This window comes from Rhinopithecus roxellana, chromosome 13 (assembly GCF_007565055.1).
Source record: "Rhinopithecus roxellana isolate Shanxi Qingling chromosome 13, ASM756505v1, whole genome shotgun sequence".
NCBI lineage: Eukaryota > Metazoa > Chordata > Mammalia > Primates > Cercopithecidae > Rhinopithecus > Rhinopithecus roxellana.
The window spans coordinates 114,011,817-114,081,060 of NC_044561.1; the positions used below are offsets into that span (position 1 = coordinate 114,011,817).

The 69,244-nt window shown below is 53.9% G+C and overlaps 1 protein-coding gene across 8 annotated transcripts; it reads left to right on the forward strand.

Moving 5' to 3' along the window:
- The first annotated feature begins 7,903 nt into the window (after nt 1-7,903).
- Nucleotides 7,904-59,289, forward strand: BRD1 (bromodomain containing 1). 8 transcript variants are annotated; one of them, XR_749127.2, is made up of 14 exons: nt 8,240-9,735; nt 11,106-12,486; nt 29,817-29,973; nt 34,810-34,941; nt 35,218-35,346; nt 35,797-36,109; nt 39,558-39,818; nt 46,191-46,501; nt 46,584-46,688; nt 54,918-55,053; nt 55,563-55,684; nt 56,566-56,675; nt 56,860-57,014; nt 58,191-58,427. XR_749127.2 is itself a non-coding variant. In XM_030914869.1 (13 exons), the coding sequence occupies exons 2-13, from the start codon at nt 11,120-11,122 to the stop codon at nt 58,372-58,374; spliced, it is 3,570 nt and encodes a 1,189-aa protein (XP_030770729.1). In that variant the 5' UTR covers nt 7,904-8,052; nt 11,106-11,119; the 3' UTR covers nt 58,375-59,289. The 8 variants fall into 8 exon arrangements, 6 of the variants coding, with proteins under 6 accessions (XP_030770729.1, XP_010371876.1, XP_030770730.1 ...); XR_749126.2 differs by having other exon boundaries at nt 8,242-9,735; nt 55,557-55,684; nt 58,191-58,497; XM_030914869.1 differs by lacking the exon at nt 8,240-9,735 and adding an exon at nt 7,904-8,052 and having other exon boundaries at nt 46,191-46,688; nt 55,557-55,684; nt 58,191-59,289.
- The last annotated feature ends 9,955 nt before the right edge of the window (nt 59,290-69,244 follow it).

Sequence of the window (69,244 nt, forward strand, 5' to 3'; positions counted from 1 at the left end):
CCTGACCTCAGGTGATCCGCCCGCCTTGGCCTCCCAAAGTGCTGGGATTACAGGTGTGAGCCACTGTGCCTGGCCTCATCCTAATTTAATTATATCTGCAAAGACCCCATTTCCAAATTAGGTCATGTTCACAGGTACTGTGGCTTAGGACTTCACCATACCTTTTGGAGGGGGTACACAATTCAACCCCTAACAGAGGAAGGAGACAGCAGAGAAGTTTGGGGATGAATGTCAAAAGCTGAGTGCCAGACACGTTGAGTTCGAGATGCCTACTGGACATCCTGGAGGAGAGGCTGAGACGGCGGCTAGATGTTGGAGCTGTCAAAGCATACTTCTTAAAAAGTTAAAAACAGGGCCGGCGCAGTGGCTCACGCCTGTAATCCTAGCATTTTGGGAGGTCGAGGCGGGCGGATCATGCAGTCAGGAGATCGAGACCATCCTGGCTAACATGCTGAAACCCCGTCTCTACTGAAAATACACACACACGGCCGGACGCTGTGGCTCACGCCTGTAATCCCAGCACTTTGGGAGGCGTGAACCCGGGAGGCAGAGCTTGCAATGAGCCGAGATCGCGCCACGGCACTCCAGCCTGGGTGACTGAGCAAGACTCCGTCTCAAAAAAAAGATAAATAAATAAAAATACACACACACACACACACACACACACACACACACACACAAATTCGCCGGGCGTGGTCGCGGGCGCCTGTAGTCCCATAGTCCCAGCTACTTGGGAGGCTGAGGCAGGAGAATGGTGTGAACCTGGAAGGCAGGGTTTGCAGTGAGCCGAGAACGCGCCACCGCACTCCAGCCTGGGTGACAGAGCACGACTCCGTCTCAAAAAAAAAAAAAAGTTAAAAACATGACTCATACAACTCTAAAGTGAAGACATGTCAAAGATTTATTTAAGTCATTAATGAGGCACGATGGTGAGGCTGGTTCAAAATGTTGGAGAGAGGGAAATATTTATAGTGACCTAAAAAAAGTTTGAGTAATACTGCTTATTTAGATTTTTAAAAAAACTGGTTAATGTTCTACAAGTCATAAACCACAACCTTTTCTTTTTTTCTTTTCTTTTTTTTGAGACGGAGTCTTGCTCTGTCACCCAGGCTGGAGTGCAATGGCGTGATCTTGGCTCACTGCAACCTCCACCTCCCAGGTTCAAGCAATTCTCCTGCCTCAGTCTCTTGAGTAGCTGGGATTACAGGCGCCCACCACCACGCCCCACTAATTTTTGTATTTTTAGTAGAGACGAGGGTTTACCAGGTTGGCCAGGCTAGTCTCGAACTCCTGACTGCAGGTGATCCGTCCACCTTGGCCTCCCAAAGTGCTGGGATTACAGGCGTGAGCCATTGTGCCCGGCCAAACTGCAACCTTTTCTAACTGTAATCTTTTCTACTGGAGAGAAATAATTTCTATCACTCACTGCCGGGCAAAATTTATTTGCGTTGCTTTCAGACAGGAATAATTTTACTTGGCCATCTGTCTTTAACAAATTAAAGTCTACCCTTGCTGAGTTGTAAAATATCATAATCAACAGTAAATAGCAAGTTAAACAGGTGCACACTCCAGAGGATCTGAAAATCTGCCTGACAGGCTTGCTCAGGAACACAACCTGCCACTGAATAGACACACTCATTTTGGGGTGTCTAATCCTCAATTTGGGACATTTTTATTAGCTCCCTCTTGGGATGATAATCTCTGAAGGTTATTCTCAACCACAACAAGCTAGTCTTGCGTTCTGACCTAATTCATCTACACAGGCGCTGCAAGAAGTGGTAATTAACACGCACAAGTGTCCTTGTTACATGACACATCTAAACCAGATGGCGTTATGCAACGACCAAGCCAGAAAATCAACTTCTGTTGGGAGGTGTCATCAGAAGGAATGTAAGACTGAGCCTACATTACATCCGAGATTTTTTTTTTTTTTTTTTTTTTTTTTTTTAATCTTATTTGCTCTTCTCTTCCTAGGCCAGGAAGCAGAACCAAATCGACCTTCCTCAGGTGTGCCTGCAGGACCTGTGCGTCTGCAAGTTTCTATCTTCCAGAGGGTTCTGGTGTTTGCCACGGCTCTTGGCCTGCCAGGAAGTGTCCTTCTCACTACTTGTGAGGCTGAGGCCTTGTGTGCCAGAATACAGGTGCGTGGCCAGTATGGGTCTGAGGGTTCTGTGGGCATTGGTTCAGCAGACATGCCACAACCCTTGTTCCTTAATGGTGGGCATGTTGTGGAAGCACAGGAACATTATTCTCAAATATGACACCCATGTAAGGCCTGAGCTCCACTATCAATTTGTCTGATTATATCCTAGTGACAAGGAGGACAGATTTCTACTGCAACAATGCAAATTACTACATTTTTATTAAAAGTAAATGTCAGTAAAACTATTTTTCCTAAATTCTGAAGTGAGAAAAACAACATTTAAAGAACATTTCATTTGTTTGTGAAAGGATTAAAGGTGATTGTTGTAGACAGTGGGTAAAAATAAAAATTAAATAAATTAAAGGTGAGATAGATCAAAGAAAAAGGGTTTTGTCTTATTCCTACCAGAAACAGAATATCAGAAACAACATGACCATCCTCCTCCTTGCCTTTTCTTGGGCTGTGCTTTCAGCCTACAGATGTAACCATTCTGGGGAGCAGTGATGACCCCAGAACCGTGTTTTTGGCTGGTGCATAAGTGGGGGCAGTGGTTGTGTCTGGGGCCAATTTTCTGTTCTGTACAGCCCAGAGATGGTTATGTAGGGGGGTACTGAGCTACTAAGTGAAGGCATCGATAGTTATGTAGAAAGATGGAAGAGTAGAATCAGCTCCATGCCAGATTGTAACTGGAGGTACAAGTATCAGTATGAACTCAAGGTTTGCTAAGAGGTATCAGGAAAGGTGTGTGTGTGTGTGTATGTGTACATACTTACATATTTCCTAGCTCTGTCTGCGGAGTGTAAATGGAATCATATTCTGTAATCTTTTGAGATTTCTTCCTTCCATTTAGAATTATGTGTTTGAGATTTGGCCATGTTGGTGGTGGAATTCATTCATTTCTGTTGCTGTGTGCTATTCCATTGTGTGGAGATACCTCACTTTGTCCATTTTACTGTTCTTTGATATTTAAGATTTCCCCCAGTATTTGCTATTAAAAACAGTGTTAAAACAAAATGAAAAGAAAAATAAACAAAAAAAACCAAAAACAGTGTTGCTCTGAACATTCATGCACATGCCACATGCCTCCTGATGAACAAGTTTCTCAGGCACACACCCAGGCATGGAATGCACCTAGGAATACAAACAGACTTAACCCTACAGCTGGGAATGGGAGCTTGCACCTTCTCAAAGTGGCCACAACAACTTCTCCCACACAGGATGCTTCTCTTAAAATGTGATGATGACACATCTCCCTGACTCTTGAATCTGCACAGGCTTGTCACTACGGCAGACGTGATGCTATGTGACTTCAGAAGCTAGGATGTGAAAAGTGATACAGGTCCCACCTGCTTCTCTTGAAACCCTTGCTCCTGGAGCATGGCTACCGTTCCATGAGGATGTTCCCAAAGCCCTCAGCCCAGAGCCTGGATCAAGGTCCCAGCCACGTGAGTGCACCATCTTGGAAGTGGCTCCTCCAGCCCCTAGTGAAGGTGCCCCAATGAGGATGCAGGAAGTAGTCTAGCTGTGCCTGCTGAATCCTGCCCAAATAGCAGATGTGTGAACAAAAGGAATGACTGTTGTCTTGGGCTACAAAGTTTTGGGCGTGGTTTGTTTTGCAGCAACAGGAAACTGATAAACATGTCTATTTTCACTGGGTAATGCCATACGGCCATGATATTTACCAAATAATTGTCCCATTTGACATTCTGACCAGCAGGGTATTGCTCTACCATCTTGCCATCGCTGAGTAATGCCACATATGAGCGCTGGTGCCTATTTGGTGTGGTTTAGTTTGCATTTCCAAATTTACTAGTAAGATGATAGGTCTTTCCATGTTCTCTGCAAGAAGCCTGATTATGGCACGGGTTTCTTTGCTGATTTGGGTTTTTGAGACGGAGTCTCGCTCTGTTGCCCAGGCTGGAGTGCAGTGGCCGGATCTCAGCTCACTGAAAGCTCCGCCTCCCGGGTTCCCGCCATTCTCCTGCCTCAGCCTCCCGAGTAGCTGGGACTATAGGCGCCCACCACCTCACCCGGCTAGTTTTTTGTATTTTTTAGTAGAGACGGGGTTTCACCGTGTTAGCCAGGATGGTCTCGATCTCCTGACCTCGTGATCTGCCCGTCTCGGCCTCCCAAAGTGCTGGGATTACAGGCTTGAGCCACCACGCCCGGCCTTGTTTCTCTAATGGTTCTGAAGCGGTGCTCTCTATATTCTAAATACTAATCATTTGCAAGTGTACATATCTTTTAGTTTTTCATTCTTCAGTCTCTTTACGGTGCCTTTTGAGGAACAAACATATGATAATTTCCATCCTTTTATTTACGAAACGGAGTCTTGCTCTGTTACCCAGGCTGGAGTGCAGTGGGGCAATCTTGCCTCACTGCAGTCTCAGCCTCCTGGTTCAAGTGATTCTCCTGCCTCAGCCTCCCAAGTAGCTGGGACTACAGGCATGTGCCTCCATGCCTGGCTAATTTTTCTATTTTTAGTAGATATGGGGTTTCACTATGTTCATCAGGTCGTGAACTCCTGACCTCAGGTGATGCGCCTGCCTCGGTCTCCCAAAGTGTTGGGATTACAGGTGTGAGCCACTGTGCCCGGCCCCATTGTTTTAGTTTTCATCTGTTATTTTCAGGTGAATTTCTTGCAGCATTATTTAACAACCATATTCATATTCCATTCAGAGAGGCTGTCTTTTAATAGATGAATTTAATCCAATCACATTCCTCTGATTACTCAAATGTTTGAACTTAGTCCTGCCAACTCATATGATGTTGCATATTTATCATGGTTTTATCTTTTACTCATTCCTGTTTTTTTTTTTTTGTTTTAGTGCTGTCATTTTTCATTTCACTTTTTCCTCAGCTGTTTTGAAAGTGGTAAATTCTTTTCCCACCATTCTTGTGGACACTTTCTGATGGTTTAATTTTTTTTTTTGAGACGGAGTTTTGCTCTTGTTGGCCAGGCTGGAGTGCAATGGCACCATCTCAGCTCACCGTAACCTCCACCTCCCGGTTTCCACCAATTCTCCTGCCTCAGCCTCCCAGGTACCTGGGATTACAGGCATGCGCCGCCACACCCAGCTAATTTTTTTTTTTTGTATTTTTAGTAGAGATGGGGTTTCTCCGTGTTGATCAGGCTGGTCTTGAACTCCTGACCTCAGGTGATTCGCCTGCTTTGGCCTCCCAAAGTGCTGGGATTACAGGTGTGACCCACCATGCCCAGCTAAAATTTTTAACCTTTTTTTCTATTGATTCTAAAATCCTCGAACCAAACAATACAAGAGCTTAAGTGCACTTTCACTTCCGTCTGCGCCTGGCCTTGCCATGTATCATGTTGAGTTCATCTGGGATTTCTCTCAGGTTGATTTTAACAGACCAGACTGATTTACTTGCTAGCATCCATGTCTTACTCTTGAGTCCACTTTTCACTTTGTTAAGGTATTTCTTCTAGTACTTTTAGAGACTGCGTGTGTGGTAAACATGGATGTTTACAAGCCGTGAAGACACCTTTATTTTGCTGTCTCACTGGAACGCTAGTTTCACTGTGTATGAGTTACGGTTCAATTCTCTTAGTATTTTGGCAACCCCTCCTCTGTAGGGTCAGTCTGAACTCTAAAAAAGATCCTTTCTCTCCGAAGGCCTTCCTGAGTCTCCCTCTGACACGCCTACATTCGAGGCTTTGTTCTTCTCTCCTCTGAGCATCACCTCCATTGTCTGAGAAGTCACTGTCCCCGTCTCTCTCCTGTTCTGTGAAGGGTTTCGTGTCTTTTCATCTTCTCTTTCATGAGACTGTGTCTTACTTTCACTCTGTGTTGTGAAGAACCTCCAGCTTGTTTCCATCTGGCTTCCCTGAGGTGGAGGAGAGAAGGGTTCCGGCTCAGCTTGCTTGTTTGGCCACAGGTAAACAGACATCAGTAGAATGGAGGTGACACGAAGCTCCTGGGTCTGGTGCAGAAGAGGTCAGGGCCCCAGTGGCCTGCACCCCCTCGACTCAAGCGTGTGTCTGCAGGGAGTCCTAGATCAGGACTGACCACTAGGGACCTTGGCTGGGGTCCTACCTCCCCTCAAGTCCTCACATCACAACCCACGCAGGGTGCCATGGGCATGAGGGCTGGCCAGGAAAAGGCCTGTGGGGCTTTGTCCCTATCAGGGACACCTGGGTGAACAAAGCCACCCCATTCCCAATAAGGTGTTTGATGCAGTGCCCTGAGCAGTGGGGCTGCTGCGCTGCCCCATGGGGAAGGTCTGTCCCAGGGTGGACAGCTGCTCGGCTGAGGGGCCTGCCTAGATGCCACAGGCTGGGCTGCTGGAACCCAGGGATTCCACAGCATCGGATTCCACAGCACCATCGTCCTGATCACAGATTCTAAAGGAAACCAAGGAGCTCCTGCCTCACCTTAAAACATTTTGGGACTTAATCTTGGAGTGAAAATTGTTATGACCCCACTGAATTTTAGAGTTTACACAAAAGGCCAACATGAAGGCAGAGACTCACGCCTCTCAACTCGCACCCCCAGGGGCCTTTTCTTGCAACCTTAAAGGGCATCTGCTTCACGCCGGACTCGGCAGGGCCCTCACACTGGCAGGGCTACTTGCACACCTGGCCTGACACTCACTAGGGGAGGCTTCCCAGCCCGGCTGCACCACCCTCCCCCACTTAGTCGGGTGCCCCGGCCAGTGCCCCTTCCACTTCCACCCAGTGGGCTCGCAGGGCCCCCTCTGCCCACTTAGGGCCCTCCACTCTGGGGCCAATCGCCCCCTGCCTCAGGGCCCCCCATTCCTGGGCCAATGCCCTTCTGCCTCAGGGACTCCCACTCCCAGCCGGTCCCCCCCCCACGCCCCCCCGGCCTCAGGGACCCCCACTCCTGGCCCATCCGTCAGGGCCCCCGACTCCCGGCTGCTTCCCCCTCCTGCCTCGGGGGACCCCCACTCCAGGGCCAATGCCCTTCTGCCTCAGGGACCCCCACTCCCGGCTGGTCCCCCACCTCTGGGTTCCCCACTCCCAGGCCGTCCCCGCTGCCTCAGCGACCCCACCCCTGGGCCAATGCCCTTCTGCCTCAGGGAACCCCACTCCCGGCCGGTCCCCCCACCTCTGGGTCCCCCACTCCCGGCCGGTCCCCCACCTCTGGGTCCCCCACTCCCGGGCCGTCCCCCCTGCCCCAGCGACCCCACCCCTGGGCCAATGCCCTTCTGCCTCATGGATCCCCACTCCCAGCCGGTACCCCCCGCCTCAGGGTCCCCGACTCCCGGCTGCTCCCCAGTTGCCTCGGGGTCCCCCACTCCTAGGCCTGTCCCCTGCCTCAGGGCCCCTCGTTCTCCATTCTCCTGACCTCCTCAGGGACCCTCTGGCCCGGTCCTCCCTAACTCAAGGGCCCCCGCTCTCCATCCTCCCGACCCCCCACTCCCAGCCCGGCCCCTGCCGCCTCAGGGTCCCCACTTGGCCCCCGCTCCTCGCGACGCCCCCTCCCCCGCGCGCCGCTGAGGCGGCGGAGTCCGCGCGTCATGGCGGCGGCGGGCGGGGCGCGTCTCGCACGCAGCGCGCCGGGCGGAGCGCTCGCCGCATTGTTTGCTTCGCTGGGGAGCGAGCGAGCGACCCGGCCCTGGCGTCCGAGCCAGCCCCGCGTCCCGCGCCCGCCGCCCGCCGCCCGCGCCCGCCGGCCGGGCCCCCTGAGCCGGGCCTCCAGCCGGGCCCCGAGCCCGCGCCGCGCGAGCCGCCGCCCGAGAGTCCGCGGCCGCCGCTGCCGGGCCCGGAGCCGCCGCGGCCGAGAGGAGCCCGCGCCCAGGAGCGGCGGCGGGGCCCGGCCTGCGCGGCCGTTGGCGGAGGAGCCGCGGGCGCCATTAGCGCCGCCTCGGCCGCGCCGGCCCCCGCGCCCGCCCGCTTGCCGGGCTCCCGCGGCCGCGGCGCCCCGAAGGTGAGTGGGCGGAGGCCTGGCCGTGGAGTCCTCCCCGCCGCCTCGCGGGCCGCCCGGGCCGCCGCCGCCTCGGCCCGGCCTCTCGGGGTGGTGGTGCCGACGCCATGTTTGGCGGCGGCGGCTCCGCATTGTCCGCGGACCGGGAGCCCGGGATGCCGGGGAGGCCGGGCGGGGAGACCGGGGAGGTCGGGCCGGGCGGCCGGGGAGACAGGCAGGGAGACGGCCGGGGAGGCCGGGCGGGGAGTCGAGGGAGGCCGAGTCGGGCTGTGGGTCTCGGCGGCCTGGGCCGCGGCGCCCGCCCGGAGTCCGCGCTCGAGTCGGGTCCGGGCCTCGGGTCGCCGCCGAGCCGGCCGGGCCGCCCCTTATGTAACAGGCCCGCCGAGCTCTGCCCAGACGGGAACTCCCTGGAGCAGGGACGCGCCCCGACATCGCCCAGGAGCCGCGCGGCCTGCGGCGGGCGGGCTTGAGACCCGGCACCGCAGCCTCCCGGGCGTTTGCGGGGAGACGCCTCGCGACGAACGCGAGGCTGCCCCGGGCCTTTTAAACGAGTGACCCGATTGAAGCGCAGTTCACGGGCAACGCGGCCCTGGCGAGCGGGCGCGGGAGTTCTGAGACTCCTTAGCAGCAGGAGCCCCCCCGCGGGGTGCGGCCCCGTCCCCCGGAGAGCGCGGCCGTCCCGGGCTGGGTTGGAGGCGGTTGTGCAGTCCGTGGCGGCGGCGGATGTTTGTGTTTGGCCCAGCGCCGTCCCGAGCGCTTCACACAACTTCGCACAACTCCGCGGCCGCGGCCCCGTGGCCTTGACGGGGAGGCCCGGCGCGGGGTCGGCCTCTCCCGGGGCGGGCGGTGGGAAGACGGCAGCGGCCGCCTTGTGGGCACAGCCTTCCCTGCTTTGGGCCCGCAGAGCTCTCCGGGAGGCCCTTCAGGGAATTATTCCTGCGGAAGCGACGGCTGTGCCCCCGCGGATCCCTCCCGGTGGAAATGCTTGTCCCGGCGCGGACAGAACCGGCCCAGGGGGAAGCGGAGAAGCGGAGAAGGGCGTGGGTCGCCCCGCGCTGCCGAGGGTCCCCTTTCCCTGGGCCCCAGTTGCGTGCTGAGAGCTGCGGTGGCCGTGAGGCCTTCGGTTCAGTTCTCCGCTTGGAGAAAGTGTTGAGATGAAGAGCTTCGCGGCTCCCGGGGAGAGAGTGGGTTTCCGGGGGCTGCTTGTCGCTAGGGCGACTCAGGACTTTGCTGTCGAGGGGAAAATTACAGGTTCGTTTCTGATCTGGTGAGTAACCAACTGTTGCTTCTGCCCCACCTCAGCCATGACGCGTGTCGCCGTCCCGGGTGCACTAGGGTGGCTCTCTGCAGGCTGTGGTGTCACCTCTGCAGGGCTCACAGGGCCGGCTGGGGGGTGGCTGTACTGACAGCTCTCCAGGAATCCAGGGTTGAGTGGGCACCTGGAGGCCCGGGAGACGCAAGGGGTCTGAGGTTTGGCTGACCACATTTTCTCTCCTGTCCTCTCTGTAGGTAATTGCTATCTAGTTTCAACATACAATGAGGATTTCTGTCTGATACAGAGAAGGATACACAGTGGCTGGAGGGTCTGTCTTAAGAAGTGCCCTTGAAGTCGGCTGGGATTTCCTTTCGGGACTCACGAGGGAAGCCTGCTCCCTGAGGGCTTTTTCTGAGGCCCAGTAGATCAGGGTGAGGCTCTGAAGCCAGGCTGCTGCGGGGGCCCCTCGGGGCCCGGGGCCAGGCGTCCCTGACCTTGCAGGGCTAGATGCAGAGTGGGCCTTGGGCTTCAGCTGAGAATATTTGTTTTGCGAGTCAGTCACTGAAAATTCATTTTGCTTCCTGTCAGTGAAGTGTAGCGCTTTGGAGGGAGGCACTGCCCAGCGGGTGGTGGTCTTCACTGGAGGTGCCCACGCACGAGGCACCCCGGGGACAGCTGGGAATAGACACAGTCCGTGGTGTTTGAACGGCAGAGGCCTCTGCCACAAGGAGCTGGAGGTATGGGTGGCAGCTCACTGGTTTTGCCCACCTCTGGAAAGGCACATTCTCCTCAATCTCTGTGGCCAAGTCTTCAGGCACCTGAGCCAGCGCTGGCGACCCTCCTGGTGAGGGTCTCTGCAAGCTGCGAGGGGGTCCTGGGGGTCGCCCCTCGCTGTGTAGCCTGAGCGGAGCGTCTACCTTCACGTGTGCCAGGGAGAACAGAGAGAGGCCCTTTAGTGTATTGCACGTATCTGGATTCGCTCGGAAAGGAGGAGGAAGGACCATTGTCTCACTGGGGCTTGAGGAGTGCCCCTGAGGGGAAGGGGCAGGTTGACTCGGCCTGTGGGTGTTTCCATGGTGGTCATTGCCAAGGCTCTGCAGAAACAGGGTTGGGGCCTCCCGGGGGCGAAGACTGTCCCCTCAGACCAGTACAGGGCTCCCCTGTGCTGTGGTGTGCGTGTGGAGGGCCTGTCTATAGAGCGTGGACAGGCTGTGGTCTGTCTCCTACCCCTAGCCCCGCAGGAATGCTGCAAGGACTGTGGTGACTTTGGGCTCATGGGGGTGCTCTCCTGGGAGCAGTGGGGAGGGGAAGAGTGGTTTAGGGCGAGTATCGGATAGGACCAGGTAGCCACTGAGCATGCCTCTCTGGTGGGCATAGCCTCTGTGTCTGGTGGGGTGCAGCCCTGTATGTGGACTTTCTGGGGGATCGCCTGCATGCCAGGAAAGTCCTGCAGCTGTGGGCTCTGGGCCAGACCCCTCCTTCTTGGGGAGCATTTCTGTGGTCTCCGCAGCCTGTTGGTGTGGTCTGAGAGGGGACTGGTGCGTGGTGATAGGGACGCAGGTGCTCAGGAGGGCTCCTCAGGCTGCCTCTCTGCCTGTTACTGCTGTTCTCTCCCTGGTCCCGGGGAGTTGCTCAGGCCTGGATGCGTGGTTTTTGACACCTCGGAAAGAAGTTAGTTGTGAGTTTTGCTTTGATTGGGCTTGAAGCTGGTGAGCTAGATCTGCCCAAGTGTACTTCTGCAGCTTTCTCGAGTCTTTGGTCACACTGCATAGAATTAACTTTACCTTTGCCTTTATTTTAGGTAATCATTACCAAATGAGGAGGAAAGGACGATGTCATCGAGGCTCTGCAGCGAGGCATCCTTCCTCCCCGTGCAGTGTTAAACACTCCCCCACGCGAGAAACGCTGACCTACGCTCAAGCTCAAAGGATGGTAGAGATAGAAATTGAAGGGCGCTTGCACAGGATCAGTATTTTTGATCCCCTGGAGATCATATTAGAAGATGACCTCACGGCTCAAGAGATGAGTGAATGCAACAGCAATAAGGAAAACAGTGAGCGGCCCCCTGTCTGCTTAAGAACTAAGCGTCACAAAAACAACAGAGTCAAAAAGAAAAATGAAGCCCTCCCCAGCGCCCACGGCGCGCCGGCCTCGGCCAGCGCCCTCCCAGAGCCCAAGGTGCGCATCGTGGAGTACAGCCCTCCATCCGCTCCCAGGAGGCCTCCGGTGTACTACAAGTTCATCGAGAAGTCGGCCGAGGAACTGGACAACGAGGTGGAGTACGACATGGACGAGGAGGACTACGCCTGGCTGGAGATCGTCAACGAGAAGCGCAAGGGTGACTGCGTCCCTGCCGTGTCGCAGAGCATGTTTGAGTTCCTGATGGACCGCTTTGAGAAGGAGTCGCACTGCGAGAACCAGAAGCAGGGCGAGCAGCAGTCTCTGATCGATGAGGACGCCGTGTGCTGCATCTGCATGGACGGGGAGTGCCAGAACAGCAATGTGATCCTCTTCTGCGACATGTGCAACCTGGCCGTGCACCAGGAGTGCTACGGGGTGCCCTACATCCCCGAGGGCCAGTGGCTCTGCCGCCACTGCCTGCAGTCCCGGGCCCGGCCTGCCGACTGTGTGCTGTGTCCCAACAAGGGTGGTGCCTTCAAAAAGACAGATGACGACCGCTGGGGTCACGTGGTGTGTGCCCTGTGGATCCCAGAGGTCGGCTTTGCCAACACGGTGTTCATCGAGCCCATTGACGGGGTGAGGAACATTCCCCCAGCCCGGTGGAAACTGACATGCTACCTCTGTAAGCAGAAGGGCGTGGGTGCCTGCATCCAGTGCCACAAAGCAAACTGCTACACAGCATTCCATGTGACGTGTGCCCAGAAGGCTGGCCTGTACATGAAAATGGAGCCCGTGAAGGAACTGACTGGTGGTGGCACCACCTTCTCCGTCAGAAAGACCGCTTACTGTGATGTCCACACACCTCCAGGCTGCACCCGGAGGCCTCTGAATATTTACGGGGATGTCGAAATGAAAAATGGCGTCTGTCGAAAAGACAGCTCGGTCAAAACTGTCAGGTCCACGTCCAAGGTCAGGAAGAAGGCAAAAAAGGCTAAGAAGGCTCTGGCTGAGCCCTGTGCGGTCCTGCCAACCGTGTGCGCTCCTTATATACCCCCGCAGAGGTAAGCGTGTCCAAGCATTGGGTCCACAAGGAGCCTGCAGTGCAGGACCCTGGGAGGACGCGGGCACAGCCTGCAGGGCCCGTGCTGGGTGATCATTGCGCTTCCTGTTGGCGCAGCTTCCTGATATTCCCCTGAAGTGTGGTTCTGCTTGTTTACCACGTCTTTTCGGGGAATAGATGTTGTAAAAGATTTTAGTCTGTAGGCTTGGAATGATCGGTAGTTTTCTAGTTTTTTTTTTGAGATGGAGTTTCACTTTGTCGCCCAGGCTGGAGTGTAGTGGTGCAATCTCGGCTCTCTGCAACCCCCGCCTCCCGGGTTCAAGCAGTTCTCCTGCCTCAGCCTCCTGAGTAGCTGGGACTGCAGGCACGCACCACCATGCCTGACAAATTTTTTTTTTTTTTTGAGACGGAGTCTTGCTCTGCTGCCCAGGCTGAAGTGCAGTGGTGCGATCTCGGCTCACTGCAAGCTCCGTGTCCTGGGTTCATGCCATTCTCCTGCCTCAGCCTCCCGAGTAGCTGGGACTACAGGCGCCCGCCACCTCGCCCGGCTAGTTTTTTGTATTTTTGGTAGAGATGGGGTTTCACCATGTTAGCCAGGATGGTCTCGATCTCCTGACCTTGTGATTCGCCCGCCTCGGCCTCCCAAACTGCTGGGATTACAGGCGTGAGCCACTGCGCTCGGCAAATTTTTGTATTTTTAAAATAGAGACAGGGTTTCACCATGTTGGCTAGGCTGGTCTCAAACTCCTGACCTCAAGTGATCTGCCCACCTTGGCTTCCCAAAGTGCTGGAATTATAGCACTTGCTCAGCTTTTTTTTTTTTTTTTTCTATTTTCAATGGGGTTTTTCTCTGTTGCCCAGGCTGGAGTGTAGTGGCACGATCTCAGCTCACTGCAACCTCTGCTGCCAGCTTCCAGCAATTCTTGTGCCTCAGCCTCCCGAATAGCTGGGACTATAGGCGTATGCTCCCATGCCCAGCTAATTTTTGTATTTTTAGTAGAGGTGGTGTTTCACCATGTTGCCCAGTGTGGTCTGGAACTCCTGAGCTCAGGCAGTCTGCCCACCTCTGCATCCCAAAGTGCTAGGACTATAGACGTGAGCCACCATGCCCAGCTAAGGGTGAAGATTTTTAAGAATTTCAGTGACTAAACTTTAAGAAGGAATGAAGCCCACGCAGAAACTCTGTATGACTCTCAATCCGAGGGGCTCTGGCCTGGGCTTCCCAGTGACTTTGGCATCGGGACATCCACTGCTGTGGCATTGGCCCCGTTTCCCGTGCTGTGCCCCCCACTTGCTGCAGATGTCCTGAGGACAGGGTGGCCAAACGGGGAGAAGCTGTGAGCACAGACGGGGCCTGCCGGTCAACAGGGCAGGGAGAGCCAGCCTGGTGCTGAGCTTGCGGCTTGGCTGGGGGAGATGCCTGAGCCCCTATACCACACAGACCTTCCAGGACTGCTGGGGGTCAGCAAGCAGGACCCTCTGAGGTGTCGGACCTGTTCCACATGTGAGGGGAGGGCAGCACAGGTGGGACGCATGCAGGCTGAGCTGCATTGGATGGTGAGGCTGGGAGGTTGCAGTGAGCCAAGATTGTGCTGCTGCACTCCAGCCTGGGTGACAGAGTGAGACTCTGTCTCAAAAAAAAAAAAAAAAAAAAAGAAAGTTTTAAGTGATTTTTGTTAATATTACTCTACTTTGCCAAAGAGAAGTCCAGTTTCTTTTCACAGAGCTGTAAATACTCAGAGAATTAGTCAATTCAGACAGAATGAACAAAAAATGCTCATAATCCTTCCCATCCAGAGAAAATTTCCCTGTCAAAACCAAGGTGTTTGTCTTTGTAAATTAATCTGACTTTGAAGAGATGGTTTTGCTTGGATTTCTACCTATGAGTCAAAAAGTCTAGGGTTTGTATTAAGAGCTTCTGTATAAGAGGTCTAAAAATTTCAGCTTTACTGAAATTGAAGCAAAATAAACAAAATGTGATCTAACAAAATGAAAAGCCAGAAGTCTGAAGTGCTTCCTTCCCTGGCCAGTACCAGATGATGACCTGCTCTGGGAGAGGCAGGGCCTGGCCAGGCCCCACGCCCTATTCTTTGGCTCCTGGTGTTGGGTAAGCAGGACTGTTTGCAGGAGGCAGCGTTTGCACGCAGAGACGCGGGGGCCTGAAGTGGCCAGGGCTGATTGAGAAGAAAACTCGTGCTTTGGACCTAAATATTTGAAAGCAGGTGTTGGAGCTAGACCACGTACTATGTGGTTCTGTTCTTTTCCTAACTTAGGAATAAACTATTATTTTAGCTTCGAGTAGAGAGACAGCAACAAACCTGGACAAGTGTTCTTGGCCGCAGTCTCTGTAGTTTGGGTTTCCCAGTCTCCAGGAGATGCTGGTGCTTCAGGCCACCTTGCCACCAGTGGAGGAGCTCCCAGTGCGCCTGGCCTGTTGGCACCATGGTGCTGGACCCATCTCTGGGGGTGGTTGTGAGGGGCAGCCTCTCAACACAGTGCTGACTGCTGCCTGAAACCAGGTTTACGGCCTTGCTGTGGCCTGAGAGGCAGCTGATCTGGCAGCCCTGTTCTTAGGCCCTGGGCAGTACCCTGGGTGCATGTAGGAAGCCTCAGCTGTGCATTTGAATTTTGTGTAGATGAGGGTGAAGCTTCTTGTTTTTTATTTTGTATTTAGAGACAGGGTCTTGTTCTGTTGCCCATGTTGGAGTGCAGTGGCGTGATCATGGCTCACTGTAGTCTCAAACTCTTAGACTCAAGCGATCTTCCCGCCTCAGCCTCCTCCCATCCTCAGCTGGGACTACAGGCACGAGCCACTGTGCCTCGCCCATGGTGAAGCTTCTCGGTGTGCAGCTGTTGGCAGGGATGCTGAGTCTAGTTGGTTAGGGTGTGCACTAACCCATGGCTCTGGGGTAGGACCCGTCTAGAGCTTCAGGCCAGCCAGGCACACTGGAGGAGGATGTGACTCCATCTAAGCAGTGTTGTGGAGATTTTAGAGAAAGGGGATCTTGCTTATTCCCTGTGGACAGAACAGAATCTGCCTTTAGGGACTGACTGCTTTTATTTTTTTTTACTTTTTTTTTTTTTTGGAGACAGAGTCTCGCTTTGTTGCCCAGGCTGGAGTGCAGTGCCATCCATGATCTTGGCTCACTGCAAACTCTGCCTCCTGGGTTCAAGGGTTCAACCTCTGCCTCCGCCTCCCTAGTAGCTAGGATTACAGGCACGTGCCACCACACCCGGCCCATTTTTGTATTTTTAGTAGAGACATGGTTTCACCATATTGGCCAGGATGGTCTCGAACTGCTGACCTCAGGTGATCCACCCGCCTTGGCCTCCCAAAGTGCTGGGATTACAGGCGTGAGCCACTGCACCAGGCTAAAAAAGATAGTTTTTTAAAAAGACAGCAGTAAATAAACACTTTGAAAAACAGGCAGGGCTGGGTACGTGATTCACGCCTGTAATCCCAGCACTTTGGGGGGTTCTGAGGTGGGCAGATCACAAGGTCAGGAGTTCGAGACCAGCCTGGCTAACTTGGTGAAACCCCATCTGTACTAAAAATATAAAAATTAGCCAGGCGTGGTGGCGCACGCCTGTAATCCCAGCTGTTCAGGAGGCTGAAGCAGGAGAATCTCTTGAACAGAGTCCTGCTCTTTTGCTCAGACTGGGGTACAGTGGCATGATCATGGCTTACTACAGCCTCAACCTCCTGGGCTCAAGCGACTCCTTCATCTCAGCCTCCTGAGTAGCTGGGACCACAGGCGTGTGCCACCATGTCCTGCTAATGTTTTTGTTTTTTGGTGAGATGGGGTTTAGGTTGGTCTCGAACTCCTGGGCTCAAGTGATCTGCCTACCTTGGCCTCCCAAAATGCTGGGATTACAGGCGTGAGCCACCATGCCAGACCTTACATTGATTTATTGTTATTTTTTCTTTTCTGTTCATCTCTCTTTTTTTTTGAGATGGAGTCTCACTCTGTTGCCCAGGCTGGAGTGCAATGGCATGATCTCGGCTCACTGCAGCCTCTACCTCCCAGGTTCAAGCGATCCTTGTGCCTCAGCCTCCCGAGTAGCTGGGACTACAGGTGTGAGCCACGGTGCCTGGCTGATTTTTGTATTTTTAGTAGAGTTGGGGTTTCACCATGTTGCCTAGGATGGTCTGGAACTAGTGACTTCAGGTGATCCGCCTGCCTCAGCCTCCCAAAGTGCTGGGATTACAGGCGTGAACCACTGTGCCTAGCCTATTTTTTCTTTTCACTGCTTCTCTCTAGCATACATCAGTTTTTATTAACAGTGATTGAGCTGCATGTGTATAGGATGACATTTTGTCTTTAGCATTCAAGGAAAAGAGAAAGTCTTTTCCATTTGCACCAGTTTGAAATTAGGGCTCCCTTAACACGAATGGCTGCAGGACTCACATGAGAGTTCATACATGGAGTGAAGAGACAAACAGGGTTTCATGGTCACTCTTTTTGGTTAATTGCATGAAATGAGGGATAAATACACGCATAAGCTGTTTAACAAAACTCCTAGGTTCATCAGAATGCAAAATAGAAAGTGTCTTAAAAGAGACTGTGATCAGCAGGCAGACAGCCTGTGTTTCCTTTGACTGCTTCAGATCTTCTAGAAGGAGCTCCTCTACTAAGAGAGCCTGAACTTCCGACCTCATGGACAGGAACCTCAGATAGGCAAGGCTTTCTGATAGGTGCTCCTCCTACCTTCATTCAAATGAGGTGTTCCTCCCTCCCTCACTTGGATGAGGTGCTCCTCATGCCTTCACTCGGATGAAGTGCTCCTCCTGCCTTCACCCTGATAGGGTGTTCCTCCTGCCTTCACTGGGGACTTTTTATTTTTAGTTTAAAAGGATCAGCTGGTCTTGGTCAGCCTTAGGAAGGGAAGCATCAGTCAGGTGAAAATGCGCGGCGAACTTTAAATACCTAGCTGCGTCTCATCATGCATTTAAGTTCGACTGACTTCAGCTGTTAGAAAAGTTCACTGGGTGCGGTGGCTCGGGCTAGTAATCCTAACACTGGAAGGCTGAGGTGGGTGGACTGCTTGAGCCCAGGAGTTCGAGGCTGCAGTGAGCTTTGATCGCACCTTTGTATTCCAGCTTGGGCGACAGAGGGAGACCCTGTCTCTAAAGGATTTTGCATGGTCATCCAGAGCAGTCTCTTGAGTTTTGGTTCTCCTTGACACAGCTGCATCTGGAGATCCTCTATGTGAGGCATGTTTAGAGAAAGAGAAACACTGACCCCTGGAATTGATATGCTTCCAAGAAATCTTAGTCTTGTTGGTAAAGGCAGTCCTCAGATGGTACCGGTCCCTTTGTTAGTGGTGAGCCTACAAGAGATGGTGCCTGGTGTGCAGAGCGATGTGGTTGGATGGAGGTGAACAGAGCTGTTCGGGGGCCCTGGGCCGCCTGCTGGTCCTAGCCCACACCACCCAGTCGTTCAGCAGATAGGTCCCCCAGCTGATCATTTGAGCTTGGACTTGGCACACATTATGGAGTTCGTCTGGATCTCCTGTCTCGGATTTGATATGAAGATTAGTTGGTCCATCCCGTGTCCTAATAGATGTTGTTGGCAGGTGGTCTGAACTTGAACTATCTCATGTGAAGAAGGTTCCTTCTGGTGCCTCTTTTAACTTCTCTTTGGCTTCATGAACAGTCGTGCATCCCCAGCGCCATCCTTTTGAGCTCCCCAAGGCCTCTGCCAGACACGTCGCTCCAGGGATGACTCCTCAACCCACCGTGCTGTCACCACTGGCTCTGCACCCCTTCTGAGCCATTCCTGGAGCTTGAGGCACTGCAAGATCAGGGGAAAAGGGTCAGCATGGCAAGGACAGATGGCTGCCTGTAAGCTGGGGTCATAGAGCGGCTTTTGGACTTCCTGGAAGTCAGTGGGAACCCCCAAAACGAGTCCCTGTGGGGTGTCTGAAATGGTGGCAGAAGGGGCAAGAATGGGGTCCGGCAGTTCTCTCCCCTCAGGTCCTGGCGGATGGAGAGCAAAGTCCTGTGTAGACACGGTCACCCACAGGTGGTGTATGCCGGCTGCTAAGGGCCTTGGGTGGGGGGCCTCGGCCCCCACAGTCCAGAGAGTGCCTGTCCGCCATTCCCTGCAGGGTAGGCACCCGGGGCCCTGGAATTCGGAAGGCTGCTGGCACTTTTTTCCTACCCGGACTCGCTTACCACACTGTTGGAGGCCACCTGGCCTTAGTCTATTTGTGATTTTTTTTTTTTTTTTTTTTTTTTTTTTTTTTTTTTTTTTTTTTGAGACGGAGTCTCGCTCTGTCGCCCAGGCTGGAGTGCAGTGGCCGGATCTCAGCTCACTGCAAGCTCCGCCTCCCGGGTCCACGCCATTCTCCTGCCTCAGCCTCCCGAGTAGCTGGGACTACAGGCGCCGCCATCTCGCCCGGCTAATTTTTTGTATTTTTTAAGTGGAGACGGGGTTTCACTGTGTTAGCCAGGATGGTCTCGACCTCCTGACCTTGTGATCCGCCCGCCTCGGCCTCCCAAAGTGCTGGGATTACAGGCTTGAGCCACCGCGCCCGGCCTATTTGTGATTTTATAGAGACAGGGTCTCACTGTGTTGTCCAGGCTGATCTTGAATTCCTGGGCTTAAGCAGTCCTCCTGCCTAGGCCTCCCAAAGTGTTGAGATTACAGGCGTGAGCCACCTCGCCCAGCCCCGGCCTTAGTCTCTAGTCTGTTCAATGCTGGAGGGTAGTCATGTTGACTCTGGAATAAAGATGTCACTATTCTGGAACCTTTTCTGGGGTCACTGTCGGGAGGCGTTGTCTCCCTTGGGCTCTTGCTGCAGCCCCAGGCTGTTGAGCTGCACAGCTGTCCTCAGAGGGTGGGGAAGCTGTTCTGTCTTGGGGGCATTGAGTCTGCTAGGTAGGCCCCGTGAGGATCCCAGCTGTCACCTGGTGGGCACCTGCAGAGGTTTGGTTTTGTTCTTTTAATTGAGGCGGGGTCTTGCTCTGTCACCCAGGCTGGAGTGAAGGGGCACAATCATAGCTCACTGCAGCCTTGAACTCCTGGGCTCAAGTGATCCTCAGCCTCCCAAAGTGCTAGGGTTACAGGTTAGAGCCACTGGGCGCGGCCGCCTTTGTCTTGTGTTTTTAAGTCTTTTTTTCCTCCATATTTCTGGCTGTTAATTTTGTTTTATAAAAGTTCTGGCTCAGTGCCCCCTGGGGGAGCCCTGTGTGGGCACCTCCCAGGCAATGTGGGTGCATGAGTTGGTTGCTGCGGGTGGCACTGGGAGGCCCTGTGTGGGTGCCTCTCGGGCAGTGTGGATGCATGAGTTGGCTGCTGTGGGTGGCACTGGGAGACATGGCAGGGGCACTGAGGCCACAGGTGGCAGCTCCCTGTGCTTGACCTACATCAGGTCTAGAGTGGTGGGCACTCGGGGAGGAAGCACCAGGACGACACATTGGAAGGAGGAGCTGCGGGGCAGGGCCAGCCAGTGCTTGGGAGCCCAGGAGGGCGCCTGGGTTGGCACAGTCTGCGGGAGCACTTGCTCTTCTGCGTGAGGAACAGACCTGAATGCCGTTTGAAACACTGGACTCATTCCTGCCCTCCTGTGACTTCATTGGTTTTCTGGGTTTTAGTGCAGATTGTAGCTGGCAGCTCATGTTGGAGCCCTTCCCGGTGCAGGCTGACGAGCAGGAGGGATTCTCCTCTACTGAAATGGACGTTACTGTATTTGGGAACAGATTTTTTTTTTTCCTTTTCTTTTTCTTTTTTTTTTTTTTTTTTTGAGACGGAGTCTTATTCTGTCACCTAAGCTGGAGTGCAGTGGTACAATCTCAGCTCACTGCAACCTCTGCCTCCCAGGCTCAAGCGATTCTCCTGCCTCAGCCTCCCAAGTAGCTGGGATTACAGGCGCTTGTCACCATGCCTGGCTAATTTTTGTATTTTTAGTGGAGATGGGGATTCATCACGTTGGCCAGGCTGGTCTTGAACTCTTGACTGACCTCAGGTAATCCGCCTGCCTTAGCCTCCCAAAGTGTTGGGGATTACAGGTGTAAGCCACTGTGCCCGGCCTAGATTTGTTTTGATTGAAAAAACTGAAGCAAATAAACATTGTACTGGGGAGAACGGAGTGGTCACAGGATGGGCTGTATTTCTCACCGGCCTCCCCACACCTTCCTCTGCACTCGCACACTCTGACTCTCCTAAAGATGCTGGCATTTCCTGAACTAAAGCTAGCATTTCACAGAGCAGGGCCATGAACCACAGTCACCTGGCCGTTTAGACAGCTTTGCCCTGCCCCCCGCAACTTGGGTACCCAACCATGTCATTCCCACCCCTAGCTTTGTGGGGCACCGTTCTGCTGTGCCTGGTTGTCTTCCCTGAAGCACCCCAGGCATGCAGAGGATACTCTCAGCAGAGGGGAGACACCACAGTGTAGCTGACTTCTGTCTCTCTTCACTTTCGCCGTATTTACTTACTTTTGGCAGAAGTGGGGTTGAACATTTATGTGAAGTTTTCTTTGCTACTGGGGGCAGCGGGGCAGATTCCTGCTGCACATTCTCGCCTCTGCTCCAGCCTAGGTGCTACCTGGGCCGGGTGGGGGGGCGGGTGGTGGAGCGTAGCTGTTTTGGCATACTCTGAGTTCCCACCTGCTGTCGCCGGTGGATGAACTGGCTCATTTCTAGAGCTGCTGGAGGCGGTGGTGGCTTTCTTGAGAGCACCTCCCGGGCTCGGGCTGGTGGGGAGCTTGATTTTACCTTTTTATGTGGAAATAACTTCAAATTTACAAAATATTCACAAAAATAAAGACAGCAGGGACTACCCAGGTGCTCTACATAGAGTTGCCTGTTGCTGGGGCTGCGTCCTCTTGTGCCCGCCCTGCCCTGTTGGAGAGGATCCCAGATGTGGTCCTTGCCCATGCACGCCAGGCGTGTGAAGACAGCAGGTGTCCCCTGGCGATGGGCAGCAGGCTTGGTGGTGCCCCAGCCTTGGTGCAGGAGTCCCCTGCGGTGAGATTCAGGGCTCTGGCTGGCTGGCCTCGTGTGTTTCCTGAGCGATGGATGTGGGCACGGCATCCTCCATGTTGCACCGCCCGGCATGGAGTGTGCGTGTGTGTCATGCCAGGGCTCTGGGCCTGCTCTGGGGACTATTGCCCTGCCTGTGCCCTGTATGTTGTGCGCTTGTGCCCGTGGGTGGGTGTATCTTTTCATTTTTAGTGATGGCCTTAAAAAATTCTTTTTTAATTTGGAAATCTTTAGAGAGAGCCCCCCCGTTCTTTCACTCGGCTTCAGAAGTTACACGCACCTGGCCAGCTTCCCCTCGCCCGTTCCTTCCGTTCCTTTGTTTTGAAGCAAGTCCTGGTAATGAAATTCCATTCATGCACCTGTCAGTGTGTAAAGGTTCTTAAAAGCAACTGTAATTTTACAGTGTCTGATGAACCGAAGTTTGTTAATTTCAGTACTCCTCTATTTATCAACCTTTTCCTATGCGGTGTGTGCATACTGGGTCTGGTTTTATTTATTTTTACATATGCACATAAATATATTTTAAGAGATGGGGTCTCACTGTGTTGCCCAGGCTGGTCTGAAACTCCTGGGCTCAAGCGATCTTCTCGCCTTGGTGTCCCAAAGTGCTGGGACTGAGGTGTGAACCACCTCGTCTGGCCACCATATTCCTCTATATGATAATTTCTGCCTTTACCTGTTAGCAATCTAGAAGCATGTGGGATTCCCTCCCTCCCTCCCTCCCTCCCTCCGTCCCTCCCTCCCTCCCTCCCTCCGTCCCTCCCTCCCTCCCTCCGTCCCTCCCTCCCTCCCTCCCTCCGTCCCTCCCTCCGTCCGTCCGTCCTCCCTCCCTCCCTCCCTCCCTCCCTCCCTCCCTCCCTCCCTCCCTTCCTTCCTTCCTTCCTTCCTTCCTTCCTTCCTTCCTTCTTTTTTAAACTCTTAATATCCATTGCTTGTGCTGTAGGCAAAGGATGTGGCCCTGGTACACATTCATTCTTTGATGCTTGTTGAGACTTTACGGCCCAAAAGATTATACATGTTTTGTAAACAGTCCATCTGTGCTTGTGAATATGTGTCTTTATTTGATGCAATATTCTGTATGAGCTTGTTGGGTGAAATGTATAAATCATGCTTACATTTTTAATGTCTTTAATTTATTTTGTGTGAATTGGTTTCATTAGGCTTGTAGGTTTAACAGTTCTCGTTGTAGCTCCTGGAGGTTTTGTATTTGATATTTTCTTTTTTTTTTTTTTTTTTTTTTTTGAGACGGAGTCTCGCTCTGTCACCCAGGCTGGAGTGCTGTGGCCGGATCTCAGCTCACTGCAAGCTCCGCCTCCTGGGTTCACGCCATTCTCCTGTCTCAGCCTCCCGGGTAGCTGGGACTACAGGCGCCGCCACGTCGCCTGGCTAGTTTTTTGTAGTTTTTAGTAGAGACGGGGTTTCACCGTGTTAGCCAGGATGGTCTCGATCTCCTGACCTCGTGATCCGCCCGACTCGGCCTCCCAAAGTGCTGGGATTACAGGCTTGAGCCACCGCGCCCGGCTGTATTTGATATTTTCAAGATGTCCTGTTAGGCGGTGTGTACGCATTTGGAATTTGGTTATTTCCTTCGACCATGGTGCAGTGGCCCTCAAGCCGCCTTTACTCCAGTCACGGTGTTTCTCTGGCCTCAGCTCAGCTGATCGGTCAGCAGTACCCACTTCCTGCTTCTTAGTGTATACCTGGACATTCTCCTTATGTCCAGCTTCAGCCTTGCTGTGGTATTTTAAAACTGGAATTAAAATTTTTTATTTTTTTTGGAGACGGAGTCTCATTCTATTGCCCAGGCTGGAGTGCAGTGGTGCAATCTCGGCTCACTACAACCTCCGCCTCCCAGGTTCAAGCGATTCTCCTGCCTCAAGCCTCCCAAGGAGCTGGGATTACAGACACCTGCTACCATGCCTGGCTAATTTTTGTATTTTTAGTAGAGACGGGGTTTCACCATCTTGGCCAGGCTGGTCTTGAACTCCTGACCTCATGATCCACCTGCCTCACCTCCCAAAGTCCTGGGATTACAGGCGTGAGCCACCGCACGTGGCCTAAAACTGGAATTTAAAATTTTTAACCTGATTGACAACCTCTTCATTAGCAAGTTTAGACTGTTGACTTATGTTGGATTACTGATCTATTTTGGATTTATTTCCGTGATCCTTTTTTTCCCTTTTTCTTTTTTTTTCTTCTGAGATGGAGTCTCGCTGTATTGCCCACGCTGGAGTGATCTCAGCCCACTGTAGCGTCCACCTCCCAGGTTCAAGCAGTTCTCCTGCCTCAGTCTCCTGAATAGGATTACAGGCGTGCGCCACTACGCCCGGCTAATTTTTTTGTGTTTTTAGTAGAGACGGGGTTTCACCATGTTGGCCAGGCTGGTCTTGAACTTCTGACTTCGTGATCCGCCCTCCTCAGCTTCCGAAAGTGCTGGGATTACAGGTGGAAGCCACTGCGCCCGGCTGCCTTTTTCTTCTGATGTATTGGCTCAGATGGTTTTGCTTTTTTTGAGTGGGGGGCATTTTTCCTCCTCTACTGATTTGGAAGGTACACATTCCATTTAACTCTCTGATTTCCAGTTTTTTCAGTATTTTACTGTGGTCATGTACACATAACATAAAATTTACCATCTTAACCATTGTAAATGTGTAGTTCAGGGGCATGAAGCACTTTGATATTGCTGTGCAGCCTTCGCCACCATCTATTTTCAGAGCCTTTTTGTCTTCCCAGTCTGAAACTCTGTCCCTGTTAAACAGGAACTTCCCATTCCTCCCTCCCTGGCCGCAGGCACCCTCCGTTCTACTCCCTGTCTCCATGAATTTGACTCCTGTTCAGTCCCTCACGTAAGTGCAATCAGGCAGTATTTGTCTTTTTGTGTCTGGCTTATTGCACTGAGCACATTTTCAAGGTTTTTCCATGTCATTGCATGCATTGAAACTTCCTTGCCTTTTAAGGCTGAATAACCCTCTGTATGTGGAGATAAACTTTTGCTTACCCATTCCTTCCTCCATGGGCACTTGGGTTGCTCCCATGTTTTAGCCATTGTAAGTAATGCTGTGAGGAACACGGGTGATAAGTATCTGAGCCCGTTTTCAGTTCTTCTGGGTGTACACCCAGAAGTGGCATTGCCAGGTCACACGGCATCTCTGTCTTTAAGTTTCTGAGGAGCCACAACACTGTTTTCCACAGTGGCTGCATCTTTTTACGTTCCTGCTTGTGGTGCACAAGAGTTCGGGGTTTCCACATCCTCACCAACGTTTTTTTAATTTTTGTTAGTATTTTTTGATAGCCATTCTAATGGGTTTGAAGGTAACATCATAGTTTGGATTTGCATTTCTGTGTTTATTGAGCATTTGTACTTTGGAAGAATTGTCTATTTGAGTATTTTAACCAGTTTTGAATTGGGTTGTTTATTTTTTGTTGAGTTTTAGGGATTTCTGGATATTAGTCCCTTATCAGATGTGTGATTTGAAAATGTTTCCTCCTGTTCACTCTGCTGTGTGTCTTTTAATGCTCACATTTTAACATTTTTCATGAAGTCCTGTTTATTTTTCTTTTGTTTCCTGTGCCTTTGGTGTCTTATTCAAGAGATCATTGCCAAATCCAGTGTCATGAAGCTTTTCCCTTCTGTTTTAAGAGATTTGTAGTTTTAGGTCTTATGTCTAGGTCTTTGATTTTGAGTTAATTTTTATATGTGGAATGAGGCAAGGTCCAACTTCACGTTCTTTTGCATAGCCATATCTACTGGTCCCAGTGCCATCTGCTGAAAAGACTGTCTTTTCCCTTCTGAATGGTCTTGGGACCCTTGTCAATAGTCTATGCTGGATACTGGAGGGTTTGCTTCAGGGTTCTCTGCTATCCCCATGGTCTATATGTCTGTCCTTTCGTCAGCACCACACTGTTTTGATGACCGTAGCTTTGTGGTAAATTCTGAAGTCAGGAAGCGTGACTTTTCCAGCTTTTTCAAGGTGATTTGGCTGTTGGGGGTTCCTTGAATTTCCATATGAATTTTAGAGTGGATTTTCCTATTTCTGCAAAAGAAATCATTGGTATTTTGGTAAGAATTGCATTGGATCCATAGATCACTTTGGGTGGTATTGACATCTTGACAATATTGGTCTTCCAGTCATACATTCCCTAGTGCATTTAGTGGGTCCCATGGTAAAGTGTTTAGATGTCAGCATGTAGACTTGGCTTAACAAAAATCCAAGGAACACTTGATGTTGGAACTCTGGTGATCTCCCCTCGTTTCCAGGGTTCTTTTCCCTAGTGTGGGTTCTGACTTGTCTACAATCCTCCCTGAGGTGGGCATCGCGGCTGCTGCACCCAGACCCTCATCTTGCCCACTCTGCCGGCATCTCAGTCCAGCCAGCCCTCAGGGACTTCTTTCTGTGGTTGTCATATGTATGTCTTTGCTTAGTTTTCTCATCTGAGGTCTGTTTCCCCTTAACTCTTCTGTCTGAGTTGAGGTGGGGGCTCATCATCTCAGCTGGGAAGCTGCTGTTCCATGCTCTTCCTCACTCTAATTTTGGGTTTTTCAGCCTCTTGCTCACATGAGCTCCCTCAGCCTCCCAAGTAGCTGGGGTCACAGACACACACCCCTGCATCTGGCTCTGAGTTTTTAAAACATTTTCATCAAAGCCATTTTTGCTCACAACTCATGGGCTGTTCACATTTCCAGAAGCCCTGACTCTGGAGAAGGTGGTGGCTTGTTTATGAGGTTAGAATCTTTTCTCACATCTTAAGGGTCAGAAGAAATAAAAACAGTCTTCCCTCCCTCCCTCCCTTCCTCCCTCCCTCCCTCCCTCCCTCCCTCCCTCCCTCCCTCCTCCTTCCTTCCTTCCTTCCTTCCTTCCTTCCTTCCTTCTTTCCTTCTTTCCTTCCTTCTTTCTTTCCTTATTTCTTTCCTTCTTTCTCTTTTCTTTCCTTTCTTTCCTTTTGTTCTTTCCTTCCTTCTTCTTTCTCTCTCTCTTTCTCTCTCTCTCTCATTCTTCCCTCGTGTCTATAATCCCAGCACTTTGGGAGGCTGAGGCAGGTGGATCACTTGAGGCTGGGAGTTCCAGACTAGCTTGGCAAACATAGCGAAACCCCATCTCTACTAAAAATATAAAAATTAGCAGGGTGTGAGCCAGACGCGGTGGCTCATGCCTGTAATACCAGCACTTTGGGAGGCTGAGGCAGGCAGATCATGAGGTCGGGAGATTGAGACCATCCTGGCTAACACAGTGAAACCCCGTCTCTACTAAAAGTACAAAAAATTAGCCGGGCATGGTGGCAGGCACCTATAGTCCCAGCTGTAGGCAGGAGAAGAATGGCATGAACCTGGGAGGCAGAGCTTTCAGTGAGCCAAGATTGTACCACTGCACTCCAGCCTGGCAACAGAGTGAGACTCTGTCAAAAAAAAAAAAAAAAAAATTAGCTGGGGTGTGGTGGCAGTGCCTGTAATCCCAGCTACTCGGGAGGCCGAGGTAGGAGAATTGCTTAAACCCAGGAGGCAGAGGTTTCAGTGAGCCGAGATCACCCCACTGCACTCCAGCCTGGGAGACAGAGTGAGACTCCATCTCTAAAACAAACAACAAATAGGGCCTTGTTCTGTTTGTCCAGGCTGGAGTGCAATGGCATGATCTCGGCTCACTGCCACTCCGAATTCCTGGGGACCCAGGAGATCCTCAAGGGATCCTCCCACCTTAGCCTTTTGAGTAGCTGGGACTACAGGCGGCATGCTCCACTGTGCCCGGCTAATAAAAAAAAATTATTTTTTTTTTTTGAGGCGGAGTCTTGCTCTGTCGCCCGGACTGGAGTGCAGTGGCCGGATCTCAGCTCACTGCAAGCTCCGCCTCCCGGGTTCCCGCCATTCTCCTGCCTCAGCCTCCCGAGTAGCTGGGACTACAGGCGCCCGCCACCTCACCCGGCTAGTTTTTGTATTTTTAGTAGAGACGGGGTTTCACCGTGTTAGCCAGGATGGTCTTGATCTCCTGACCTCGTGATCCGCCCGTCTCGGCCTCCCAAAGTGCTGGGATTACAGGCTTGAGCCACCGCGCCCGGCCTAAAAAAAAAAAATTTGTTTATAGAGATGGGATCTTGCCATCTTGCCCAGGCTGGCCTCGAACTTGTGGGCTCAAGTGATCCTCCAGCCTCGGCCTCTCAGAGTGCTGGGATTTTAGGCGGACCCACTGCGCCTAGCTCAGTCTCTTTTCTTTCTTTTCTTTTTTCTTTTCCTTTCTTCTTTCTTACTGTCTTTGTCTTTCTTTCTGATGGAGTCTCACTCTGTCGCCCGGGCTGGAGTGCAGTGGCGTGATCTCGGCTCACTGCAACCTCTGCCACCCAGGTTCAAGCGATTCTCCTGCCTCAGTCTCCCAAGTAGCTGGGGCTACAGGCGCCTGCCACCTCGCCTGGCTAATTTTTTGTATTTTTAGTAGAGACGGGGTTTCACCGTGTTAGCCAGGATGGTCTTGATCTCCTGACCTCGTGATCCGCCCGTCTCGGCCTCCCAAAGTGCTGGGATTACAGGCTTGAGCAACCGCGCCCGGCCCGGATGCTTTCTTTATGAGCATATTGTCAAGTAGCATTTTTTTGGATCTTCAAATTGTTAAAAAATACGTCTATCTATACTGCCTCATTTGGTCATTAAAATACCCTGAGGGTATACATGTGTGGAAACATTTTCATTCCTGTTGAGACTCACTGAGGCCAGTAAGTGGCTCACGCCTGTCACCCCAGCACTTTGGGAGGCTGAGGCAGGCAGATCACCTGAGGTCAGGAGTTTTGAGGCCAGCCTGGCCAACATGGTGAAACCCTGTCTCTGCTAAAAATACAAAAATTAGCTGGGCATGGTGGCGGGTACATGTAGTCCCAGCTACTTGGGAGGCTGAGGCAGGAGAATCGCTGGAACCCTGGAGGCGGAGGTACTCCAGCCTGGGCAATAGAGTGAGACTCCATCTCAAAACAAACAAAAAAAGACTCACTGAACTGGAAGAGTTAAGGGTTGTGCTATTTACTGCACATGGTTTGCCTCAGTCCAAAGTGGTAAAAACAAACTGCTCCCAAAACAACAGCCCATGAGGTGACCAGGTCAAGCCCAGCGCAGCCCAACCTGCAGAGGAGGAGCCATGTGGAGCTGTGATTGGAGCCCAGCATCCCAGTGCACCTGCCGACTTCCTCCCCCGCCTCTGGCTTCCTTTCGTTGGCTGTCCTTGGAGGGGTGTGCTTTGTGGGCAGGCGTTCGGTGTCCTGAGCATGCAGACAGCCCTTGGAGTGGTGGGCAGGATTGTTTTAGCCTAAAGGGGTTCCACATGGGCACGGGAGCTCTTGGTGATGGGTCACTCTGGCAAAGTTCCCCGGCAGGTCACCTGTGAGGAGACACCTCACGGTCAGTTCTGGGTCTGGTGGGTGTTATCCTGCAGGCTCCACACTTGAGCCAGGTCCTGCCGGAAGAGGCGGTGTTGGGTGTTCCCTTGGTGGATGAGAGGCGCCGAGGGTCTTGGTGGCTCTGTGTGCCCCCAGGGGCAGCACTTTGCATTTCTTGGGAGACTTGAAGATGGCCGAGGTCATTTTAGTGAGCACAGTGAAACAGCACCTGTCAGCGGCTCATACCTGGAGCTCTCTCCCTCCTCTTGGAGGTGATGTGGGGACCATTGCCCACCTCTCCCATGGTGTCCGAGTGGATGGATGGGGTCTAGGATTTTGGGCCCACTGACGCAGATGTGGTTGAAGTCAGCTTGTGTGCAGATGGGGTCATACAGAAAGAATGAAAACTGTTGAAGGCTTTGCTCAGCATGTTTTCTTTTGGATGTTCAATCTGATAAATGTTGTAGTGAATGAGAAGTGGATGAAATCTTTTTTTTTTTTTTTTGAGTCAGAGTCTCGCTCTGTCGCCCAGGCCGAGAGTGCAGTCGTGCGATTTCGGCTTACTGCAACCTCCACCTTCCAGGTTTAAGCGATTCTCGTGCCTCAGCCTCCCAAGTAGCCGGGACTACAGGCATGCACCACCACATTCCGCTAATATTTTTGTATTTTTGGTAGAGACGGGGTTTTACCATGTTGGCCAGGCTGGTCTCAAACTCCTGGCCTCAAGTGATCCGCCTGCCTCGGCTTCCCAAAGTGCTGGGATTACAGGTAGGAGCCACTGCACCCAACCTAAAAAGTGGATGAAATCTTCAAGTGGTTGGAGATTGTGAATTTTAGCAGCACTAGGAATAGTAGAAATTACACATGCCATGGCTTAGGGAGAAAAAGTATGAACACGTGGTTTTATTAGCAGTAACACTGTCATTTCTAGTTTATGTGATGAAACATCTTAATGTACTGCTTCAAAGATAAACTGAGTGTTTATGTTTTAGGTTAAATAGGATTGCGAATCAGGTGGCCATTCAGCGGAAGAAGCAGTTTGTGGAGCGAGCCCACAGCTACTGGCTGCTCAAGCGGCTGTCCAGGAACGGTGCCCCTCTGCTGCGGCGGCTCCAGTCCAGCCTGCAGTCTCAGCGAAGCTCACAGCAGGTATGTGGCTCACGGCCCCCACAGCCTCTCTGTGTGTCTCACCCCCACCCTCCAGGGAGAGGGCACCTGGTTCAGGCTGGACGTGGTGCTGCCCCTGGGTCCAGGCTCCCCATTGGGAAGCCCCGGTCTGGTTCAGCCCTGGACCTGTAGGAGGAGTTAGATGTGCCCTGGGCTCTGGATCTGCGACTTTGGGGGTGATTCTCATCCATGCCTGTCACTCGGGGGGTGTTTCTTCGGTTGTGAGTTGTGCTCCCCTGCCCCGCCCCGCCCTACCCACACACATGCTGATGGGCAGTGACTAGTTCTGGGGGTTGGGGATGCTCAGGGATGTGTTACGCTGTGGCTGCATGAGTGTCCAGGCTGAGGACAGCAGGAGTGGGACCCAGTGAGCACCCAGGCCAGTGGGTGGGGGTCTGTGTGCTGGGCCTGGAGTGTGGGTGTTGGAAATGTGTGAGGAGTGGTTTGTTTCGAGGGCCTTGCTCTGAAGGCTGGTTTAGCATGGACTGTGGGGAGGGCTCGAGAGAGCTGAGAGAGTGGAAGGGAAGGAGCAGGACTTTTCCTTTTTAAAAGAACCAACTCGGCCGGGCGCGGTGGCTCAAGCCTGTAATCCCAGCACTTTGGGAGGCTGAGACGGGCGGATCACAAGGTCAGGAGATCGAGACCATCCTGGCTAACATGGTGAAACCCCGTCTCTACTAAAAATGCAAAAAAATTAGCTGGGCGTGGCAGCGAGCACTTGTAGTCCCAGCTACTTGGGAGCCTAAGGCAGGAGAATGGCGTGAACCTGGGAGGTGGAGCTTGCAGTGAGCCAGGATCGCGCCGCTGCACTCCAGCCTGGGGGACTGAGCGAGACTCCGTCTCAAAAAAAAAAAAAAAAAAAAAAAAAAAACCAACTCAAACTCTTACATTTTGGTAGTAGGTTTGAGTTTATAGACTCATCTGATATTGTGAAACAGTTCCGAAAAAGTGGGTTTACAGAGTGAAGTAGCTTTTGTGAGATGCACAGAAGTAAATTGAAAACACAAGTGGCTCTGCACATGGCCCAGGACCTGTGGCCAGCACCCTCTGCCCACACTGCCTAGTGAGGAGCTGCTGGTTTTTTGGAAGAGCTATCTGCGGCCAGTATCGCGTGGCCTGAGTGCCTCTTGGAATTTCCTCATGGTGCTTTTCACTGCTCTCCTGGGCACGAAGCAGAACCATCCTGCTCTGCTGTGAGGTGGCGACTTGCTCAGGGGAAGCTTGGGTCTGCAGGGTTCACAGTTGGGTTCCTGTGCGGTGGCGGGTGCTGTGTCTGCCTCGCAGGCTCTGCCCCCGCAGCGTGAGCCCTGTTCAGTCACCTGCTGTGGCTGCCTCGTGCTCCAGGGAATTACAGAGTCTAGCGCTTTGGTCTGGCAGCTGGTGATTTGTGGGTCTGATTTGGTGGTGGGGTCCAAGGTCTTCTGATGGCCTTGGTGTGTCCTGGCTGTGGAGTGTTCTGGGCCTCCTGTGCCGTCTACCTGGGTTGCCCCACTGTGTGTCTGTCCAGGGAACTTGGGGCTCCCCGGACAGGTCTGTGAGCCAGTCCCTCTCCAACTGGGATCCTCACATGGCCACAGAGTTGAGGCTTCAGTGAATGTTTTTTGGCTGTTGAATGAGTTAACTGCATCTTCCGTTCCATGATGTGACTTTACTTTCCATCTCTCCTCGTCCTCACCTCGTAGCCTCCAGGGCTCCTGGCAGGAGAGCGCGGTTGGGGGAGCTCTGAAGAGACAGAGTCAGGAAGTGGCTGAGTGGTGGGAAGCTCTGGGGGCTGGAGGCATCGGTCTTGGCCCCGCAATGTTGGGGGTTGGAAGAGAGGCTTGGCTGGGAGGAAGCTGAGGATTCAGATCTTGGGTCTCATCTTGGGGTTGGACAGGACTCCAGATAAGCCGCAGAGGAGCTGTGAAGGGCGGATTCCATGGAAAGTGGGCGTGGATGTGGCCAGACAGGGGACGTCCAGCGGTGGGACTCTTCATTTCTACTCTCAGGAACTGGGACACGAGGGCCAGGATCCCTGCCGTAGCAGGACACGTGGGCCAGTGGGCAGGGGCCATGGGGACCCAGGCGACTGGGGGTGGCCTGGGGTGTGGTAGAGCCAGGCAAGGGCAGGGGGAGGGTTGCAAAGAAGGGGTGACCAGCTGAAACCTGCCAGCTGGGCCCCCTCTGCTTCACCACTGCCTGTTAGGCCTCACGTCCTGTTGTGTGCAGAATATGTATGTAAGGAGAGAACGTCCCCACAGCTTGGCCAGAGCAGCTCTTCTGGCAGAGGGGGCGGCTTTGTGAAGACACCTGGGAAGGGGCAGAAGGAGCTGCCCAGACTTGAGCCACAGCACAGCAGTTGGCGTGGAGAGCCTGGAAACCTGCCTCGTGCGGATGAGCTGTTGGGAGAGACTGTGCTTCTGCCTCCTGGCCAGGGACGGCCACGGCTTGGTGTGGTTTCGTGGTTTCGAAGCTTTGGAAGTACCTGATGCATTTAATTCTGTGTCTCTGTGTTCCTGCCCCAGCCTGACCCTGGGAGAGGACCCTGGGGTGGGGGCAGGTGGATGAACTGGGTGGGGTCTCTGAGAGGCCGGCAGGCGCCAAGGATGCTGCGGCAATGGCGGGTCTGTGCTGGCTGCACGTGCAGGGCCCCGGTGTTTGTTCTGGCGTGTGTGGCTGTTGAAGGCTGCAGGGAGAACGAGGGCAGTGGCTTAGCTTTAGGGTGAGCAGCGATGTGTGCGTATGCTGGTGGCGTTGCACTGTGTCTCCTGCTCCCGTGGCCCATCCTTCCTGTCCTGGGAGCACATCCTCCAGCTTTCCCAGTGTCTGTCTTGGGGCATGCTGGGTGCTGCTGCCCACATTGTCCTTGCTGTGCTGCGGGTGTGGCCTCTGCCCGTCCCAGTGGCAGGAGCCAGGTGCTGTTGCCAGGAGGCCTGGGGCCGGTGAGGCTGAGACCGGCCACTCTGTAACACTGTGGGCCCTCACTCCAGGAGCTGGCCTGTGCCTCCCAGCAGAGGGGATTTTAACCTGACCATTCCCCAGCCCTGCGTCTCCCCCGTGTGTCTGGAATGGACGTGGAGACGCTCAGTGCTTCTTCCCGGCAGTGGGGACACCTGAGTGCTTCTCCTTCACTTCTGTCCTTTCTTGTGGAGCCTCCCAGTGTTGATTTTTACATGGGAAATATCAACCACTTGAGAGCTGTGTGAGGAACCTCGGTCCTTCTGGGTGGATGAGGCTGCGTGTGTCCTGGGACCTTGCATGGCGAAGCCAGGAGGCCGGCCGGCCTCAGGGCCCAGGTGCTGTTGATGGGGCGCTTGCCGCTGCCAGTGGCGTTTCTTTGTTAAACCAGGTTGGGGAGCAGACTAGTAAGTGTGCTCAGCAGCCAGTGTGTGATAAAGGACTTTCAGGTGATGAGATTTCTTCCGCTTCGTAACAGATTCCCATGCCAAACGTCCTTTTGGCCACGGTTTTCAGAAGTGTTGATTGCAAGCTGGGGGACAGGCAGTATTCAGATGCTCTGGGGAGCTTGGTGTTTGGAGCCCGTGTTTTCCTGTTTTTGCTTGAGTTGATGTGGACCTTGTTACCGTTAGCCCCGATTTCCTGCCTGAGGGTGTTCAGCAACATTGAGGAAACCCCGAGATCCTCACTGCAGGGGACACCAGCGCCTCAGTGCCCCGCCTTGCCCTGGAGAGGCCTGGCCTCCGGGGTGGGGGTGCGGGACTCGGTCTCCCTCCTTGAGCCTCCTTTTCTGAGCAGTTTGGAGTCTGGGTCCTTGCATCTTGTAGTCCAGCAGTCTTTGCCTTCACACCCTCAGTCCTTCAAAAAGCCGTGACGGCCTGAGGTGGGCGGGTGGGAATCTGGGGACAGAGGCGTTGGGGGAGAGGAGGGTCTCAGAGCTGTGGAGCATGTGCCAGAAACCGATGGCCACACCTGGCCTGAGGCTGGCAGGGCGTGTGTGTCCTGCAGCTGTGGAGGACGACAGGCATCGGGGGCCCGCTCAGGCCCACTCACTGGGTGACTTCCTCTCCCCTTTGAGGTAGGGTCAGGGTGCCCCTGGCACTGTGATGAGCAGGCCTCATGTGGCCAGGCCTGGGGGACATGGTGAGGACGGGGCCGAGGGCAGACCCAGGTGGCCTTCCCTCCTGCGACCGTCTGTGTCATGGCCTTTGCAGGGCTCTGATTATCTTCTGATCATCCTGGCGTGGATGTGGGCTGGGGTGAGGCTGGCGGCCTATGTTGTCTGGCGTACCCTTCTGCCCACTGAGAAGGGAGCAGGTGCTGTCAATGGAGACAGGACCCTGGCTGCGGGGAAATGTGCGTCGGGATGGAGGCGCTGTGCAGGGCAGGGTGGCAGGTCGGCTGTGTGTCAGGCTCCCGTCACGCTCTGTCCAAGCCAGGATGGGCCCAGCGTGTTGTTTTCTATGCACCTGGTTTCTTTTCAGCCGCTCCCTCCATTCCCAGCTGTCCTTGAGGTGGGTCCTTGTGGGCCCCCCATTCTGTCCTGGTCCCACCTCTGTGGGCCTTTCTGGTTCTGTGAAGGCCCCTCTCCGCCAGCTTGTGGAGACCTCTGTTCTCTCTGGAGGGTGGAATCTGTGCACCGGAGCCAGCTCCCTGCTCACCTTGGCCTGGTGGTCCCCTCTGTCTCCTCCATCCCCTCCATCTCCTCTGTCCCGGTGCTGTCCCGGGGCTCTCTGGTGAGGGTGGGTCTGTTGTCCTCCCCAGGATGGGCCTGCAGGACCCCTGCCGTGGACACCTCCTGGGGTCTTACCTGTGCGGTATTTGAGGCCTTTTGCAGGAGGAGCCTCTGGGTTTGACTGATGAAGTGTTTGCTGTTCTCAGAGAGAAAACGATGAGGAGATGAAGGCTGCCAAAGAGAAGCTAAAGTACTGGCAGCGGCTGCGGCACGACCTGGAGCGCGCCCGCCTGCTGATTGAGCTGCTGCGCAAGCGGGAGAAGCTCAAGCGTGAGCAGGTGGGGCTGGGCCCATCCCGCATGGAGTGCACCACTGGCCATGGGGTGTGGGTGGGATGCTGGCACCTCCTGCAGAGGGTGGGCTGCACCCTGTGGGTCCTGGCCCACTGCAGTGCCTTGCTCAGCCCAGGCTGGGTGCCTGGCTGCCATGGGTCACAGGGCCCTAAGTGGAGGCTGCATTGACCCCTGCCTTGACAGAAGCACAGGAGCCTGTGGGGGTGCGTGTGGGGTGCGTATGGGGCTCCCTAAAGCTGAGGCTCTGCTGGGCCCCCCCAGGTGAAGGTGGAGCAGGTTGCCATGGAGCTGCGTCTGACCCCGCTGACGGTGCTGCTGCGTTCAGTGCTGGACCAGCTGCAGGACAAGGACCCCGCCAGGATATTTGCGCAGCCCGTGAGTCTGAAGGAGGTGGGTGTTTGCGGTGCTCGTCTGTCCTGCCGCACGTGTGACTGTGGATTTGTGCTGCCGTTTGACTGGGAAACGTGTGACTGGCTAGAGTACGTCCCTTGTGTTCTTAATTCTCGTTTTTATTTAACATATTTGTTTGTAAATGATAAAAGTTACGCATTTCGCTGTAAAATATTGAAAGCGCAGTGGGTGAGAGGCCCTGTGCAGACAGTACCCTGAGCTGTGGCGGCATGCACCCGGCACCCTCCAGTGCGCTTTAGCTGAAGGAGCTGCGGTTGGGAAAGTCCCTGTAGTACTTGGGTCTTGTGTCTGTACTGTGTGTGTGTGTGTGTGCGCGCGCGCGTGGCTCTCAGATAGGATGGGCTTGTGGGTTCTATGGAATAATAAATACAGAGTAAACTAATATCCTGTTTTAGTTTGTAAATGATTCTTTTTCCTTCCTAAAATTAGGTACCAGATTATTTGGATCACATTAAACAGCCCATGGACTTTGCCACGATGAGGAAACGGTTAGAAGCTCAAGGGTATAAAAACCTCCATGAGTTTGAGGAGGATTTTGATCTCATTATAGATAACTGCATGAAGTACAATGCCAGGGACACCGTGTTCTATAGAGCCGCGGTGAGGCTGCGTGATCAGGGAGGTGTTGTTCTGAGGCAAGCACGACGCGAGGTGGACAGCATCGGCTTGGAAGAGGCCTCGGGGATGCACCTGGCTGAGCGGCCCGCTGCGGCGCCGCGGCGGCCTTTCTCCTGGGAAGACGGTAAGAACTGGCACTGTGTCCAGAGGAGCTGGAAGACGCTCTTTCTAGCAGACTCTGTCCTGCTCTGTGTTGCCAGCTCCACATCAGCACGGTCCGGGAGGACTTGCACGCAACCGCATACATCATTTACATTTTCTAGTAGCCTCGCTGGAAAATGGAAAAAAAGCAGGTGGAATTTATTTTAATAATGTATCTTACTTTACTCAGTATATGGAAGAGTTGATTTCAACATGGGATCAGTGTAAACGTTACTGAGGATATATAAGCTTTCTTTGTCATCTGATGTGTATTTTACACTCAGCACCTGTCACTTCAGACTGGCTGCATTTTGGGTGCCCGCCAAGAGGACCCATGTGGCTGTGGCTCCCTATGGGGCGGCCGGTCTCGACGATGCAAACCCAGAAAGCAGCTTAGTTGGGGGTTTGCATCCAGAGTGGGCCTCGGATAACTTCCGAGGGTGGCGTGAAGCCGGAGGAACTCTGGCTTTGCCTCCGGCCCTTTAACTTCGTGGTTTGCGCATGTTGTAGAAAGGGCTCTGGGAGCGTGTTCGCGGCACACCTGGACTCCAGCCAAGGCCTGCGCTTCTCGGTTGCCCAGGCACGTGCTGCAGCCGTGTGCAGTCACCTGCACCCTTCTCTAGACCGGTCCTCTGAAACCAGGGGTGTCCCCTGCACCCGTGCTTGCTGATTGCACCTCCGGGATTGTCTGCCGAAGGGTGTGTCCTGCCCACATGGGTTATCAGAGCACCTAGAGCTCCTGCACCTCAGCTCCAGCTCTGAGCCACAAACTGAGCAGAAATCATGGTGTGTTTGGCTCATTTATCAGAAGGTCCCATGTCCCTGATTTCTTGGCCTACCCTTTCTCCTGATGAATCACTGACCCGTGCCAGGTTGCTTCTTCTGGGGTGAGGCCTGGCCCTCTTCCTCTCCTCCATGTTCCTGCCATCGCAGGGTTCAGCCAAGCTGGGCCATCGTTGCTTCGCCCTCCGTTCCCCTCATGGCAGCAGTGCTGGGCTCCCTGCTTCCCTTGGGGTCCTGCAGCACTCGGCACCTGTGAGCATTGGAGGATGGGCTGTACTCTTTTAAAAAATGGGAATAGGGCCAGGCTCTGTGGCTCATGCCTGTAATCCCAGCACTTTGGGAGGCCGAGAGGTGGATTCACTTGAGGTCGGGAGATCGAGACCAGCCTGGCCAACATGGAGAAACCCCGTTTCCACTACCAATACAAAAAATTAGCCGGGCGTGGTGGCGCGTGCCTGTTGTAATCCCAGCTACTTTGGAGGCTGAGGCAGGAGAATAACTTGAACGTGGAAGGCGGAGGCTGCAGTGAGCGGAGATTGTGCCATTGCACTCCAGCCTGGGTGATGGAGTGAGACCCTGTCTCCAAAAAAAAGAAAAAAGAGGGAGGCCGGGGCGGGTGGATCACGAAGTCAGGAGATCGAGACCATCCTGGCTCACACAGTGAAACCCATCTCTACTAAAAATACAAAAACAAATTGAGCCAGGCGTGGTGGTGGGCGCCTATAGTCCCAGCCACTCGGGAGGCTGAGGTGGGAGAATGGTGTGAACCTAGGAGGTGGAGCTTTCAGTGAGCCTAGATTGCGCCACTGCACTCCAGCCTGGGTGACAGAGCGAGACTCCGTCTCGAAATAAAAACAGAATGGGATTATATTTTTATTCTTTGTCTCTGATTTTAAGAGTAACGCGTTTTTCTTGGAGAAATTTAGAAAATAAACACAAGCTCCAAACAATGCTGCTGACTCTTGGTGAACCCTGGTGGAGCTTGAACCCCTCCCTGAAGCTGCACTCTCCAGGCTGATCAGACCAGCTATCGTTTTCCGAAACGTTCCCTTGAGGATCTGAGAGGAGCTGGGGCTGAGCCGCCTCAGAGTGAGCCCAGGGCTCGTGCTTGTCCTGAAAGGCCCTTCTCTAGCCTCTGGTGACCATGGGAAAGCTTCCCCCCTGCCCCCCACAGCCTTCACGCTCTAGCTTGGATGCTTTGCCTGCCATCAGCTCTCAGACGCCCATCTGGTGCCCAGTGCTGGCCATTCAGGACGCATGCTGGTCGCCTGCCCTTAAAAGCGGGAAGACGCATCACTCTTGGACTCCCTGTCTTCTGAGCAGCCCGGAGCGTCCTCTGCCCCTAGGGCCCGGCTCCTGTGCTCCCCCACATCGTGCGCCCAGCGCCACGCCACCTCCCTCAAACGGAGCGGGTGTGGAGGTCTCTGAGTGTCAGCATCTTTCAGATCGTGGTCATGCAAGTTGTTAAGTGAATTTCTACACTCGGGTTTTTTTTGCTGAGGAGAAAATGAAGAGAAGTCCTAGTTTCCTTCTTTCTCAGTATTTCGGAGTGCACAGGTGAGCCAGTGGCCACGGTGTGCCTTGAGGGTGCGCTTGCTGCCCTTCTCAGCACAGCCGACACCTCCCACTGCCTGGAGCCTGAGCCACAGACCTGGAGGCCGTGGGTCTCTTGTTTTAAAAGAAACGGAGGTTTCGAGGCTTTCTTCTTGGGGTTTCAAAGGATGTGTTTTGTTGTATGAACATTTTTGAGTATTATCTATGACATTTGTTCAAAGTGATGTTATGGATACAAGTCTTGAAGGAGTAATGATTTAAGCATTTTGTTTCTCTTTGCTACTGCTTTACTTATTCAGTTAAAAGGACAGATGGTTTCGGTAAAGCACCTGTGTTTAGATGACGAGCATCCATGTGTTCTGGGCAGTCTTACTTTGCTTTTTGTCTCTCTCCTCGCTCTGGTTCTATCTTCAGATAGCTCTGAGGAGCAGTTTCTTTTCTTGGCCACCTCTTACTTAAGGTAATTTGTGCTTTATAAATTTTGGTGTTTTTGAAAGTGAAGTTTTCAGGGACTTTGTCGTGAATACACCTGAAATTCAGAATGATCTGTGAATTTTATAGCCCGTTTAATAAAGCCACACAGTAATCAGCGCCTGAATCCTTCAGCTGAGACACCGCTCAGGACGCGCCGTGGCCCTCACTTAGCACATTTGCCAGTCGCCACCTCTGCTTGCAGAGCCAGTGCAGGCCCATCTGAGTTGTGCTGGGCTGGTGGAGCGTGCGCCTCTCTCTGGGGTCTGTGTGCTGTGCCCTCACCCAGCCAGCCGGGCTCTCTGCACAGGGAGCCTCAGAGAGTCCTGGTCCAGGAGAGGTTGCGATGTTACCTGGACGCTGCCCCTTCTGCGGTGACTGTCATGGGAGTAGAAATTCTCCATCAGGAGCATCCCAGGGTATTCCTGTAGCAGCAGCCCCATGGTGGGTTCAGAGCGCAGGGGAGGGGCCGCTTGGGGCCTCTGGTGAGCAGGGCCTGGGCCTCGTTGCTAACAGCCATTCTCAGGGCCTTGGCCGAAGGTGATTTGAAAGATGGGACTGGTGATGTGTTCCCAGAAGGTGCATGGGACCTGACGACTGACAGCGTGTGTCCTTTGGTTCAGTGGACAGGTTGCTGGACCCCGCCAACAGAGCCCACCTGGGCCTGGAGGAGCAGCTGAGAGAGTTGCTGGACATGCTTGACCTCACCTGCGCTATGAAGTCCAGTGGCTCCCGGAGCAAGCGGGCAAAGCTGCTCAAAAAGGAAATTGCCCTTCTCCGAAACAAGCTGAGCCAGCAGCACAGCCAGCCCCCGCCCACGGGGCCAGGCTCGGAAGGCTGTGACGAGGATGGAGCTCCGCTGGGGCTGGAGGCGGGCGAGGAAGGTAAGCCATGGTGAGGGCTGCCCCTCTTTCTTGCCATCAGGGCTCAGGCACAGGCACCGACCCAGACACGGGCAGCAGTGTTGGTGTGCATGGAGGCTCGGGTTAGTGCCAGTTCCATAAAATTCACAAAGCCCGGAACACTTGATTTTCCCACTGGGTGGTTGTTTCCCTCGAAAGAGACTTTATAATTTGTGCTGTCTGTGTTTTTTCCACGTAATTAGTTGATAAAATTTAAGGCACAGAATAAAATTTTTCTCTTAACTTGGGCCTGAAAAACTATTTGAAAAGAATGGTTTAGATCTGTGTTGAAGAGTAAAGGTAGCTTGAATGATAAGAGTGAGAAATGTTGTTGTTGTATTTTGTAAATTGATGGGAAGCCATTTAATTATACGCTAGGCCATCAAATGTGGCCTTTTCAAAGGGCTGTTTGAAAGGCTTTTTAAAGGCTCCTCCCTGATGTTGTGAAGGGAGGGAAGGTACCGCAGAGGCCTCGTCCGCCCTGAGGGTCCCTGACCAGCTCCTCTGCAGCAGTTGGTAGGTAGCAGCCTGCTGTGATCGTTGTCAAAGAATGTCTGGGGAAAGGTCCAGGCAGCAAAGATGTGTTTAGGACTAAGAAATAAATGCAGGGGAAGAAATCCATCTATCCAGAAGGAGAACTAGCAACACCCCGGGCAGATGTAGGCTCGGGGTGGTGAGGAGGGCGTTGATGAGTGATGGTTTGTGTACATCTAGGTTGGCAGGGTGAGGAGGTACAGCTGGTGTGTCCCGTAGTTGGTGAAAGGGGAATTTTAAAACTAAATTGGATTTGGAGACACTGGCAGAAAGTCATTGCTGCTGTGTTTTGCCCTGTGTCTCTGTAGTTGACCTTGACCTTGACCTTGACATGCTCCGGTTACACGAAGCAGACAGTAGGGTCAGACCCTCTCGCCACAGCATTAGCAGCTGGTTCATGGCCTTCTTGCCCTTCCCCTGCACATCAAAGTCAGAACAGCAAACCATTGAAATAAGACAGAATTGTTGTACAATTTTCTTTTGAAACAAAGACATTCATCTCTTACGGACGTCTGTGCTCTGAGTGATGCCACACAGGTCAGCGGGTCTTCACGGTCTCAGGGCCCTTTTCATCCCCGAACTTATGTGGCTCCTGCCAGCAGAGCTTCGGCCCTTTTATCCTGTTTGCATTGGGCGACTTGAATGAGAGCCGTTAAGCTTTTCTTTCTCTTAGAAACTTACTCCTGTGCATGCAGCTGAGACTTTCTTACGTATCCTTTTCCTCATTCTGTGCCTGTTTTTCTCTTTTGGGATTCTTCTGTTGAGTTCACCATAGTATAGTGCCCAGACTCGAGAACGTCTCTTTTGGGGCTGGTGTCAATTACGTTAGGTCCATAGAATAAAGACTTTTCTATTTCAAGGTGAGGCTTGCTTTTCTGTTCTCTCAAAGGCTGTTATTGTTAGCACCTGATCCCTCCTCTGCTTTGGGGGCCTCGTGTTTTTTCTGGGGAACGTTTGCCTAGAGGACCCTCTGGCGGCCACAGCTGTCTGGGCCCTGGGCTGCCTCGTTGTGCGCAGGAGTCCAGGTTGGTGTCTGGTCCCGCAGTCTTTGCTTTCATGCAGCCCACTGAGACATCCCACCGAGGCTGTGCGGGCCTCCCTCTAGGTGGACTGCCCTTCTGTGCTTGTCTTCTGTGCCCTGAGGACTGAGTTGTGAGGAGGTTACTAGCAGGTCCACTCACCAGTCTCAAAATAGCTTCCAGCGCTTCTCTTCCTACACAGTTGTACCATTTTCACTGTAGAGCAGTAAGTTACCTTTTTAGTTTTTTTTAATCAGTGGCTTCCTCCATCGCCATTGGGTCGCAGGGCTGAGGACCCCGCACGGTTATTGGGTTGCAGGGCTGAGGACCTCGTACGGTTGGAGCCGCTTGGCCCTCCCCTGTGGTGAACGTGGCTCCTCATACCCCCCAACACTTAGCGGGAGCCCTTGGAGACCGTTCTTGTTGCTTTGTAGCTCTGGAGTCATTTTATTTTATTTATTTTTTTTTTATTTTTGTTGAGACGGAGTCTCGCTCTGTCACCCAGGCTGGAGTGCAGTGGCCGGATCTCAGCTCACTGCAAGCTCCGCCTCCCGGGTTTACGCCATTCTCCTGCCTGAGCCTCCCGAGTAGCTGGGACTACAGGCGCCCGCCACCTCGCCTGGCTAGTTTTTTGTATTTTTAGTAGAGACGGCGTTTCACCGTGTTAGCCAGGATGGTCTCGATCTCCTGACCTCGTGATCCGCCCGTCTCGGCCTCCCAAAGTGCTGGGATTACAGGCTTGAGCCACCGCGCCTGGCTGAGTCATTTTATTTTTATGTAGTTTTTTTCTGGGGTCGTTGTAAAGAAAACACATACAGTGTGACTGAGACACAGGTAGCCTCGAATCACCTGTTACACCCGATGTTCACGGTGACTCCATGGATGAAAAGGGCATATCCTGTGAGCTGACAGGAAAGTGGGTGGAGAAGCAAGCGGCCTGAAGGTCCGCTCCGAGGTGAGGTGGGCGGGGTCCTGCCCCTCAGAGAAGATGGGCGTCTCTGGAGAGGTGGGGCAGGCAGAGTCCTGCCTCTTAGAGAAGACGGGGGTCTCTGGAGAGGCGAGTGCCAGACTGGAATGGGGACGTCACACAGTGTTAGGGAAGACAGCCACAAGCAAGCTTGTTAGTTGGTATAGAAATGTGAACTTATGATACTTATAATAGGACGAAAACCAAGAATCAGACATTTAAAAATCCAGCAGGAACGTTCTCATCAGTAAAGCTTCTCCATCATTTTTCTTAAATATAACCACAATATTTTCACACCTGAAAAGATAGTAATTCCTCAGTGGCAAATATATAGCCTCACTTAACTTGTGATTTAACAGTACCTACGCCATACTTACATTGCTTCCATTTGAAGTAGCCTGAACAAGCTGTAGCTGTTGGGTGCCAGACCCCTGAGACTCTAGTATCTGAAGGAAGGAGACTCCTCCTGGGCTGCGCCGTTGGTCCCTGTCAGTTCCCTTGCACCTGCCCTCCCGCGGGCTCTGCTGTAGCCGTGACTCAGTCTGCCGAGTGCAGAGGTTCGGGCTGTTGCTGTGAGCTGGCCCTGCCAGGGCTGACTTCCCCTGGGCTGCGTGTCAGCTGGGTGGGGGCCACGCCACAGTTGGGATTCCATCCTGTCTGATGAGCCTGTGGGACGGATGTGCAGCTCGCAGAAGGCTCATCTCCACCGTGGGCTCAGGTTGGTGTCTGCTGACATGGTGAGGCAGGACAGTGCAGGCAGGAGGAGCAGGGTCTGCACTGTGAGCTGGTGAAAGGGGCTTGCATTTCGAGTCCGTGGGATTTCCGGTCACAGTGATGCCTTTGCCAGAGGCTCTGGGGCGTCCCCTTTAGTCCAGGGCAGCTGTGGGCCCTTGATGTGCATGCATGGAGGTCCTCTCCTGTGCACGGGCCCTGAGCCTGTGGAGCCCTGTGGCCCTCAGGAAAGGACGCGCTCCTCAGGGTAGAAGGTGCGGAGTGTGCAGCTTTGCCCCTTCGGAATTGCAGAGGATGGAGGCTCGAGGCGCGGCCGTTGGAGGGCTAGTGTGGTTGCCGCTCGTGAGCTGAAGTGTCTGCCTGTGTTACGCTGTGATTTTCCAAAGCATCTTGTGGCTTTGATACAGAAGCCTTTGATTGACATCATGGGTGGCCAGGTGGGCAAAATATTGCAGAATTGTTCTTGCAGACTTAACTAGGTCTTTTAGTTTCTTAGAGTAGCTGGTTTAGATTAGATAACCATTTTGCCATTTGGAATATGTGACAAGTTCCAGGGACTGGAATTCTAGGATCCTGACTGATGATACATGGACGGGGTCTGAGAGGCTTATGCCCGAGTTGTATCGAGTGTGTTCTGAGCTTTTCTCATGTGCAGTTAAGTGATGGCCTGAGGTGGCCCTCAGTCAGCGAGGTTTGAGAGGAGTTTGCCGCCTTATATGTTAACTTCCAGTCAGATTTCCACTCGAGGGATGGGTTGGGCTTGCCTGTTGTGTCGTGGAGCCTGGAGGCTCAGGTCCTGTTTCTTTTGATTTTATGGATGAGGAACTGAGGCACTGAGTGGTCCGGGGGCCTTTTTGGTCCTGGCTGGGGGAGGGGCCTGTGTGGTCCCGGCTGGGCAGGTGGCTGTGCACCCAGGCACCAGCGACCTCTGTTCCTGACCACGGCCTCCTTCATCCCTCTGGTCAGTGTTGCAGGAGCACGTCCTTAGCCTGTGTGCTGGCGGCTGGAGCCCGACCCGCATGTGGAGCTGCCGCAGAGAGGTTGGGGGCGTGTGGGGTGCATTTGGGGGGCGTGCATGGCTGAGGCAGGGCCACGGGGGCCCATTTTGGGATAGACCAGGGGAAGTCCCTGCAGCGTGGAGATGGTTATGAGTCCCACATGGGCGTCCTTGCTGCGCCGAGAGCTGGAGGTGCGGAGGCGAGGGTATGGCCCATGGTGGGGGAGGGCCCTCTGCAAGGCAGGGACATCTGCACATCTCGGGCTGCTGCCAGACAGGAGTGGTGGTTCTGAGGGTTGCGCCAGAAGCAGGAGATGGGGGTTTACAGTGCCTGTTAGCTGTGGAGGAGGTGGGGGGAAGGGGGTCTCTTGGAGGTGCTAGAAGGAGACTCCTTCAGGCTCCATCTCTGCTGGCCTGGTGCTCTTGCGCCCACAGAGGCCAAGACTGGGGTTGACCACTGGCTTTGGCCCTGCAGAGGCCGTTGGGATTGCAGTGAGCAGTTGAATGTCATGATCAGGACGAGAGCTTGAGGGGGGCCAGGAGGTGGAAGAGGAGGCAGGAAGTGAAGTGAGGCCCCAGGCCTTCTGCCCCAGACAGTGGCTGCATCAGGACGCTGCAGGCTCAGTGCTGGAGCCCCTCCGGCTGCTGCACAGGCCCAGGGACGCTGGAGCCGTAGATGCTCATGAGCAGCCTTGTTTCTCCGCATTGCCAGTTCCCTCCCGCCAGCGTTCCCAGGTGTTTCACAAACACCTTTTCCTTAAGCCTGTTGGCGACGTTGAAGAGGAGGGGAAGGAGTTTTATCACCTCACGTGTGCCCCTGCCTTGGGATACAGCGTTCCCACGTGATAGCTGTGCTCCCACGTGACAGCTGTGTTCCCACGTGACAGCTGGCATGGGTGACTTTTTGTTGAGGTGAGGCTTTCCCCCTTGTATTTGAATCAGCTGTGAGGCGCTCTAAGGCGCTCAGTGTCATTTGAAATCAGAGGCACCTTGCAGCTGAAAGCACTGCTGCCCGGCGTCATGGGGCCCAGCCTTGGGGAGAACTTTTTTCTGTCAATCTCAAAACATTGCTCTGAGTCTTGTTGTGTAGTTTTGTATATTCAAAACGACTTTTTGAATTACAATAGTAGCCATACATACTTCAGACGGTTTTAGAAAAGTTTGCAGGTTTAATGAAATGAAAGCTGTACCCAGTGATAATATATACTAAGGATTAAAGTGGTCACACTTCCTGTTGCCAGCACCGGTCCTGCTTGGAAAGAAGCCTCAGTGGCTTGGCGTGGTGGAGCATCGCCTCGCCCCGTCAGCCTTGTGCCAGAGCCTGTCCGGCCCCCTGGACTCAGGGCAGTGCAGAGAGCCCGTCCCTGTGACCGCGGGCTCTGTACCATTTCACACTTCTGGTTTTTATAATGTCAGAAAGACTTTACAAAGAGGTTAGTCTTTTTCCAAAGACTTTTTATTTAAAAAACATTTTTTTTTTTTTTTTCCTGAAAGCTCCCATCACAGTATTTGGGAACGTGGCACAGACTTCTGTGCTGGGGTGAGCGGGGCTTTTTTTCCTGCCTTTCTTGAGAGTCATCCACAGCCAGTCACCACTCCCTGTTTTTTTCTTTTTTTGTTTGTTTGCTGTTTTTGCATTTTTGACTTGGAAGACCTTGACCAGAGATCAGATTTAATGTTTCTTTCCTTTTATTTGCTAACCTCGTGGCCCAGTAGAGCTCTGTGGGAATGCCCACTTAAGGCTCCTTTAGTTATGTGAGATACCTTTTCTTCCTCAAGGTAAGTGAATTATTGATTGCAGAAATTGTTATGAACTCGAGTGATGTGTTTAATATTGGCGCGTGTGAAATAATCTTTCACAGTTTTTTTCAGAGAGTAACTGTGCGCCCGGGCACTGCACCCAGGGCCGCAGCCTTTGGCGTTAGGGAAGCCCACACAGTGTGGCCCGAGCCCACGGGGCCCGCACTGCCGAGCAGACAGTACGTGCGATGCGTTGTTTCCTTAACTGAATTAGTATTTTGGTGGGCTTCACATTTATAGTAAGTTTTATAATAGATTTTATAATCTTCAGTTTTCAAAAATCACTTTATTTATAATTTTTTCAGGAGATAACTCTCCCCCTAAACTTGAACCATCAGATGCATTACCTCTTCCTTCAAACTCGGAGACTAATTCAGAACCACCAACCCTCAAACCAGTAGAACTCAACCCAGAGCAGAGTAAACTTTTCAAAAGAGTCACATTTGATAATGAATCACATAGCGCTTGCACTCAGAGCGCACTGGTAAGCGGACGCCCTCCAGAGCCCACCCGCGCCAGTAGTGGCGATGTGCCGGCGGCGGCGGCCTCCGCGGTGGCGGAGCCAGCAAGCGATGTAAACAGACGCACTTCTGTTCTCTTCTGCAAATCGAAAAGTGTAAGCCCCCCAAAGTCTGCCAAGAACACTGAAACCCAGCCAACTTCTCCTCAGCTAGGGACCAAAACCTTTTTGTCTGTAGTCCTTCCGAGGTTGGAGACTCTTCTGCAGCCAAGGAAAAGGTCGCGGAGCACATGCGGAGACTCCGAGGTGGAGGAGGAGTCCCCAGGAAAGCGCCTGGATGCAGGTAAATGCCGCGGGCGGCCCTGAGGCGCCCTTGCCCCCCGGTGCCGGGAGCGTCCTTCAGGATCCATGGTGTGATGTGGGGGGTGCCGAGCTTGTTTCTGCAGCATTCTCTTAATTTCCAGAGAAGACAGCAGTGCAGTTTTTTCTTTCAAAAGCCTTGAATTGCAGTTCTGAGGTCGGCGCCCTCATGGGGGGCCTGTTTGCCACCAGAGATTGTGCAGCCTTGCTGGGCTGCCCTGGGCCAGGGGTCAGTGTTCCTTGGTCCTGTCTTCTGCCACAAACTTCCTCTCTGATTTTTTTTTTTTTTTTTTTTTTAAAGAGAGACAGAGTCTTGCCCTGTCACCCAGGCTAGAGTGAGTGGCTCACTGCAGCCTCCAACTCCTGGGCTTGAGTGATTCTCCTGCCTCAGCCTCCTATGTAGCTGGGACTGCAGGTGCACACCACCACTCCCAGCTAATTTGAAAAGTTTTGGTAGAGATGGGGTCTCGCTGTGTTCTCCTAGCTGGTCTTGAACTCCCGGCCTCTGACTCCCAAAGTGTTGGGATTAGATGTCTGAGCCACTGCACCTGGCCCCTTCTGATCTTTAAAAAAGTACTGAGAATGAATTCAAGTGTAGTTTTAATTGGTCATCTTGACTTTGCTGTGCACATCTGGGTAAACTGGTGACTGGCTGCTCCCAGCACTTGTGGGAGCTCCACTCTGCACCCCTCAGTCAGGTCTCCTGCAGCCCCACAGACCTAGGACCCCGGGGTTGAGCCTGGCCCTTCCCTGGGCCTCTGAGAGGACCTGCCCTCATGGTAAATGGAGTACTTTGCAGTTGATTTCAGCAACGTTTCCTCACTGTTTTATGTGGCCCTGTTAGCCACATACGTGATGAGGTGTTAGGACCTGCTGAAATAGCACCGGAAAGGGCTTCTCATCTCTTCCTGCGCTTTCGTAACTGAACTCTGTTGAATTACTCGGCGAGGGTGTTCCTGTTTGTGTGCGTGCGTGCCGAGAGCATTTGAGGAGGGCAGCTGTGTTCCTGCAGCCTCTGCTCCCCGCCCCTCAGAGGAGGTTGAGGAGTTTGTGTCCTTTTAAGAGGAGCTCCTGTCTTTGGTTTGCTTGTTCAGTCCCGGCTGCGCTTCTGGAGGTGCCAGGTCAGGCTGCCAGTGTCTCCTTTCTGGAAGCGTGTTTGGAGCACGTTTGTCATTCTGGTTTTTGTCCCGAGTCAAGGCTTGGTTCCCGTCTGTCCTGTCTGCCTGTTATACCTAGATAAGGGGAAGCGCGTTTTCTTCTGGCTGTGCTGGTGTGCGGTAGTTCCTCGTGCACTTCAGCAGCGAGAGAGAGTGGGGCTGGGTGGGTGTTGCTTATTTCCCAGAGGGGCAGCGAGTGAGCCCTGTGTCGTGGAGCTTTGCTGGGCTGGTGGCAGATGGAAGGCTGTGGTGGACGAGACCCGCCCAGGCCACTCCCTCACATCTTGACCCTGCTCCTTCTGCTGGTCTCTGGCCTGAAGCGTCCGGGAGGGGAGCGAGACCAGGTGCTGTCTTTAGGCCTTCGTGCGGAAGGAAGCGCACCTCCCACCCTTGCCAGCGAGCAGGTCATGCCTCTTGTTGCCAGAGTAATTTCTGGTAAATTTCATTTTGATTTGTATGAAAATTTTGCACATAAATGAATTGTGTAGAAATTTTCTACCCATGTGCTTTTACTTTGATGGATTGATACTAAATTGGCATTTTAAAATAATTTGAAAAAGTTTTTTTGGTTTCTAAGTAACATGAGGCTATTGAAATGCTTCACAAGATACCGATAAGGATAGATGGCCCTTGACTCAGGACTTGGGGATGTCTCTTAACCACGTTGGCCCCTTCTTAGCCACCTTTGGCGAAAGACTCTTTGACCTGGTTTTCCAAGCGCCCTGGAAGTCCTGCGATGAATCGGGTCAGGGTGCTGTGCGCTGGGTACTAGAGGTTGGTTCGGTGCAGTCGTGGGCGTCCCCTCCGCACGCAGAACTTGGAGTTCGGCTGACGTTCCGCTTCCTGGGGGTTTCACGTCTGTCGGTGGCGGAGGTGTGGGGCTCTGTGCGTGGAGGCCCTGCTGGCCGGGGGCTGGGGTTTGGGGCTGCGTCCCCTCCACACTCGGCAGGGTGCTCATGTGGTGGCTTCCACCAGGGGGCGCCACCCGACGGGCCCTGCCCCGGCTGTGCCCACCGTGGACAGAGTGCTGCCGGCTGGCGGCCACGTGCTCAGCAACCTCTCAGGCTCGCTCATCAGATGTCCCTTGTAGAAGAGCACGTGTCCCCTCCAGGCCACGGTCCTACACTGGAGTGGAGTGTTCTAAGGGATTCCCGTGGTGACAGTGGTGTAGAGCAGTCTCACTGCAGACCTTCAGTGAGCGTGGCCCGTGGTGGCTTTTGGGAATTATGGTGCCCTTTGATCCTGACTGAAGTGGAGATTTCTGCTCTCTCATTCCCGAGTGACAGTGGATTTCCGTGGAGGCGCGGTGAGTTCCTGAGCTCTCTCCTGAGCAGCTGGGAGCCTCAGCAGCATTAAGACTGGGCCCTCGGGAGCAGGAGGCATTCCACTGCTGTGGCCACGGTGCCCGGGGGAGGGCTGGGCGTGCTCTGAATGGTGCCAGTCCCACCATCCGCCCTCGCTTTGGGTTCACCGGAACCTTCTGGTGCTCTGCACATGGGCGATTTCTTGCTCCGAGCTGCAGTTCTTCTCAGTCTTAGGACAGGAATTACTCAGAACCCTCTGATGGTTTCCAAACATTCATCTGTGTGCTCTGAACTTGAAGGAGTGCTCTGGCATTTACCAGCACGCGCACGATTCTGAGTCAGGCTGAACAGGGTTGCTGGTCCGGAGGCGAAGCACTCACTGTGGGCCTCCCGCCGGCGTGCTGTGCAGAGGCCTTGTGCTTCCGCGATGGCCCAGCCCCAGAGGCTGGCCCTGGCTCGTGGCTTCCTTCCTCCGCGGCTGCGCGCTCACCAGCAGTGAACCGTCACCTGAAGCGGTGTTCCACTCGCCACCATTTCGGAGACCCCTGCCGCGAGTCTCCGTGTGCACGTGCTGGGGCGTGAGAGCAGCGGAGGTGCCTTTGGTGTCCTTCGGTTGTTCAGGGAGGAGGCTGAGCTGTCCTGCCCTTTCATTCAGACTAAATGGCTTTTTCACTGTTTTCCAGGTTCTCACTTTAACCACTAATGTGCTGGGTAGTTCACTCTTTGGACCCTAATCATTTTCTCTTACCTCAACTTGGACTGGAGTTCTGCTAAGCTGCCGTTGTGGAACACACAAAGATCACTGCATCTTGCCTTTCACTTAATTCTTGCGGATCCCATTGGAATCATCAGCTCAAACATCCTCTAAACACAAACACAAACAGCAGCCCTGGAGGAACTCTCCCCCACCCCAGCCCACCCCCTCTGTAAGTCAGCCCGGCAGTGGGAATGGTGCTGGCGCCCAGTGCACGCCTGGAGCTGGTGGGATGTCGCGGCGCCTCAGCCTTCCCTCTGGATAGTCACAAAGGACGCAGAGGAGAGCCCGGCACCGGCTGGGAGCCTGCTGCAGCCGACGACACAGTGGACAGCATTCTGAGGCTGTCCTGAGCGTGTGGAGCCATCCCGTAGTGACCTTTGGTTCGCGTGCGGCGGCCATGCCCAGGCGCGTTGTGCTGTGTTGGTGCCGTGGGGTATGGAGGAACTTGGCTCGGCCCATCTGAGGATGTGGCATGGACAGTGCGTGCTCACTCACTTGCTAGCATCTTCTCTGTTTCTGGGTTTTCTACCTGATTTCCTTCTCCCCTTACTTCCCCTTCCACTGTTTTCTCCCCACAATCCCCAGTGGATTCCTGAGCAGTGCTGCTGTTTGTCTCTTGCTGGCCGCCACACTGAGTGTCCCTGCGGCCAACTGAGAAGTCCTGCTCGTTGGGTGGGGCATCCCTGGACCCCTGGGATCTTGTGCAGGCGTCTGGCCTGGGCCTCGGGTCTGTCTCTGACCATCCTGGCTGCATCGTCATGGAGCGGGTCCCGGCGAGATGGGCCTTGGGTCTGTCTCTGACTGTCCCCAGCTGCACTCTCATGGAGCAGGTCCCAGCAAGTCTTGTGCAGGTGTCTGGCCTGGGCTTTGGGTCTGTCTCTGACCGTCCCGGCTGTGTTATCACGGAGCGGGTCCCAGCAAGAGCAGAGTGCTGTTGGACACTTCTTCTGTGTGTGTTTTTACTGAGAGGTTGAAAAATGCACCAAAAATGCTCTCCTTTTAACGACGGTAAAAGTGAAACTGAAAACAGAAGATAATGGGCTCTCCCACCTCTGGGGCAGCGTGGATGCTGGAGCCTTTGCCACTGCATGGGGCCCTCAGGGCTCTGGTCTTCGGGGTGCAGGCTCAGCCCACCTGCTTCATATGGCCAAGCTTCCTATGAGCCAGAGAAGCCGAGGCGGCAGCTTGGGTGCTGGTGGCAGGGGTGGGCAGGGGCGGGCTTGTATCCTGGGCTGCGGGGATGTGTTCCCATGGCTCCCTGCCCTCAGGCGTCTCGGCAGCCACTGATCGGGGCCTGGTGTTCTTGCACCTGTGGCCTGGAGGATTCGTGGTGTCCATATGGGTTAGGGGCTGAGAACCTGAGGCTAGAGGAGACTATGGCCCATCAGTCAGACCTGCAGGCCTCCGCCTCTCCAGGTGGGCCCCGGGGCTTCTCTTCCCTGTGGGGAGGGGCGGTGTCCCAGCTGCCGTGGCCTGTAGTCTCTCAGAAGACCCTTTGGGGACCTCCCGGGACAGTTGCAGGTGTGCTGTGGATATACCTGGTGACAGGCAGGCTTCCAAGGACCACGCTTGACTGGGCTGTGGGACACCTTTGCGCCATCCCCTTTGTGCCATCTCCTTTGGGGGCAGAGAGGGACGTTTCTGTATTCAGTCTTTGGTCTCCTAGGAAGTCACTGGGAAGGCCCCTTGAGGGTGGGCGGACCCTGGCCACTGTGGGAATTTGTGCAGCTCCTGTGTTGAGGGGACAGTGGCTCTTTCCTGGCAGCCGCCGCCTCTTTTAATGTATTTTGCACAATCACCAGCTTTACTTTCAGCATTAAAAAAACACCTCGTGCTGAAAAAGTTGCTGAAAGTTGCCCCCTGCTGTATACACGATTTAGAGACTTGGGCCTGACGTCAGTGCCTGCAGTTTGCAAATGCCTCATGGACCAGGCACCCATCTCTGCAGACCTCAGACCCTGGGTTCCCCACGTTGGGTCCCACCTCAAGGCTGGCCTGGGCTTCAGAATGTTCTGGGCTAAGGTCCTTGCAGGGGTGCCGAGGGTGCGCGTCATGGTGGACATCTCCCAGCTGGCCGGAAGAGCCTCACAGGGCGGGAGTTGGCAGGGCTGAGATGGAGAGATCTCAGAACCATAGCTGTCTTAGATTATTTTCTGGTAGCCCAGGTGGAGGCTGGGAGGGTCTGGGCAGCACAGGCCACCTCGAAGCTCCCCTGAGGTTCTGGGGACTCCAGGCAGTGGCCGCAGAGCCTCCCGGGCCGTGTCTGTGGCCTGGTCTGGCCTCTGGGGTGATCCTGCACTGCTGTAGCGCCCGAACTGCTTGTCAGGCCCTGCGGCCATCGCGCCCCCACCAGGCTTCTCGCTGGGTGGCGTCTTGGTTGGTCTGGGTTTGTCCGTGCTGCCCACGTCTTCCTGGACACTGTCACATTTTCACAGGTGACACACAGAACCTCTGTGTGTACTTGCGTCATATGTGCACTCACTGAATGCTTAGGAAAATTAAGAGGGGCGTTTTATCATTCTCCTCTTTCTGAGAATTAAGGACTTGCCTTGTGTTTTAATCCCCTGCCTGGCCCCACTCCATGCGGTGGTGCTCGTGGAGCTGGGGCCTTCATGGCTAGTGAGTGGCCTGTGCATGGCCTGGCTGTGTTGGGGCTGCAGCTGCCAGCACAGCTGCGGGTGCTCCGGTGCTGGGGCCCTCAGGCTGGCGTCACTGGGCAGTCTTGTGAAGGCTGCACTGGTCCTCGTCTTCCCCCAGGTGGCCATTGCTCGGCCGAGCAGTAACTACTCAAAGCCTCTCCACCCAGGCCCTGGGCCGCGTCTGCTCAGCCTGGAGCAGGCTCACTCTGTACCTGGGGTCTGAAGTGCGCTGGGGGCCTGGCTGTGGGGTGTGGGTCGCCAGGCTGGTGGCTGCTGTCTGGAGATGGCTCACACGCGTTGGCAGACCCGTCCCTGGGGCTGTGGGCTGAACGCTGGCAGGGGTGCTGGGCTCCGTCCGTCCACTGCTGATGCAAGCTGGGTGGGCTTCCCCTGCCTTCACCCACTCAGGTGGGACTGGGGATGGAGTCCTTGCTCCTGAGGGGTCCTCGGGCCGGGACAGGACTTTTAACTCCCTCTTGAGACACCCTTCAGAGCCTGAGTGTGCAGGGTCTGAGCCGCTCTGTGATGAGTGTGGGGAGGATGTGGAGCCCTGGGGCAGCTCAGCATGTGGCTCAAGGCCTTCTACTGTAGGTTCTTGCATTTATTTGTTCCCTTGCCAAAAATGAGTATGACACCCCCACCTGGCCGTATTTCCTGCCTTAAAATGACCGAGGTTAAAATGAGACACACAGAGCTTCATTTGGAGCTCAGGGTACATTCCAGTCCAGCAGACACAGAGCGAGTGTCTGACTTGAGTCTGTGGAGGGCAGCAGGGCGCCCGCCTAGTCTGCGCATTCCCTTCTGAGCTGTTCACCGAGGTTGATTTAGCCCCTCTGTTTCAGTCAGTTGTGCTCATTGAGAACAGACGGGAAGCGTTTGAAGCAAGTGGAAAACCCCGCAGTCCAGCCATTCCCTTTGAAACATGTCTCCCAGCCACTCAGGAGGCTGAGGCAGGAGGATCACTTGAGCCCCGGAGGTCGAGGTTGCAGTGAGCTGTGGAGTCCATTGCACTCCATCCTGGGTGACAGAGCAAGACATCGTTTCCAAAAAAAAATTCTACATTAATGCTCTATTTACAAATTTACACAGTTTCCTTTGGAAATAGATTTAAAAATTTTTAAGGATGAGGTAGGCAAGAAAATGGGGTTCTTTTTGGATAAAAAAATTCACACAGCTGAGTGCGGTGGCTCACACCTGTAATCCCAGCACTTTGGGAGGCTGAGACAGGCAGATCATGAGGTCAGGAGATGGAGGCCATCCTGGCTAACACGGTGAAACCCTGTCTCTACTAAAAATACAAAAAATTAGCCGGGCGTGGTGGGCGCCTGTAGTCCCAGCTACTCGGGAGGTTGAGGCAGGAGAGTGGCGTGAACTCGGGAGGCAGAGGTTGCAGTGAGCTGAGATCGCGCCACTACACTCCAGCCTGGGCGACACAGCGAGACTCTGTCTCAAAAAAAAAAAAATTCACACACTGCTTCAGCCCTCACAGCCAGAGGCTGCCCTGGCCGGAGCATCATCCCCCTGTTGTGACTCCCGTGGGGACCTCGTGGGGGGGAACCTAGGGCAGATGTGTTGTTTCCTGTTGACTGACATAAAGTCAGGCCTTTTTAGGGGGAAAATACTGAGATTTGCCTTATTTTTCAAATGTGGAGATGATGGAACTGTAAACTGTGTTTTGTGTGTAGTACGTGAATGCTAGTGATCGCGGCTTCATGGTGAGTGAGGCCGGACACACTCAGACACGGCGGCCCCAGAGTCTCTGTTTTAAAGTGTTTCGTCAGCATTTTTGACTTCATGTTAACACTTGTCTTTTGAACCAAGGTTTTTTTTTGACTTCATGTTAACACTTGTCTTTTGAACCAAGGTTTTTTCTTTTTAAAACCTGATTTCCTGTTCCCTGGAACTCTGCTCCTGTGAACACGATTTTGTGTCTTTGGTGACCCCTTCAGCCTGGTGAAGGGTCCGTCCAGATGCGGCGTGTGCCCACGTGGACAGGCCACCCCCGTGTTTGCACTCACAGGCTGCGCATCTGCTCCTGTGGCAGGCCCACGGCACCCTCTCTGCCTTCACGGAGCCTGTTTAAAGACCTGGCCTTGTCAAGAGGAGCATCTTCACGGTGCTCAGCAAACGACTGTGATCAGAGCTGACCGCAGTTTGTTACATTGATTTCATGTAACGAGTAACTTTGGTGTCTGCTTACTGTGAGGACTGGACTCTGGGAGTGACAAGGAAGATGCTGTCTTACCTGTCTGTGAAGCGTTCCTTGTGAGATGTGTTCCAAGTGTCACGTCGTTGAGTCTTGCTTGGGCACGCCCTCGTTGCACTGAGCTCAGGGCTGGCCTGCCTGTGTTCCAGGTCTCACCAACGGCTTTGGGGGTACGAGGAGTGAACAGGAGCCAGGCGGCGGCCTGGGGAGGAAAGCCACACCCCGACGACGCTGCGCCTCCGAGTCCAGCATCTCCTCCAGCAACAGCCCGCTCTGCGACTCGAGGTGGGCTCCGCGGCCCCGCACTTCCTGCCACGCAGCCCCCGGCACCACCCGCCCTGCCTGGCCGTCTTGGAGACCAGGACATTCCAGCTCCCATCTTAGTGCCCTCTGAAAAATTCTGGCCCGGGATTCATGTGTGCTCTGCCCTTGTGGGTGGTTTCCCGTGCTGTGTGTTAATCTGCTTTGTAGAATTCAAGCAGAAGTAGGAAAAACACTCCGTGAAGTAGGAACACAATTTTAGAAACTGCAATTAAGTTTATACTTGATCTTTTCCTCCCAGAATCTGGCAGTGAGCACAGCCCTGTGAAGGCCACATTGGCCTCCTGAGTCCCCCCTGCCACAGGCTCACTCGCTCCAGACCTGTGCACCCACAGGCCTGCCTGGCTGTGGGGGTGTCAGGCAGGACGCATGGCCAGCTTGGTGGCGGGCAGCCCACGGGACGAAACCTGAGTGAGGCTGAAGCCAGGGGGTGGGACACCTGACTCCCTCTGCTCTTCCTCCCGAAGCTTTAGTGCGCCCAAATGTGGGCGGGGCAAACCGGCTCTTGTGCGAAGGCACACGCTGGAGGACCGCAGTGAGCTGATCTCCTGCATCGAGAACGGGAACTACGCCAAGGCGGCCAGGATCGCAGCCGGTGAGTCACCCGGACCCGCCTCTCTGGCTCTCCACACCTCCCGGTTAGCGTCTTAGGGCTCGACTGCTGCGGACTGGACTCTGGCTCAGGGAGCACGGTGCCCTGTGTGGAGCCCCACCCTGGCCAACCTCCTGGGGAGGGGTTCATCACACACCGAGGGGCTCCGGGCTGCAGCCCTGCTGGGGTGCCTGTGGAGGTGGCACCTCCTCCATCCTGCCTTCGTTTCCCTGTGGAACGTCCAGCTCTGTGTGGCTCCTGGCTGCTGGGCACTGTCAAGGCTGTCTGGGGTTGTTTAGGTTCAGTGGTCATTTGTGGCTGCACAGGGGACTGACTGCAGGGTGGGTGCCCCCAACTTCAGGCCCCTGGGAGAGGGGGAGGCCCTGGGGTTTGGGGTTGGCACGGCCCTCACTGTGGAAGGCAGCCATGCTGTGAGGGAGCATCAGGACGGAGACACCCCCCCCCCCCCGGTGGGAGGGACAGCAGGGAGCTGGTCTGGTGGAGGGGGAGCCAGGACTTTGGTTTTGGATTTGGGGTGTCAGCTGCATAAATGAGGCAGGAGCACGCTGGGAGCCCCGTCCTTGGGGCAAGGAGGGCTCAGAAGGGACTGTGCTGGGCACCTGGAGTCAGAGCCTTCCAGCACGGAGGGCAGGAGATTCTCTGGGTCCATGGGAGGCTGGTGGGCCCCCAGGTGGGCTGCAGGGATGGCGGGGGATGCAGGGGCCTGGACTCCACAAGAGAGGCAGTGGTGCTGCCGGGGGTGGGTGAGAAAGGCCTAGGAACTGGGCTGTGCTCCGGAGACCCCAGCCTGTTGCTGTGTACCTTTTGTGGGGGGGGCAGGGCATGCCCCCTCTGTCCTGCTGACGCCGTGCCTCTGTCCGCAGAAGTTGGCCAGAACAGCATGTGGATCTCCACTGATGCTGCCGCCTCAGTGCTGGAGCCCCTGAAGGTGGTGTGGGCCAAGTGCAGCGGCTACCCCTCCTACCCGGCCCTGGTGAGGACGGCTCTCATGGTGCCCAGGGCCCCAGCACCTGCGGGTCCCGAGGAGGCTCATAGCTGAGGGGCGGGGGTGGTCCAAGGAGGCTCACTGCTGCGGGGGGTGGGGGTGGTGCAGTGACAGGTGCAGTCGTCAATGGGTGTGAGCCTCACAGTGACCTCAGTGGGTCCTTCTTGTGCAGATCATTGACCCCAAGATGCCGCGTGTGCCTGGCCACCACAATGGCGTCACCATCCCGGCCCCACCCCTAGACGTGCTGAAGATTGGGGAGCACATGCAGACCAAGTCTGACGAGAAGCTGTTCCTCGTTCTCTTTTTTGATAATAAGAGAAGTTGGTGAGTCAAGAGGCCTTAGACTTCGGGGATCGGCTGGGGTGGTTGTGTGGGGGCCATGGGCTTGGTGACCTGAGTGTCCCTGTGGTGAGCAGCCTCTTTATCTGCTGGGCCCTGGCACAGCTAAAGTCAGAGGTAGGTGCTCTGCTGTTTGCCTGGTGGAGAAGGGCACTGCCCAGCACCCCCACTGGGACTGTGGGATGGGCACTGAGCACAGGGTCTGTCTCTGTCTGATGGCTTCCTTTCCCTCTCACCTGAGCCCCATTGGCCCGGGCTATCTCTTCTCTATTCCTTACCCGTGTCCACTGTAGTGTTGGGGGTCCCATTGCTGGGCTCTTGGACCCCTGTGCTGCAGGACACCGCCCCCGCCCGGGCCTGGCCTCTGGCCCTGTGCTTAGAGCCTTCCGTCCCGGCGTCACCCAGCTCTGCTCAGACGTCCACACCATCACAGGAGGCTCCCCCTGTGCCCTGGCCTGCTTTTTCGCACAATGCCTGGGACTCTGATGTGCCAGGGTTCAGACCCCAAGACCCTTCTGTGTAGGACACGCTAGCAGCACATGCCTCTGGGAGGAGATGTAGCCCCAGCTGTGCCCTGCGCACGTGGCCCAGGCAGGTGCTTCCTGGTTCCCCGTGGAGCTGGCTGCTCTGGGGACCTGGCGCAGAGGCTCGGGGCCACCTGCGTGTGGTGTGTGTGCCTGGAGCGTGGCTGGCAGCACGGGCATCCCTCCCGTCTTTCTCCTCATCGCCCGACCTCTGCCTCTCTGGCCACATGGCCATTGCTCCTTGTCAGGCCCTGAGCGAGGCCCACACCTTGTCCATCCAAGGGCCCCTTTGATGGGGTCTCCCCAGCCACCGGCCCCTGCTCCAGGGCCCACCCTGGCTCTGGGCTTCGTGTGTGCATGTCTTGTCACTCAGCAGGCACTGGGAAACGTTTTGGAGGTGGAGGAGGAGGTGATGGTTTTTATGCCTTACTCAGCTCCCCATATCCCCAGGCCGGGGAGGGAGGGAGGGATGCACCCCTGGCCTCGGGCCTGTCCCTACACAGGGCCCAGCTGTCTTGGTAGTGCTGAGCAGGGTCCCTTTCTATCAGAGGGCAGTGGGTGTGTGAGATGATTACATGGAGCATGTTGAAGCACCAGGTGCAAGCAATGATTTCCCCATGTTTTTCCTTTTAAAAAGGCAGTGGCTTCCTAAGTCCAAAATGGTTCCCCTTGGTATTGACGAAACTATAGACAAGTTAAAGATGATGGAAGGGAGGAACTCCAGCATCCGGAAGGCCGTGCGGATCGCTTTTGACCGCGCTATGAACCACCTGAGCCGCGTCCACGGGGAGCCGACCAGCGACCTCAGTGACATTGACTGACGGCCCGGCTGCCAGCGCGGGTCTTGTCCATAGTGTTGATAAGCTGTACATGTTTGTATATTGTTCAGAACTTAACTTATTCTGATTTTTAGTTGTAGCTCTTTAATTCTTTTTCCCCAGGGAGGGGGGAGTTTTATTTCCAAGTTTTCTAGGAACCCATCTCCGTCTGGGCGCTGTGAGTGGGGTGGGCGCGTCCGGGCAGCACAGTGCGTCTGTCACACGACCCCGGGCCGTGCTGCTGGCGTCACTTTCTTTGACATGTAGCTTTTTCTTAAAGACTTTTGAATGTTTAATAATTTTGTAAATCATCCTCTTTACACAGAGTACCACTTATTTAATAAGACGGGATGTAAATTTACAATGACAAATGTGTATTTTAAGAGAGAAAAGGACATTATTTTGAATGGTACTTTGTGGAAAGGGGGAGAATAAAGTTGTGCTGTGTACATCACTTGCAGATCACCAAAAACACCCCGCGCCCGTCGTCCCGCCCGCCTCAACCCGCAGGTGTGCCTCCCAGCGGATTATTTATTGTAGAAAGTGTATTCATTTGCTTTATAATGAAAAATACATTTGCAAAGGTATATTGATATGCATTTTTATACAGGCACATAAAAATTCAACTCGGCTTGGGAGCAGAATGCATTGCATTGTATAAATGACTCTGGCCTGTGTGTACTTTGATTTTATAACTTGTAATCTTTTGTTTACAATGAGGGGCTTTCTGTAACTTGTTTTAATTTAGAACACTTTGGTAGCAATAGAAACTTTGGATACATTTTTGTATGGTACATGTGATGTATATAGAATTAGTACTTTATTTTTATTTTTAAGAGGTAAAGCATTATGTTGGGGAAAGTAGGGTGGGTTTCCAAATTTGCATTTTTTATATTAAAAATAAAGTCAAGATTTGGACGGTGTGGCCATTTTATTCCTACAGCCCTAGACGGCTGGGTGAGCCCCGAGGACAGGTGGGGTGCTGACTGCAAGGGGCGGAGACACGCCTTTATCTTAAAAATTGTCATGGGATGGCATTATTTATTATTTCACCTGATCATATTTTATTTTAAAATTTTAATTACATAAAAGTTTTAAATGCTTTTTAAGCCTACACCGTTTGTAACATCTCCATAGAAACTTGGAAATAAAGTCTTCCTTAGATAGTTTCTGTCCTGCATCTGGCAGGTGCTTCCTATCTATTGTGGCTCTCCTTCCCACAGCCAGCCCCGCCCGGCAGGCCCCTCCCCACCGCCAGCAGCTGGTGGCCCCCAGGATCACCCACCGCCCACGCAGAAGGGAAGCGGGTGCAGGAGCCAGGTGGAGCCCAGGAGCACTCAGGGCTGCTGAGAGGCCCAGCTAAGGGCGGGTGCAGTTTGTGCCCCTTCTCTTTCCCACCCACAGCCTCATGGTGCTGTCGAGCGGAATCTGGTTTCTAAGCATGGGTCTGAGTGGAGGGAGATGCTGAAGCTTTGAGCTTTTTGTTTCTGGTTTAACCTTGGTGGATTTTCACCCTCTGGGCATCATGTCTTGTCCAGGGGAGGGGCTGGGGAGGGCCTGGAGCTGTAGGGACAGAGAGCTGAGGTGGCGGCGGGGGTGGGGTGGGGGCCGGTACTGCCTGGGCTGACCACATAATACGTGGTCAACTGCAGATCAATTTTTTTTTTTTTTTTTTTGAGACAGTCTTTCTCTGCTGCCCAGGCTGGAGTGCAATGGCTCGATAGCTCACTGCCACCTCCGCCTCCTGGGTTCAAGTGATTTTCCTGCCTCAGCTTCCGGAGTAGCTGGGACTGCAGATGCCTGCCACCACGGCTGGCTAATTTTTGTATTTTTATTGGCAATGGGGTTTTGCTATGTTCCCCAGGCTGGCCCCAAACTCCTGCCCTCAAGTGATCCACCTGCCTCAGCCTCCCAAAGTGCTGGGATTACAGGCTTGAACCACTGCACCTGGCCAGCTGCATGTTATTACTTAGACATAAAATGCAAAATAAGATGATGTAAACACAAAGGTGTGAAATAGGATTGGCACCTGCTGAGCGCGCCTGGCCTGGAGCATCGCCCCTCTGCAAAAGCAGGGCTCAGCATGCGTTCTCTGGTCCTTGCTCTTACAGGGGGGTGAGCTGCTGTGTGTCTTCCAGCCACTTTCTGGGCTGCTCAGAGGCCTCTCACAGGTTTTCTGGGTTGCTGCCACTTGCAGGGGTGCTGAGGCGGAGCTCCTCCCATGCGGGGCGTGTCCAGGCGCCCTCTGAGGACTTGGCAGGTACAGGTGGGAGTGCGGGTCTCTGGGCTGCTGTGGGGGCTGGGCAGACTCCTGGAAGACCTCTCTGTGTCTGGCTGAAAGCGCAGCCCGAGGGGAGGTTCCCAGGGAGGCGGTTGTGCGGGGGAGGGGGGGAAGGGGGGTACCGAGGAGCCGTGGGGGAGGGGGGGCTCCCTGAAGGCCCAGGAACTTCCCTAAACAAGGTACCGCGTTCTGGATGGGGTGGGGTCGCTGTTTTTTTCTCAAAACCTGCAATGACCCCATGCTCGGAGGACTGGCCTCCGCGCCCTGCTCCAATGCAGCCCCAGGGCCCTGTCCTTGCAGAACCGGGGCCTTGGGCTGGACACTGGGGGCTTCGCGGAGCCGGGCCTGGCGGGGCCAGCGGAGCAAAGGCTGGGCAGTCCCGGGGTAGCGCTCATCAAAGCTGGGCGCTGCTCCCAGAGCCGAGGTGCAGAACCAGAGGCTGGTTCCGCAGCGCTAACGAGAGAAGAGGAAGCGCGCTGTGTAGACGGCTCTCATCCTGTTGGGTGACCCCTTTCTCAACTCCGTGGACGGGGCTCAGGGGTTCGCAGCGGCTCAGATGCAGATCCCGGACTCGCCCACCGTCCGGTCTTGCGCTCTCCAGGGTGTCTCTCCCAGGGCGCGCCTGGCCACGGTCCTCAGTCCTCCAGGCGGTGCACTCCGCTTCAGTGTGGGGAGGGTGGGCGTGTAGGTTCGGGAAGTTGGTGCCTCTTGGCTTTTCGGGAGGAGGAGGGAGCAAGAGGTCCCCTACCTTTCCCACCAAACCAGAGGCTTTGACATCTCCCTGAGCCCATGGGCCTGGCACCCACCTCATGAACAGATCCATTCTGGCCCAAGACCACCAGGACCAGAGCTGGCTGGGGCTGGGGAGGTGCCCACACGACCCGCACCCCACTGACTTCCCCGCAGCCTCCCCACCTGGCTAGAAACTTGAGCCTTCCCAGCCCCCAGAGGAGCACGTCGGGGTGGGCAGCTGAGACCCAGAACACTCAGGGCACGAAGCCGCCATGTTTGGGAACCAAGTTCACAGTGTGGCCTCCTGTTCTGACACCACTCGGCCCTGCCTTGGCTGAAAAACCCTTGGCAGTAGGTTAAAAAGAATGAGGAGGAACTTAGTACACTGATGTGAAAAGGCCTTTAAAATAGAGTGCAGAGCAATTCACTTTCCCTGGGTTCCTGGGCTGTGCCCTAGTGAAGCTGACCTGCTGTGGGGGTGCCCACTGAGTCATGCTCACCTCCCTGGGTTGACTGGCTGGTGGGGGTCTGGAGTCTACACGATGACTGGCTGGTGGGGGTCTTGGGTGCAGGCAAGGGGCTCTGTATCCAGCGTGGGATCCCAGCTTCCCGCTCAGGTGTGTCCAGCTGGCCTTGTCCCCTGCACCTGCTCCTCCTGGGTACAGCTCCCCACCCAACTGTGCAGGGTTGGCATCCGACGCCCTCACATGGAGTCCGGCTCCTCCTTCCCTAAACCCAGCACTGTTTGCTTCTGGAATTGGCTCCAAGTTAAGCTGCTCCGTCCTAGCTTGGGGCGTGAGCAGTTTGGAGAAAGTCGATCTGTTTTTCCCGTTTCTGAGGCTGTCGTGGGCCTTGTCAGCGGGAGGGTGGGCTGTTCAGAGAGGCTGGGATGATTCCAAAGTGTCCTGCGTGGATAGTTCATGAAATTATGATTCACTTACAATGTTCTGCTCACCGACTCTTAATGCAGCTGTACCTTATCTCATTACAGTGTTTCTCCTGTTGCAAATGAAACACATCTCTTGTTGGTCCCTCGCCCGAGTTTTATTTATTTATTTATTTATTTTTGTTGAGACAGAGTCTTGCTCTGTCGCCCGGGCTGGAGTGCAGTGGCCGGATCTCAGCTCACTGCAAGCTCCGCCTCCCAGGTTTACGCCATTCTCCTGCCTCAGCCTCCGGAGTAGCTGGGACTACAGGCGCCCGCCACCTTGCCCGGCTAGTTTTTTGTATTTTTAGTAGAGACGGGGTTTCACCGTGTTAGCCAGGATGGTCTCGATCTCCTGACCTCGTGATCCGCCCGTCTCAGCCTCCCAAAGTGCTGGGATTACAGGCTTGAGCCACCGCGCCCGGCTCGCCCGAGTTTTAACATCAGCCCGGCTGTGGGGACTCCCACCCTGAAGCACCAAGACCCTCCAGGGCCCCCCTGCCTCCTCTGACTCCCCACCCCCTCCTGTTGTACAGGTGAGGACAGCCAGGTTCTGGGGCTCAGCAACCCCCACGGGAGAGCCAGGTGGGGGTGGGAAGTAGAGCCCAGGGTGGGTTAACCAACCCCCACCTTGGAGGATCAATAGGTGGCAAATGCCCCTACATGTGGCGCCTGCTGGTTTGTGGAGCTCAGTTGTTACTATCACCTAGAATTAAAAGCAAATGAAAAAAACATTGAGGAGATGGCTAGTTCCAAGATGGCAGCACAGAAGCCAGCTGGCTTCACTCTCTGCCACAGAAAATCCAAGACAAATATTCAGCACCAAGATTATCTCCAGCAACATCCCAGAACTCAGATACGAAGACAGACAGTTCCCAGGGCCACAGAGAAGTGAATAAACTCTGAGCAAGCAGTAAGGGAACTGGAATTCTGTATCTATGATGTCCGTTTTCCCCAGTCTACCTGCACCAAGCATGGGCAAATCTCCCCTGACTCACGGCTTCTGCACTGGAAAAATGAGATTAAGGTGGACTACCAGCTTCCCTGCTATCTTGGGCTCCCTGGCAGGAGACTTGTTCTCCTTCAAACCAAGGGAAGCATTCAGAATGCTTAAAGGAGAAATATCCCTAAGGCCAGCCAGAGACAAAGGGAAGAGGTGGGACTAGCATCTCCAGCCCTAAAAGCTGCCCTGTAATGCAGCCAAAGGAGGCACCAAGTCAGGCTGTTGAGCTACATGGCAGGAGGCACAGTCCGTAGGTTCCCCGGGCAGACCTCCGGCCAGTCTTCCCACACTGCCGGGGTATCCCCCTGTGGGACCTCCCCGATTTGGGACGGGAAGCCTCACTCTGAGCCTTTGTTGGAGCTGAGGAAAACCTGGGCTTATGTTGCCCTCTAGTGCTGAAGAAGGAGGCAGCAACCTAGCAGAAAAAAAAATTCAACAGGTACATCGCAAAGAATCTCTAAGCAAACATATCCAGTAAAAACCAAAACAAGCCAGACCAAGAAGACTGGAATAAATAACTAATCCTTCAATGCAAAGACATAGATGTGCGTTCACAAGAAACAAGCAAATGGGGAGCTATGAACCACTTAACGGGACAAAGCGCCTCATCCCTAATGAGATGGCCACATGTGAGCCTCTGATCAAGAATCCAAAATAGCAGTTGTGGGGAAACTCAGTGATCTCCAAGACAACCCAGAAAATCAATTCAGAGACTTGTCAGAGAATTTTAACAAAGATATTGAAATTAAAAAATCAAACAGAAATATTGGAACTGAGAAAAACATCTGCTGAACTGGAAAATTGATAGAGGCTCTCAACCACAGAATGGGTCAAGCAGAGGAAAGAATCAATGAGCTCAAAGACAGGCTACTGGAAAATACACAGTCAGGGCCGGGCATGGTGGCTCACGCCTGTAATCCCAGCAGTTTGGGAGGCCAAGGCGGGTGGATCACGAGGTCAGGAGTTCAAGACCAGCCTGGCCAACATAATGAAACTCTGTCTCTACTAAAAATACAAAAATTAGCTGGGCATGGTGCCATGTGCTTGTGGTCCTAGCTATTTGGGAGGCTGAGTGGGGAGGAGCACCTGAGCCCAGGAGGTCGAGGCTGCAGGTAGCCATGATTGTACCGCTGCACTCCAGCTTGTGTGACAGAGTGAGTCCCTGTCTCTTTGTATCTATCTATCATCTATCTATCTGTCTAGATAGATAAAGAGATACACTTTATATATATAAAGATAGAAAGACTTCAAGTAAACAACCTAACAGTGTGCCTCGAAGAAATTGAAAAGCAAGAATGAACCAAACCCCAAATTAATAGAAGGAAGGAAATCATAAAGATTGGAATAGAACTAAACAAAATAGAGACTAGAAAACAAGACAAAGAATCAACAAAACAAAAAGTTAGTTTTTTGAAAAGATAAACAAAATTGACCAACCTTTAATTAGAATAAAAAATAAAAATAAAAGAAAGGCAAGACCTTGCAGAGGTCGGGGCTGCATGCCCACACCTGCCTGAGGCGGCTGCGCCAGCCTCCCGCTCTGGCTCTTGGTGGACCCGTGGCACTCTTGCTTTGATGTCCATTTGGCCACAGGGCTGGTCAATGGAGCTGGAAGGCCCCTGTCCAGCAGTCCGGTTGGTTTGGTTCCCATGCCCACTATGGACTCAGGTCCAGCTCTTCCCTGAGGGCCTGGGGTCCCCATGCACCCTGCCCTGGGTGTGCTGCTGTGGGGGTGGCTGCAGGCCACGGGCCCCCTGGACTCCTCCCCATCCCGCTCCCATTTGGCTTGGCTGAGCCGGGTGGTCATTTCCTCCCAACCCTGCCTCAGATGCAGCTGGCACAGGCCCACCTGCCATGGGGTGGCCTCACTCCCCACAGGGGCCGTCATGAGGGAAGGCCCTGGGCAGGGTGCTGTCCTTTTCTGTTTTCAGGTACTGGAGGTTGGAAACAGGCCTGGGGATAGGAAGGTCAGGGCAGGCCAGGGCCAAGGGCTCAGATGATGCAGTCAGGCTGTGGGGCTGAGCCAGGGGCTCGTGGGGAGCTGCCTTCCTGGGCTTCTTCCCACCCTGACATGATTAGCTGGGGCCAGAATGAGGTGAATGGTGGCTGATGGATGCGGCTGGGCCATGATAGCAGCTTCCTGGTAATTCTTGGCCCTGTGTGGGAAACACTGACACAGATAATGTGGAACCTGCACCAGGCCTGTGGGTGGCACCCGCAAGGTGGGGGGGGGCTTTGGAGTTCATTGCCAAGGAGGGTGGCAGCAGCTGAAAGAGGTGGCCCCCAGCCCTGTGGCCCCCCAGCTCCTGCCTCTAAGAACCCAGGCATGGCCAGGACGCAAGGTCAGAGTGGCCGAGGTGGTCCTCTCTGCCTTCCTCCCTCTCCTCCTCCTTCACTCATCCTGCAAGTGTCCTGAGCCCCAGCAATGCCCCAGTGCCTCCCGCCCAGTGGCCTGTCCCTGCCTGGGTGGGGGCCTGCCAGGTGGACACAGGTCTGAGGCGCCAGCTGGAGGCAGGCTTCTCCCAGCTCCTCCATTCAGCAGGAAAAGTCAACAGTCGGGTTTGGTGTCAACCCAGGGACTGAATTTCTGGCCTCTAAGCCATTGGTTTCATGAATAAATAAGTGTCGTAAGAATCAACATTCATGTCTTTACATATATATATATATTTTTTTTTTTGAGACGGAGTCTCGCTCTGTCACCCAGGCTGGAGTGCAGTGGCCGGATCTCAGTTCACTGCAAGCTCCGCCTCCCGGGTTCACGCCATTCTCCTGCCTCAGCCTCCCGAGTAGCTGGGACTACAGGTGCCCGTCACCACGCCTGGCTAATTTTATGTATTTTTAGTAGATACGGAGTTTCACTGAGTTAGCCAGGATGGTCTCGATCTCCTGACCTCGCGATCCACCCACCTCAGCCTCCCAAAATGCTGGGATTACAGGTGTGAGCCACCATGCCCGGCCATCTCTACTTATATTTTTAACTCGTGGAGAGCATTTACTCGACAACTACGTTGTAGTGAGGATGTGAGTTAAGGACGAGTACGGCTTGGCATCTGCCCCTCTCGGCCGGGGCTGTGGTGGGTGACCCGGGAGCTGGGCGGAGCCGGTGAAGGCAGAGCCCATCTGCACCCACTGCCTGGGCTGACGACTCCTCCCCGGGCTCCCTCGAGCACCACCCGTGTGAGCAGCTCCGCACCGGCCTGTGAACTTTTCATCGGGTTCCCTGGAGCAGCGGGGCCCTTGGGGTTACAAATCTTCCGAACCCGGCGTGAGCACCGGCTTCCCGCGCAGGCATCACACCGTGTGCCCTGTTGGCTGCGGCCTGTCACAGCGGCCGTCCTTACAGTGACAGTCAATTCATTTTGATTGATAGACAGCAGATGCTTCAACTTTCTTCCCTGCCCCGTGTTCAGAAGGGTTCAGCAGCTCTCTGCTGCCTGTGCGAATATTAATCAGTGCCCCTGACTCTGGGAGCTGGGCTTCTTGGGTGGGGTGCCCAGGCTGGGGCTGGTGGGGACGCCAGCAGGTTCCCCTCACTCTGCTCATAGCCCTGCACGGAGAGCCCCTGGCACACCTGGGGGATGCCCAGCCTCAGGCCCAGGGGTGCTCAGCCGCCGTGCTCACTGAGAGGTGGGACCCAGAAGAGGCCTGTGAGGGCCCTTGGGGTGCTGGGGTCCAGGTGCTTTGACCTTCCTCTGGCAAAGGTGATGCTCAGCCCAGAGAAGAGCAGGCCTGGGACCCAGGCTGGGGAGAGGCGGCAGCTCGTGGGGTGCAGCAGCAGGAGCCAGACCCCAGGGCTGCACAGAGAGGCTGGGGCTGGGCCAACGGACTCCACGGACTCTTCCCAGTTTAGCAAGGACCAGGCCCTCCTCCTAGCTGACCAGGTCTGCGTCCTTCCAGCCTTACTGAGAGATCATTGGCATGAGAAATTTCACCCATCTAAGGCACACAACTCGGTGGTTTTTAGTACATTCTCAGAGCTGTGTAACCATCATCACAGTTCATTTTGGAATCTTTCAATCACCTTCAAAGGACACCCGTCCCATCAGCAGTCCCTCCTCCTTCCTCTTCCCCCGGCCCCTGGGCAACACTGTCGACTTTGAGTGTGTGGAGCTGCCCGTTCTGGACGGCTCCTGTGGGAGGAATCGCACCATACTGGTCCTCTCGTGTGGGGCTTCCCGCACCTGGTGCAATGGTTTAAAGCGCGTTGGCTGGATCAGGTGTCAGAGCTTCACTGAACAACACTGCGTTGCATGGGGCTTCCAGGGTTTGCTTATCCATTCGTCAGCAGATGAACCCTTGGGCTGTTTACACTTTGGGGATTGTGAATAGCGCTGCTGTGAAGATTTGTGTACAAGTTTGCTTTTCCCACACGGTTTAATTTTTTATTCACCTGCATAGCTTGGCACTTTCATGTTATCGCAGATAGAGTGACCTCACTGTTTTTATTTTTTATTTTAAAAATTAAATTAAATTATTATTATTATTTTGAGACAGAGTCTTATTCTGTCGCTCAGGCTGGAGTGCAACAGCACAATCTCAGCTCACTGCAACCTCTGCCTCCTGGGTTCAAGCGAGTCCCCTGCCTTAGCCTCCCGAGTAGCTGGGATTACAGGCGCCACCACCGCACCCGGCTAATTATTGCATTTTAATAGAGACGGGGTTTCACCATGTTGGCCAGGCTGGTCTCGAACTCCTGACGTCAAGTGATCCGCCTGCCTCAGCCTCCTAAAGTGCTGGGATTACAGGCATGAGCCACTGCGCCTGGCCACCTCATTGTTTTTAAATGTGGCATAGTTTTCCACTGGTTGAACGTCACCTAGTCTGTTTAGTTAAGCTCTTTCTGATGGCCATTTGGGTTAGTTCCCATCTGAATTTGTCATCAACAATGTTACTATAAATGAGCTGTATATTCTGGAGGACAGTTTGAAAAGGCCTGGCTGTTTTTTCTTAACTAGATTGTAAGATAGACTTATTCAACCTGAAGGTGTGGGCTGATGTCGCTTGCAACCAAGGGGAGCTTCAGGGCCCAGACGAGCTTAGACTACCAGCCATTCAGAATCTACATTTTAAAAGAAAACTGAACTGAAGAAGCTGTGTTTAAATGTGAAATTGAGTTTATAAAATTTGGGTAGTTATTGGGGTCTCCTTAAAGATTTGGCTGGAATGTGTAGACAATGTTTGGATCCTGATGTGATCCAATATATGAGACGACTGGGGAAATCTGACCATTGACAAGATATCTGATGACAGGAACAATTATTTAATAAACGTGCTAGGTTTGCTAGTGATATTGTGGTTATCTTTGTTTAGAACGCTTCTATTTTAGAGATATATTCTAAAATATGGGAGGGTAACATCATATGAAGTCTGGAGCTGGCTGTTGAATCATTCACCTGGGAGAACAAAATTGTGTGTGGGTGTGTACAGATGTGAGAGTGTGTGGGTACAGACGATTTTTTTTTTTTTGAGATGGAGTTTCACTTTTGCTGCCCAGGCTGGAGTGCAGTGGCGCGATCTTGGCTCACTGCAACCTCCATCTTCTGGGTTCAAGCGATGCTCCTGTCTCAGCCTCCTGAGTAGCTGGGATTACAGGCATGTGCTGCCACACTAGGCTAATTTTTGTGTTTATAGTAGAGATGGGGTTTCACCATGTTGGCCAGGCTGTTCTCAAACTGCTGACCTCAGGTGATCTGCCTGTCTTGGCCTCCCAAAGTGCTGGGATTACAGGCGTGAGCCACTGTGCCCAGCCCTGTTTAACATTTTAAGGAGCTGCTGGACTGATTTCCAAAGCAATTGCATCATTTTACATTCCCACCAGCAATTTACGAGGTTCCAATTTCCCCACATCTCCACAAACACTTGCAATTTTCTGTTTTTTCCTGTGTCTTTTGAGATGATCACGTGGTCTGTCCCTTTATTCTATTAGTGTATT

Excerpts from the sequence above, each read along its gene's own strand:
- BRD1 (XM_030914869.1), top strand. The coding sequence starts at position 11,120 with ATGAGGAGGAAAGGACGATGTCATCGAGGCTCTGCAGCGAGGCATCCT. Across the intron at positions 55,685-56,565 it reads GGCGGCCAGGATCGCAGCCG|AAGTTGGCCAGAACAGCATG; the intron begins GTGAGTCACCCG and ends CTCTGTCCGCAG. Across the intron at positions 56,676-56,859 it reads ACCCCTCCTACCCGGCCCTG|ATCATTGACCCCAAGATGCC; the intron begins GTGAGGACGGCT and ends CTTCTTGTGCAG.